We start from the raw sequence: 60,948 nt of genomic DNA on the forward strand, positions 1-60,948 counted from the left end.
GCAAACAGGAGGGAGAAATTAGGTGGTTAAAGGAGGTAAGGATGTGACAGAAAGGATGGAGGAGAGGGAGAGGTGAGGAAGGAAGGAGGAGACGGTTGGAAGGGAGGGGGATAAAGGAGGAAGACTAAGGGAGGGAAGAGGCTAATGCAGAATAGAGAGGAACATGGATGGGAACAGAAGGCATGAAATTAATGGATGAAAAGAAGTCAATTAAAGGAGGAAGAGGAACAGCAGTTTCCTTCTCTTGAAGGAGGGAGGGAAGGAGTAAGGAGGAGGGAGACAGGTTCTCTCTGCAGTCCTGTCCTGTTGTTGGGTGACTTCTAATCTGCTGCACTTGATGCATCATTCACACTGTTTGGATTTTTTAAAATGTTGTCAAAATGAAATGTAGTCTTTTTTTTGGACGAAATAAACACTGAACACAAGCAGCTAATAAAACCAACACGGAGGTCTCGGACTGTAATGGTGGTACTACAGAACACACCCAAACGCACCACACAGAGACAGTCAGAGTTAGGTCAAAGTCCAGGTTGGACTTATTCCAAAGACGGGGAAAAGTGCTTGAGAGTTAGTAACAGAGGAGTGCAACAGAATGATCAGGCTGAAGTCAGTGGGGTTTGAGGGACCCTACATACTGATAAATGAAATCCAAAGTTCCAAAAGCTGTTTCCTTTTCTATGTGACAGACTCTTGTTTCTCTTAGTTCTCATACATCTCAACTTGGAAAATGAGCATGTATTCAAAAGTCCTATAATTAAGCTCCTACAATCTTTTGGCAGGCAGCAGTCTAACCAGAGAGCTCCACAGAAAGAGTGGATGAAGAAGGAAGGGAAACTGGAATATTTTGTGTTCAATATTAGCCCCACTTGGCCATGTTTTGGAATGGAGATCTCTTTATTACATTCATTTCTGAAATTCACTTGAACTCATCATCTTTATTAATGCCATCCGTTCGTTTGGCAGAAGCAAAATAAATTCTTTGTCTGGGTGCATTGAGCCACGCCGTGCCAAGTCTTATCAGCCGACACTCGATGCATTCATGCAGAACTTTGTTATTAGGATCTGTGATGCAGAGGTGACGCTGAGCTGTGGGGATGAATAATTCTCACTGTTGTTAATTATTTCCAGAGGGGATTCGGAACAAGCGGCCCACAGGTTAGGTAAAAAAATCGACAGGCTGACCTGCCGACCTGAAGAAGTGACTCGCACCATCTCGCATAGTTCCCACTGCTGTGTGAGTATATTTAGACGTGGGCTGAGGTTTTACTTTGGGCTCTAGATAGAGGAAATACTCTCAACAGATTCCTCCATTGTAAACAGAAACACGTAGTTAGCTTAGTTGCTCAACGCTTTGGGACACGAACACCGGCCTCCTGGTTGAAAGTCCTGTGTTTTTCAAATACCTTATTCAGAACTATTTGATAACCAAAGTTAAAGTTACCATGAGGTGTTGGACTCCTGTCTGGAGGAGGAGCGGTTGCTGCCGGGCGTGGGCTCTCCACCTCCTGCCGGACTTAAACAGTTTGAGACAGTTAAAAGTTCCTCAGAGCAACTTTAAGCAATTCTAATTGAGTATTATGCTATACGTTCAAATTAAAAAACAATATCAGCCAAGACATCATTATCTCTTTAAACTACAGTATATAGCTCAGCAACACACTAATGTCTCTCTGTGAGACAGGTCCAATGAAATGGGCTCTCCAAGCAACCATTGGGCTGCAAAACACTTTTAATACAGTTTTTAGACACATTTATATTGTTTATGAATACAATATTCATAATTGCATTGGCCCCGAGAAACTCAGTTAGGTTGAACATTATAGTCTCAGTAGGGAAATAAAGAGACAAATACAATATACACTGTATTAGTGGAAAAAAAGACTAAAGACACAAAAGTAAAAAGGAATAAAGAAGGACAATGGTCAAGATGACAAGGGATGATTTAAACGATCGGCTGGTAATCTGAGCCTACAAAGAGACCACTCAAGATTGTAACAAATGAAATGATATTTGAAATATAGTTTAAATGAATTCAACACTGATCAATGCTGACTGTAAACAGCTTTAAGCTGAAGAGAAAGAGAGACAGATGGAGAAAGTGGGTGTGGGGTTGAGAAAGACGATAAATAAAGGAGAGTGAATGTTAATGTGATGGAGTATTGCTGGATACACAGGTAGCAGGTGGACAAGTGGATTGGCCTTAGATGCTTTCAAGCCCAAAGCTAATGGACGGATCGGGGGTGGGGAGAGTCTCATTAGGGAGACAGCACTGGGAACACTCCGGATCCCCGTGCTGTTCTGCTGCTTTAGTAATTCTTCCTCTTGTGGTTTTTAATGCTCTCCCGTGTACTGCATGTACAGAAACTTTGATTGTGGTATAAAACCAAAAGGCGCTTCATCATGTGGAGCTGTTCACAGAGTCTCCGTGGTTACTGTGACACTCACATGTCAACTGGCTTTAATCCTAATTATTGTGAATCTGGACTGACCAGCCTCCGTCTGCCGTAGCAACGTTTTCATACATGCATTGTTTGGTCTGATTCGAGCAGGTTAATATCTGGAACATGATCCACCTTAATCTCAACTTGGAATTGCCAGTACCAATACCAGTACCCTTAAAGTGATGCTGATACTTTATTTTTTCACATTTGATACCCATCATACGAATGGAAGCTGTGTGTCCTACTGTCCTACCACTCATAACGCCATCTGACCCACATTGTCATTGAATCATAACTTCCGAATGCTGAATAAGACAATTTGTATGCGACCAAAATGTTGCAATGAATTTCCAACTGAAAAAGGGTTGAGTTGTAAAATGAAAACATGGACAACTCTGTGGTAGCGACCTGTCAATCACAAGATAGCCCCGCCCCTAAAGCATCCCCTGCTTTATGGTCTGTTTGATTCTAAATGGACCATAATGTACTAAATGAACATCATGCTGTATTGAAGAAGACTGTAAACTAGAGATTGAGACCATAAACTCATATTTACAATGTTTACTGAGGGAATAAATCAAGAGAGAAGTAGAGTCATTTTAGACTAGACTTCTATACAACCAGAGGAGTCGCCCCCTGGTGGTCACTAGAGAGAATGCAGGTTTACGGCACTTCTGCATTGGCTTCACTTTTCAGAACCTGAGGTTGCTGCCTGTCCACATCCTAATATAGTGCCCCCCCTAGAGGCCTTGATGGGGGTAAATTGTCAGACCTGATCCTGTGGAAGACCTACCCAGAGAGAGAGAAAGAGAGAGAGACCCAATTCTAAAGGGTCTCAATGAGTTGGACCAAATTCTAAAAGCCCAGAGGATAATTAGACATGCGGCGCTCACACACACCCTAACAGAGATTGAACACCAACACTGGTAGCAGCACACTGATCAAAAAGAGCAGCATTCAGGTTCTATGCCTAAAAGAAAAACATGTTTTTCCTGGGATGATGATGTCGCACCACCCAATCAGAGCTTACAGACTTTCGCTTGGAATGATAGAACAAGACCCATACCCAAGGCAATTAAACTGACCATCATCTGGATTTGGTCTCTGGCTCAGGTCCTGGGTCAGGTCCTGGGTCTTTGTTCGAGAAAATAAAATCAAGTGGACCTGTGAATGCCTCAAAGAAACCCACAAAGACCTCTGCTGCTCCCACCATTGTGTGCATGAATGCATCAGAGCGAGGGCGTCGCAAGTCGGGGGTAGGAAGTGAGGAAGGGGTGGGGGTGTTTAGTATCTTTCCACAGCTGAAGGAACCCTGCTTATAAACATGAGATAGTAAGATACCTGTGATAAACTTTATTCATTTTTCAAGAAAGTTTAACAGTTTCTCTCTCAGACAAGAGCGATATTCAGTGGTGGCAGGTTGCACAGTTTCACGCTACTGACAGCAGACCCGCTGGAGAGAAGACAATAAAACAAGACCTTCAACCTCTTTTCTTATACTGAATCCCAGAACTGCATGAAATGTGCTGAAGGCCAACTTTGAAAGAGAAAGAAACTCTGAATTCAACAAAATATGGCAAGAGACGTGGGACCGAACCGACCCAACAATGCGCGATGACACCTTGAGAGCTCCAGGTAGCTCCGGACGAGAATCGACTGTCCCCGTCCCTCCAGCTCAACTACAATTTACTTTGGACGTGAACTGTGCACATCTCTTATAAAACTGCAAGAAATGGGTTTTAAATGACCAAAATGATTCTGAAGGAGGCTACAAGGACTTCCACAGAATGGGCCATCACTGGCTTACATGATGGTGACCTGTGAGGAGAGCCACCGCTGAGAGCAGCTGGATGTGGACTCAGCATGCTGCCATGTCTTCTGCTTCTCAAGTCGTTATCTCAGCACTTCAGCCCTGTATCTGCATTCTCATGTATCTTATTTCCAACTGATTGATTAGTAATGCCCAATTTTTTGTTTGTTGCTGCCAAACAAACAAAGTCTTGGACTCAGTTACATTTCACAGGTTACAGGGCAACTCTCTGAGAGGCGTTGATAATTACGTCCACTCATACCAGCAGGTTAAGAATGATTACGTTTGAAGGAGTGGACAACTGCGGTCACATTTGTTGGAGTGTGTGTTGGCAGCAGAGACATTGGGGACATTCTAGGGAGTAGTAGTAAAAAAAAGCCTGAAGAGACCATCTGTCTATCCCAACTCCCAAACCCACGCTCCCTTTAAATTACATTCAGGAGTGGTGCGCTTTATACCGACATGCCTTTTCCATGTAAATATATTGCTATTACACTTAACAGTGTATACGGGGGGGGGGGGGGGGGGGTATGTCAGTTGCATAGGCTGTAGAAAAAGACAACTGGAGAAAATACAGTTCACAATCAAAATTCGAAAAAATAACAATAATGAAGAAATCATCAGAATTTAGTTTGCCGATATTATATATTATATATTATATTGTTCTGATGATATTATATATTGTTCTTCTTGTCAATAAATCTCATGTGAAGTGATGCTACTAACAAGTGTTGTGTGTGTCAAAGCATGATATATCTTCTTCCTCTGTGCCAAAAACTATTAAAAACACATCAATGGACCACACTGTTGCACTGGATGACATGCTCCTCCATCATGAACACACACACACACACACACACACACACACACACACACACACACACACACACACTGTACTGTATGTTAACTAAACCCCACACACACCATCCTGCTGCCCCAACCATCACTACAGCAACGGATGTGGATTTGAAAATAGTCCCCAACAAATGCAATATTTACAACCGCTTGAGTAACGTTTGGTTAAAAACTACAGTGACCAGCTGTTTTCGGAAATTACTGAGCCTTTTATATTAATGAAACTGACTCTGTTTGAATATTTACATTATCCATAGAAACCAATGGGCTTTGAGCTGAGAGCCACAAACAGAATACATTACAGAATACAAATGTTAAAATATAGTGGAATAGTAGTTGAGGATTGAGGATTCATAAGGGCTGTGTCAGTAATGTCAGTTACACAGTAATATCTACCTAACATCTGCACTATAAACTGGTAGAACCTAGAGTAGATTATCTGTGTGGGCCAAACCACAAAATAAGCACCTGGTTCCCTCGACTAAAAGGCAATGGGATTTTTTAATTTGATTTTAAATTATTGCAGAAAATAAATTCAAATACAAGTTCATGATACTTACTTAGTTACGTTTGCTCAGTAAGATAATCTTTCCAGTTGAACACCACTTTTATGGTTTTTGGCTGGAGCAGTAAAAGCCATTAAAGTGAGAAAAAGTGTTGGTTAATTGTGAGTGTTGTGTCAGTGCTAGAAGTGGGGGGAGAAAGTGCCATTTCTCTCTTGATGCACATGTTGTGTGTATTGGCTGCTATCAGCAAATCATTATTACACCCTGAATTTCTACAGTGCATAACAGATACTAGGATAAATTAGGCTTGAAGGTTTTGGGCGGAAAATTATGCAATTTCACATAATTTTGGGCCATTATTATTACTATAGATAACGCCTATAGATACTATATTTATCACATGTGTGAATATTTAATTCTGTTGGCAATGTTTATCTTATTCGGTAAATCAAAAGTCCATTAATTGTATTTGTTCAAAAATTAAAGCAGTTCACAAATTATTTTACAAAAAGGAGTTGAGCGTTGTATCGATAAACAGCACCATCAACCCCACGCATCATTCCACCACAGCTCACAAACTAAAAACCTATTCGGTGGAAACACTAAACAGATTGCACCACTTTTGTTATTTTTACGTGTAGCCATGCTATTAAGGGATAGCCTCAGGGATCCACGGACTTATTGGCATGTGAGCATTGCATACAGATGGACACAATATTCATTCTAATGAGATATTTTTGAACAGAAAGTGTCCTCTGATTAATGCTCTGTGGTGAAAAAAAATCATTTCAATTTGTGCAAATCTATTCCATGCCCCGACCACACTCTAACATGCAGTAAGTGGGCGGCCACACTGGCGGCTCACAGAAAGTCTCTGTTGTCTGACGGATAGACTTCTGTCTGCTGGGTTCTTGCTCAAAGTCAATGTGGTGGGCAGAGCAGAAGTACGGCGAAACGAAAACACTGATGCCCGGACAGCTGTGCTTATCGCATTGTTTGAATGAAAAGAAATGAAAGCAAAGCACCACACATCATAAATTAGCATGAATTAAATGAACAAGGCGAATTGGCCCATAGAGGCTGCGATTATTTATCATATAAGATGAAGGATGGAACAAACAACAGACTCACAATTGTGCTATTCAGAGGTTGTGCTATGGGTGCATGCTGCAGGACAGGTCATGGGGTCCTTACATCAGAATGGTTAAGAAGGAAAACATTAATGTGCTAAGCTTCTATTATCGAGAAAGTCAGTTAGGTTGTGACATATTTTGCATGCAAAGTTGCCATTTTTCCTTTAGGGTGGTATTTGTATTTGATTATATAAATAAAATAAAAATAATGATGGTGCTAAAGGAAAGGCCAGTGAGTCACCAGAAACATTAGGTTATACCCTCTGGGAACCATGCATATCAAATTTAAAGGGGACAAATTATGCTCATTTAAGGTTCATACTTGTTTTTGGGATTTCTACATGCTCTAATGTTCTTAAAACACATTCATTTTCACAAAGTGTCTGTATGAATATGCATGTCTGAAAACCTTTCTTTTACCTCCTGTCTTTTTAAGCCCTCGTCTCAAAAAAGCCCAGTGCTGCTCTGATTGGTTTGCAAAGATAGTTCAGCATTCAAGACAGACAGAGACACTGGAGCTTTATACTCTATGAGACACTGGAGCTTCATGCTGTAGGAGACACTGGAGCTTCATGCTGTATGAGACACTGGAGCTTCATACTGTAGGAGACACTGGAGCTTCATGCTGTATGAGACACTGGAGCTTCATGCTGTATGAGACACTGGAGCTTCATTCTGTATGAGACACTGGAGCTTCATACTGTAGGAGACACTGGAGCTTCATGCTGTAGGAGACACTGGAGCTTCATGCTTTATGAGACACTGGAGCTTCATGCTTTATGAGACACTGGTGCTTCATACTGTAGGAGACACTGGAGCTTCATGCTTTATGAGACACTGGTGCTTCATGCTGTATGAGACACTGGAGCTTCATGCTTTATGAGACACTGGAGCTTCATGCTTTATGAGACACTGGAGCTTCATGCTTTATGAGACACTGGAGCTTCATGCTGTAGGAGACACTGGAGCTTCATGCTGTAGGAGACACTGGAGCTTCATGCTGTAGGAGACACTGGAGCTTCATGCTTTATGAGACACTGGAGCTTCATACTGTATGAGACACTGGAGCTTCATGCTGTAGGAGACACTGGAGCTTCATGCTTTATGAGACACTGGAGCTTCATGCTTTATGAGACACTGGAGCTTCATGCTGTAGGAGACACTGGAGCTTCATGCTTTATGAGACACTGGAGCTTCATGCTGTAGGAGACACTGGAGCTTCATGCTTTATGAGACACTGGAGCTTCATGCTTTATGAGACACTGGAGCTTCATGCTGTAGGAGACACTGGAGCTTCATGCTGTATGAGACACTGGAGCTTCATGCTTTATGAGACACTGGAGCTTCATGCTTTATGAGACACTGGAGCTTCATGCTGTAGGAGACACTGGAGCTTCATGCTTTATGAGACACTGGAGCTTCATGCTGTAGGAGACACTGGAGCTTCATGCTTTATGAGACACTGGAGCTTCATGCTTTATGAGACACTGGAGCTTCATGCTGTAGGAGACACTGGAGCTTCATGCTTTATGAGACACTGTCATCCCTATCAGAATAAAGGCTGGTCCAAACACTGCACACCTGCTGAGAATTAAAACAAATGTCTCTCGCAGATACATTTAGGCCGATTGTGCTAGTCCATGTCTGAATAAAACGCTATTTACTGCTGCATTATCATTATGAGGGAATGTAAGCAGAGGATGAAAAACAATGGGATAGTTAGGGGGAAAACATTAACACAAATATGAAACAATGTGCGAGCAGGAAAAAAAAGGGTTGCCCTTCAACAGAAAAGCCCCTCTGGCCTGCATGCGGTCCTAATTAGAAGGCAAAGCTTTTTGACGGTAAATTGATTTTTAATTGTTCAGTCCCTGCATTCATCCAGGTGGCCAAGTTCCCCCATTTAATCTCTTTCTGTGAAAAAAATAGCAATTCATTCAGCAGACAGAGACGAAGGATGGAGAGGAGAGGAGGGGGGGGGGAAACTGACAAACACAAGAATTGTGGCGTAATTGTCAGTAATGCTTTTCTACTTTAGTCATTTTAGACGCAGTGCAGGGCAAACAGTCACAGTGGATGTTTTCCATTTGCTCAGATTTTTCTTCCTTTGCAAGAAGCCACTCAGGCCTGTGTGGGCTAATGGCCGTGACAGTGTGTAAAAGCAGTTTGACAGCAGTGATCTACGCGAGCCATTGTTGAAGCAGGCCTGGGGGTCGCTGATCTGATTATTATGCTGCTGGTGATCCTGATCCTGTGCCAGTTATCTGGTGATAGGAGGACGTGGGGAGTCTGTAGCAGGGTTACACCAATACATCCATTTGTCAATACTTGTCTTTTATTGAGAATCAGCTGTGGTCCAATCCAGCTCTCACATAATGAGGTTCCTCTATCATATCGACAGGTAGTCAATATGTTTATTATTGTTGTTATATGTCAGATCAAACCATTGCATCACTTTGCTGAGGGAGGATTGTTATACACAACCCTGGAATGAAAGCTGCCTCACCCTGTCTCATATGTCACTATTGACCATATGATTTACTTGTATATTCTTAAGTGAAAAAGACATATATCTTTTTTTTTATTACAGCCTGTCAAACTGAGCCAAGATTAAGCTTTTCCATGATGTCAACTCAGAGCTCATATGAAAAAACAACAGAGTCGCCAGAAAAAACGCTGGCATTGTATGTTTCTTGGCGGACGTTTGTGAACCTAGATGAAATGATTACCTTCATATGAACCTCTTTTTAGGCTTGCAGAAACACACAATGACACAGGGTTAGATGGGAAATGATTGGTTTAGACAAAATAAATAATGTGTTTACTAAGTCTAACTAAGGTTAGAAAAAACATCAGGGTTTATTAAAATAATATACAATTGACAATGTAACATAATTACAGTAAATAAATAACAATAGCCCATAGCTTACTTTCTTACGTAACGCTAAGAAAAACAATGGGAAAACAGCGGTATGTAAAACATCACTACGTAAAACAGCGTTATGTAAAACAACACTACGTAAAACAGCGTTATATAAAACAACACTACGTAAAACAGCGTTATGTAAAACAACACTACGTAAAACAGCGTTATGTAAAACAGCGTTATGTAAAACAGCGTTATGTAAAACAGCGTTATATAAAACAGCGTTATGTAAAACAGCGTTATATAAAACAGCGCTACGCTACGTAAAACAGCGCTACGCTACGTAAAGCTGCGCTACGTAAAACAACTTTCTTTCTTCTTCTTGTTATTGTTCCACATAACTTTAATCCCACGTAACTTTCAATATTTTCCTTCACTTGTTCTGCACAACGCTCATTGTACTACTTGCTCTGACCAAATACAAAAACGGCGACATTAAACGTGCAGAAATGTACAATAGCAGCATTTTTCCATGGCGACAGGGCAAAATAATTCAGGACTAGTTGACGTGTTTCATAATGCAAAATAACCAGTTACACCAGGTGTGCTTCAGTGAACCAGATATGATGTATCACTGTATATTTATTGGTTGTTATGATGAAAAGAGTCATATATGAAAATTGTTTTGGCTGCACTAAACACAAAAAACAAAAAACAAGATGGCAACGGTCAAAAACCAAGATGGCCAAAATGCTGAACGCGAGGCTTCAAAACCTTAGTCAGCAAACCAACGGGTGACGACACAATGACCACGTCTACTTCTTCTGTACGGTCTGTGGTTGTAAGCCACCTTTGAACAACTGAAAAATCCAGACTTGTGCTTAAAAAAAGCCCCAATCAAATCAAGCTAATACCATTATCTACAAGCAGAGCAAGGCTCAAATACTAGTTGCATATGTTATTAGCCAACCAACTGACAGTCAACCAAAATGTGAATGAAACAAACAAACGTCAAGATTCAGTGTAAAATAAAAATCACCAGTATGTGCTGAAATCTAAATATGACATATCTAAAAACTGTCTAACAATTAGCAACAAATACCAGGCTGCACAGCCACAAATACTCCCCCACTGTTTACCACTGCCATGGTAAAGTCAGAGCAGTGACCGACGTGACGTTGGATTTCCACACCAGCTCAGATAGAGTGCACAGCGTCACGGTGAACCCCGGACAAAACCCAGCCGCCCAGCAGCCCAGCACGGCAACGAGCTCTAGTCATTATTACCATCAGAGGCACGAAAACTAGACATCTCTCTACCGGTCTAACACTCACAAAGCTCTGACAACACGCCCTCCTCCTCCTCCGCCTCCGCCTCCTCCTCCTCCTCCTCCTTTCTCCCTGCTTTCACTGGGAGAGAAAAAAAAAGCAGCCACACTGAGCCTTGGAGAAGGCGAAGCTTTATTTTTAAAAATCAATCAGACAGACAAACTGGTATGAAATGGCAGAGAGATAATGCAATGGTGTGGCATGGTGACCTTTAAACACGGCCCTGACGCTACATCCCAACCACTGAAAAACCCTGACCTTTGTGGAACCATTACAGAAGCCTCTAATCTGAAAGGTGGGGGACGGGGAGGCACACACACACACACACACACACATACACACACACACACACACACACACACACATATGTGATTTGCACAGGCACACACACCAAATACAAACATGTCTTCCATCCGTGTCATGCACATGTACCGGACACGCACATGGCACGCACTCATGTAGATGAATCTATTCACAGGTACGCACATGTGCATGAATGCATGAAAACAATTAACACGCGTGAGGTAGAAACATGCAATAAAGCAGAATTGTGAGTGCAAACACACACACACACACACACACACACACACACACACACACACACACAGCAGCCTTCCTGTTGGCTGCAAAGGCCAGATGTGATAATGGCTTCCTGTATGTTAATGCTGCCGGCTGGAACGCCTCTCCCTTGCTCCTCAGTATTCCGCTCAGGCAGCGCTCACATCGCTTTGAATTGCAAAATGCCAAAAGTGGAACGACACATTGTTTGTAATGCCATTGCCGCTGTGCATTTAGAGAAAATACAGAAAAAATATCCCGTGGAGTGTTTGAATAGATAATTATGTGCGGCGCTGTGCGTGCATATGCGAGTGTGTACGTGCGCTGAGTGCAGACTGAACAATCTGACCCAGGCAAGTGGAAGACCAGCAGTAATTGTTACTGTAGAGGAGAGAATGGGTCGATAAGTATTGATTACCTTCTGTCCATTAGGAATAATTGGTGATGTTTTGAGCCAGCGACATGATGACACATCGACGCAAGTGAGCTCGGAGTAAAACATCGTCGATTCCGAGGAAAATGCACAATTTGACAGTCAGTTTAGTTGATGCGTCATGACTTGATCATGCACAGCTTTGCTTTAGTGGGATCAATGGGTACGTGTGGAGACCATAGGAATGAAAGAACCAAGGATGTTCTTCTTAATATCGTTTTTAGTTTTCTTGAGACAAGAAGCTTTTTCTGAAATTTTAAATTATTCAAGGATAATTGCTTAAAAGAGCGGTGTATAGGATTTAGTCTATTATACACTAATGCAAACATTGTTGTGAATATTATATTCCATTTCTCTCAATAAATCCCTCAGACTGTTTCGTTAAGAACTGGAACTGCTGCCAATTTAACATATTTAAAGCTACTATGAAGAACTTTAATTTTGTGTTGATTTTGGCGGTCCCTCTGGACAAAAGTGGTATTGTTTCCAAGCACCATAATCCCTTAAGAAAACCTCTCACTTTACTGCAGCATGGCGACTCACAGTCTTCCTGGCTTATTCCTGGTTCTGGTTCTCACGTGCCTCCCTTCCCCAGCAATACGGCCCGGGCCTCCAGCAGCTGAGCAGCATCACGCGATGTGATTTACAACGCATGTAATTGGTTGGTGTGTTTCCTGGACCGCTGAACGAGTGCCGTGAAGGCTAGAAAATGTAATAATTCTCAATTATCTATCAGTTTTAGGTTCAGGGTCCAGATACAACAGCTTCTGGGTCCGGATCCGGACCTCGGTCTGCCTATCAGTGACTGGATTAGTGTCTGGATGAGACGCACAGGGCTTTTAACTAACTCCAATGTAAACTCATCCACACCATTAATAGACGCTCAGAGCAGCTCCCACCCTGGAGACCACTGTTTGTGTCATGTGTCAAACCAACACTGACTTATTTCACCGTAGTTTTGTTACGTTACTTCCATACTTTACTAACATCAGTTAGCGTAGTTATTTTATGAAACATACTTTCTGATTTCAACCCAAACTAACCAAGTGATTTTGTTTGCAGAAACTATAAGCGCACATTGGAAGTTTATTTTGAAAAAAGACACTCTATGCAATGAGCAGAAACTGTACGTGTCAGGCGAGCACAGAAGTTTATTTTGAAAAGACGAGCATGTGAAGCGTCTGTATTTGAGGAGTTGGGAGTGAGAACGTGTTGACACCTATAATGCTAAATCAAGCTTAAGATAGCCAGAATGCTTTGTACACAGAGCAAATAATGTATGGCTGTCCTATGAAAGAACAAATCTTCTGTCACACATGTGGTGTGTCTGCCATACTTGTAAGGAAAAGCAAAGGACAAGGAAAGGACAGCAGGATGCACAAAGCTAAACAACACATGGATGTGTGGACATCTGCAGCTGATGGTGAAATGTCTTTTGCAGAGCGGATTTGATTTGCTGGTTGTTGTTTTTTTATTGTCCTTATAAGGGTGTGCATGCCATAGGAGGAAATGATTTCAGAGGTGTTGGTACATACATTTTTGCTTTTAATTTATTTTCTATAATCTCTGAGATGTATTTTTCTATGACGCTATGGGGTGGGGATGAGGACAGGATGAGGGAAATGTTTACGTACAGCTATGTGGTACATAACCTCACAGTGTGCACGTTTAAAGAACATAGAGAAGGAGGTCCCAAAAGGACTTATTTTTCTTGAGGGAAGAAGTGAAGAAGTAAAGAATGTCTGCCTCCTTTGGGCCTGCAAAAGCAATTGTTATTCAAAGAATATGTTTGACTTTTTTTTCTCCTTAGTTGCTGTGGACTGACAGAATGGTGGATGTGTGAGGCAGCAGCTGTGGTGATGAACACTGAGAGAGAGAGAGAGAGAGAAAGAGAGAGACAGAGAGAGAGAGAGAGAGAGAGAGAAAGAGAGAGAGAGAGAGAGAGAGGGAGAGACAGAGAGAGAGAGAGAGAGACAGAGAGAGAGAGAGAGAGAGAGATACAGAGAGAGAGAGAGAGAGAGAGAGAGAGAGAGAGAGAGAGAGAGAGAGAGGGAGAGACAGAGAGAGAGAGAGACAAAGAGACAGAGAGAGAGAGAGAGAGAGAGAGAGAGAGAGAGAGAGAGAGAGAGAGAGAGCAGTGATCGATGACCAGGAGGAGCTGACCGGGGACGGGCCGAGGCGTGACGCGCAGCTCGGCTTGTGCAACAGTGACATCTTATGGTTCCTCCTCTGCCGGTGGAACCGAGGCTTTGTGCCGGTGCCGGCGCAGCCCGCCGGGCCGGCCGGCCACGCCGCAGTAAATAAAGATTAGGATCACATTATGCAAATGAGTGCTCCGTCTGTACACGGCTCCCCCGTGTTAGCCCGCGCTCTCGCCTCTGTGTTATGACAGTTATTTAAGTCCTCGAGGCGACGGAGAGTTTGACTGTGCAGCCAAGTGTTGACAAGGCTGAAGGTGATAGGAAGTCTTGCGCTGACAAATACGCAGGAATACATTACTTTGTTTCAGGTGCGGTGCGCTGACTGAGCATGAAATGAGCTCACGCAGGTGAGCCCAAGCAGCCGCAAGTAAAAGCCCGGATCTGGACATTCAAGGATCATTTATTGTCCTTCTGCAACATGGGGTGGCTTAAAAAGTAAGGCCTGTTTAGACTATATACATACTTTTGGTATATTAAGACATTAACAGTATGAGTATTGTTCAAAAGAATAATTTAGCTTTAAGAATTGTTTTAAAACCAGGCTTAGCATTCCAAAGCAGCTTTTCATTTGTCAGAATTCTCTGCATGAGGTTCGCTTACAGGCAGTTTCAAAAGTGAGACAAGTGCATGTTTTACAGTTGATATACAGCGATGACACAACGTCCACCGATTGGCTGATAGATTGATTTTTATTGCGGATTATAAAAAAACAAGAGAATTCTTTTTTAAAACATCCTTGGAGGCTTTAGTCAAACCAGACGTAGGCACAGGCGGCAAACTCCGGTTCTGCTGATTGAAACCAAAATAAAACCTGCATTCTCTCTAGTGACCACCAGGGGGCGACTCCTCTGGTTGTATAGAAATCTAGTCTAAAATGACTCTACTTCTCTCTTGATTTATTCCCTCAGTAAACATTGTAAACATGAGTTTATGGTCTCAATCTCTAGTTTACAGTCTTCTTCAATACAGCATGATGTTCATTTAGTACATTATGCTCCATTTAGAGTCAAACAGACCATAAAGCAGGATGCTTTAGGGCGGGACTACTGTGATTGACAGGTCGCTGACGCTACCAGAGTCATATAGGGCGTCACTCCTCGCCTGACGTCTACTTCTTGTATACAGTCTATGCTTAGCACATGCAAGAGTAAAGTGACACTTATTCACTTATTTCCAAAGTGGATCTCGATGTTAAGACAATACATCATAACACATACAGTCATCAAATACATCACGTCTAATTACAATAAATTACAATTGCAATCTTTTTACCCTGCTTTATTAAATGCTTTAAAATATAAAACAAACAAAGCTACCATACACAAGTCAGCATGACCTCACACTTCCTATACTGAACTCCAGAGCTGCTGCTTAACCCGGTTATATCCCCTCCACTCTGACTGGGGCCATTCCCTTGATGGTATCATATGATTGAGTTTCAACTGATGTATTCTCAGCACGGCCGTTAGGCCTTGCTGCTGAAACTCCAGTCCCCATGTGGTTCTAGGCAAAGACTGTATAAAACATGGACTTTGTTTTAGCCCTGGTCGAGATGGGCAGCGAGTAAAAAGTTGAATATACAGACTGCAATGGAAAGCTCACTGTGTTTAACTCACAAATACAGCCTCCACACCTAAGCCCCCCTGAGGGCAGTAATTGTGGCCTGCATAGCATTCTTTCACAAAACAATGATTATATAAACTAACTATTACTTTTTGTATTATTTTATTTGAGGCGATGTCACAGTACAGAATATCTCCATCGTGGTTATACTTCCTTTGGTTCGAGTCTTGTGGAAAACTAAACAAGCCTTCAGATGTTCCTCCCAGCCAACTGAATCGTGTGCTTATTTCCGCGTCTGCGCGCTCAACATTTCAGCTGCAGTCAAATTGACAGCACTGTACCGGAAGTACCCTGGTTGTCCGCCAAAATAAAAGCCTTAAATATTTTTAAACGACTCATTTTACGATCACTCGTCGGAATCAATCGGCTGTAATGGCAGATATATGTGTACATATAATAAAAAAAAGTAATTTGACTCCGGTTTGGACAAACTTCCAGAGGAAACAGAGTGGGCAATAAACATGTGTTACTCAAAATAAAATGAAACTGTCATGTTTGCTATTCTTTCAGCTAATCCATATCTGGAACCTTGTAAAGGCTAAGAAGAGGAGACATCTCCTTAAAGCTCTTTGAACCATAAAATAGGTTGTTAACACTGTTTGTGAACGCTGAACTAAAATAAAAATAGCGACGGCTTTTATTTTGAAATTGATTAGAGGAAGTCCTGTCCTCGGTTCGCCCTCGGAGTCTTTCTGCTGCGCTGAAGTTCTAGTGGAAGTTTACCTTTTCTAGGTTTGTCCCATGAGCTGAGTTCATTGAGAACGGTTCGAGAGCGAGATGAGCGGACAGACGGTCCCCGCGGACTTCTCGGGACACATGTTGGACCTGGACGAAGACGACGACCTGGAGGTTTTCAGCAAGGTAAAGAAAAGAACTGCCTGAGAAGTGAGGCGAAAGCGCCGGACTCTCTCCAGCTCCCATTGCCTTTCTTATCTACGTGGATTTGACCCCCCGGCACCCACACAGCCGCTTTAACGTTAACTTCTAGAGTACCGTAATCCTCGGTAGTAGGTTTTACTGCAGTCCGGTTAGAATGTAGCGACTGACCACACGCTGTCATTTAAAGGGGAAGGAAACCGACCGTCCTGGATCAGCTGATGAGCTGACCTCACTGCCAGCTGTACTCACTCACGTTAACGTTCAGTTTTTTGAAGAATTAATTATATTTACGTGTTTCAAAACTACACCAGGTACAAAGAAATAATACTTTTAACAGCTTTTACTTCTGTACAGCCCCCCCCCCCCCTCTTTCAAGTGGGCGTGGCTCCAATACAATAACATACACTTCAGTAGCTTTAACTCTCAGCCTATAGGTTCACCTGTTAACCGAGTGAACGAATCCTTGACAGAAAGTTCAGCTGGTACTTAATTGGTGGCCATTCGTGGATTTTACACAAGCCGAATTAAAACAAAAAAAAGTCCCCTCTGAAGATTTGCCAAAAGGCCCATAGTTGTGTTTTGCAGGTCATGTATTATGACAGATATCGAGGACACGTAATATTGTGACATTGCCATATGCAGTTTGGTGCGACATTGTTTTTTTTGCACGCGAGAAAGTTGCAATATTTCCATTATGTATGTTTCCAAACATCATACCCAGCTAGACGTGGTGGGCTATGGTGAGAAGTGCTTTAGTTCATCGATACTTGAACATTTGAACACATGTTCTATTGGTTCATAGCACAATCAAGAGCAACATATCAAACTACATATAATGAAAGATATATATATATATATATATATATATATATATATATATATATATATATATATAGTATTTAACTCTACGTGTAGAGCGTGTACTTCAGTGTGAACATGGTACGGCAGCGTCGGACCCATCGGAGGGTCAGGGTGGACGTGGCTTTGTTGTCTGTGTTGCCCGGCTTGATTTAGGTCAGGCTGAACAAAGGGAGCTCTCAAACAGAACTGCTGCTTCAGTCGACTCAGTTGCAAATGAGCAGCAGTCAGGCTCCGTGGTCAGGTAGACTTCTGTTGCCGCTTTATTATGTACAACCGTTCTGCCATAAAGTCCACTTTTACGAGGCCTCGGTCATGCGGGTGTGAGTTGAAGTCTGTGTCGATCACTGAGGTCACGGTTGGTGTTGTTGTATGGACTGCATTGTGTTCAGCTGTGTGTCTAATAATCGGGCTCTTGAATTAAGTGATTCATCAGAACAAATTAAATGATTTTTTTTTGTTAAATGAATATAAATATGTGCGGCAACAGTTTTTCGACCGCAGGGGGAAATGTCGTTTTTGAGCGGCTAACGGGGCTCGACAGTAAGGGTGGCCGCTGGCAACAATTTTAAAGCAATTAGCAACCACTTGTCAGACTTTGGTTGCTATCACTGCATGACAAATACAAGCTTTATTACTGGAACCAAACAGTAACAGAAAATTCTCCTTAGTTTGTGTTTGTCAGATACTTTACATACTTGTCTTGTGTGTAAGCGTGTCCGCCTTCCATATATCATGAATATAGAAGTATAAGAACCAGAGTGTGTACTCTGACTGTTACAGCGATCTTTAAATATCGCTGACGCAGCAAATATTCAACACGTATTCATTTAGGGATGCAGGTTTTAGCCGTTTGGTGAAAAGTGGTCGCTGTCAGAAAAGCCGATAATGCGTTGCCAATTTCTCAAAATGATTACCTATGGCAACCTGGCAACTGTTGCTTTTGAGCCCTGTCATATATGTTACTTTGTGACCGAAGATAACCGGTCATATGGGACCGTCAACGAGTTGATTAGTTGTTTGGTTTGGTGAAGCCCAACATGGCGTCCTCAAACGTCTCGTCCTCAACTCAAGGATATTCAGTTTGTCACGGAGGAGTGAATATGAAGTGATCTGTAGTTTGATCCCCGGCTCCGCTAATCCATGTGTCCTTGAGCAAGACGCTTAACCCCAAGCTGCTCCCGTAGCTGGACGTTAGACCGGTCGCCACAGAGACCGCTCCCGGCATGTGGTTTGGCTTAAATAGCCGGTAGTTTGTTTTCAGCGGTGTGCTGCCACGCTCTCATTAACACACAGACACCCGGCTGTTTGTTCCTGCTAAGGAAAGAAACTAAGTGAGAGCTGCAGGGAGTGTGTGTTTGTATGTACACAGTGCGTTTACATGTACACAAACGCACTGCGTTACTACCGAGACACGCCGGGGACACAAAGGTATGTTGTAGTCAGACTATAACAATATTTGAAAATCATGACCCGTTCCTTCTACACACTCGATATATAACGCCATGCTCAGTATAAATAGTAGTTGGGATCTGATCTGGTGTGTGTGTGTGTGTGTGTGTGTGTGTGTGTGTGTGTGTGTGTGTGTGTGTGTGTGTGTGTAGTCATTTTTTATAGTGTGGTGCGAGACGGCGGGAATGCTGACCTCAGCAAACTGACTGGTCACTGGATCATTTGATGTGCAATGGTACATGGACTGTGCTTGTGTAGACCTTTTCTAGTCCTCTGACCACTCGGAGCGCTTTAACGCTTCATGTCATCATTCACACGCTGATGGGAGGGGCTACCATGCAAGGTGCCCCCTGCCCACCAGGGCCGAGTAACGTTCATACCCCCCATACCACAGCCTGGACCGTGTCTGGCCCAAGGACACATCGACGTGGACTAGAGCCGCCGATCTTCTGATTGAGGGACGACCCGCTCTACCTTCTGAGCCACAGCACAGTACTGTGGAAGAAAACACTGAAAGTGAACATGTACAGTTTCTAACATATGATCACTTCATTATCAGTCTTTCTAAACTAGAACTAGTAGCATCAAACTCAACAATGTAATGAATGCAATGAATAATGCAATGATTATTGGATCGTGAAACAAATTTAAAGTTCTTTTATTTTCAAGTTTAATTCTGCTCTCGGCTCAACAAACTGTGTTGTAAAGAATAATACTAAAAATGAAACAAAAGCAGTACAGCATGAGATGAATGTTTTGTACATTTATACGATACATGTCGTAAAGTAAACAGTACAGACTGTAGGTGTAACCTCCGCAATGCTGAGCAGGGATTGTAATCATCTGTAAACTCATAGTTCATATTCATGGACTTTATACAAGCCCTGTAAAGAAACAATACACGTATTAAAAGCTTTATGAAGAAACAAAGGTTGAATATTTTGTAAACTATCTGCTGCAAAATATTTACTCAAATGTAGATTTTTCAAACCTTCCTGTTTCTAAAGCATTAAAAAACCTGCAGCGAGTATAAACTACGCTTCACGACGAGCCTCAAACTGCCTCGTCAGGCCTTCTTTACATTTTATTTTATTTTGCAGAGTCACATTTAGGAAGGCAATTTTCTTGTTCTGCAGTACCTGTTTGGAGAGAGCTGCAGGGCATCAAATATTTTATTAAGGAAATAAATACATTATGAATAATCATACTGTTCAAATGAGGAGCGCGGGCGGCGGTAGATCACTACTCATCGTGAAGTCGGGTTGTAACTGGATGGATCTGTGCGCTCTGCACTCAGCCAAAGATGGTTTATGAGCTACAAGGAGCTTCACTCTGTTTAACTGTTTGTGGACTTCTTGTTTTTGTCCTCCAAACAACTCGGAGCAATACATCTAGCGAATTGCGTCACGCCAGTTCCACATCATCTAGTTAAACTTTCATCTATATTATATCAGTAATTTAAAAGATAAGATGTGAAGGGGTTTCTGTAATATACAAGAAGGTGCCAAAATAGTGACCTTTTCCTAAAATAGACTCCCATAGGAGGAGCATCGATGTTTCACTGGAGATGTTGCTCCTCGGTATCGGTTGCTTGGAATGTTCCTAATCGTACCAGTTTCCCTCCATATCACTGACTCTACAGTACACTGTGTGTGTGTGTGTGTGTGTGTGTGTGTGTGTGTGTGTGTGTGTGTGTAAATGGGTATTAATACACTCCTTTTTTTTGTCTTTTTCCCCCCCGAGCATATTCAACCTCAATCATATTCTTTCCCCACACACCATCTGGATAGGTTTGTGGATTTCAGAATGCGCCCACAGGACCCAGATGGCTCCTTCACTTAGTATTCAAAGATAAACTTCCAGTCGCAGTCTTCTACAGTGACAATATGCTCCTTGAGATGTGGGCGTTGTCCTATTGTGTGTTTCCATGCAATGAAAGCACATTATGGATGGACTCAATCAGCAGGGCTCAACATTAACGTCGCAGTAAGCTCCAGTGTGTTTGGGCAAGTCAAAAATCCATGTGATCTTTATCAGGACCCGATACTCGGCAAATATCGGGTCTTTCCGTTAGCACAGCCCTGCTAACAGACGAGCTAACGGCTAACATTAACGGAGGTTCCATTCAGTTCCATTATGGTGCTTTCAAGCTCCAAATAAATCCAAATACAATCATTTATTTCCTATCCCTTTGAATTGTGTTTCTATGTAAATAACCACTAAGTTAAAGGACTTTTAGCTTTTTTGACGTTTTTTTTAGTTCAATTTCCAAATATCTGTTGATTGTATTTATTAATAGGCCTATATTTTCCATTTCGGACATGTACGTTTTGCTATCGGGCAAGTACAACGCCTCAGCTGCTCGCCCGAAGGCCCGGCAGTAAGTAAAGTATGGGTGACCCGCAGAGTGTCACTTTTTGGGAAACGGTCCAAATGTGTGGAGAGCAAGGAAACGGCGAGGAAGACACATATACACTTACTCATTAGCATAACACGGACATGCATTCTGCTGCGTGGAAATGCATTGACAGAAGATGACAGTCAAAAGCCCAAACAACAGTAACTCTACAGACTGCAGTTTGTCAAAGAGGGCGGGAAAAGGCTGAGATGGGGTTTACAAATCAATATATTCCAATCAATTAAAATGTTTATATCGTATATATAGATGTGTGTGTGTATATATATATAGTATTAAGAACACACCTGAACCGGAAAGTCTGAGTAACATCCAACATCATAGAGCTATTCTTTGGGGAAGAATTTAGAGAATCAATAAAGTATCACAAAACATAATATCGAGAGACTCAGTGTATCAATATTTCTACTATTTCTTGGCCGGGACCCGCGAAGACTCTAGGACGTTTTTTTTTTTTATCTCAGCCAAGAAACAGTAAAATGACAAGTTTTCTCGTTTACACTTGTGTTTTTGCACAGATCGAGCTAGAGCTGCCCCCTCCTGGTCGATTGCTCTACCAATCAGTCATTTTGATCTCGATCGACTAAGACTTCTGAAGTCAATTAGTCATTTTTTATGCATTTTCATGCTAAATGAATAGGCGGCAAACACTGTAACTGTAAACATTGTAAACATGAGAGCGAAAGCAGCGCTTTTGTATGATTCTTAACGGAGAGACTGTTTCACAGATGTGTCGATTACATCAACTAACGGATCAGCCAGCAGAGGACAGATCTATTACTCACTTCTAAATTCAGACACTGCAGCCAAAAGGATTTGGAACGCTTACGGTTCTTGCGCTGATGGTGTTTTAAATGACTGAGGAGGGGGAAGCCTACTTGTGATGGTCAAAGCTCTGTGGAAAGAATGTCACTCGACTGCTCGCAGCACGGAGACGCAATCTGATGCCAGTGCAGACTGTACCGAAAAAAGGAAAAAGCTTCACTTGCATTGATTTCCTGCTTCACCAAGCTGACTTTCTTCAAATTTGGCACAAACGTGTGCTGGTAATAACTGATAATACCGACGGAATTTGGTGGTCAAAGGTCAAGACCGTGGCCTCACAAAGCACGCTTTTTGGCCATAACTCAAGAATTGAAATGCACACAAAGACATTAATGAGCCCCAGGAGCTAATTCTAGTTTTTTCAAGTGCAGTTTTTGAAAGTTTGTAAGATTTTTAAGAACAGCGGCCACTTTGGGAAAAGTGACAGAGCTTGTAGAATTCGCATTTGTTAATAACATGACTCACAGTGGCATCCTCTCATTGGTCCAGAACACATCGCTGGCAGATGGAAGTCCCATGCCCAACTCTCCCAGCTCCATGGTCAACCAGTACAGACTGGAGGAGGAGGAGGAGGAGGAGCAGCAGGATGCCGACGCCAAAGACATCTTCATCACCGTCGATAGCCCAGAGAGCCACGTCACTGCCATCGAAACCTTCATCATGTACAGGGTGGCGACCAAGGTGAGCCGGTCCTTATTTACCCGGTGCCTCGTCTCTGCTGGTCTTAGGAAGGGAACTGTCCTTTGGGACCAGAGATGTTTGGAGTTTTCGTCATAATCTCACAGCTTTTGGCAACAAGGAAGCTGACTTTTTTTGGCAGTAACAAATCACCCTTTGATTAGCGTCAGAGATACACATTTCACACAAACCTGTCACACAGTAGGTTTTGTAAAACGATGAGTGAGCGTGAGGCAATCTGTAATAATGTATTAACAACATTTGGGAATTTCTTTTGCATATTGCATTCAGACTTTTTTCTTTTTACAAAATGGGGTAGACTATTACAAGATGCTGGTTTTTATAACTTCTCTTTTAGTTATGACATAATGCAGTGCTGTTACATAATGTGTTGTTACACCCCTTAAACGTTCATTTTTCAAAACAGTATTTTTTTTCTGCGTCATTTTACACAAAACAAGCAAGTAAGGGATAAAGCTTCATGCTGTCTTGGTGCTGATTTGTGTCCTCTCTCTCTCTGTAGACTACGCGGGGCGAGTTTGACTCGAGTGAGTACGAGGTACGCCGGCGCTACCAGGACTTCCTGTGGCTTCGAAGCAAACTGGAAGAAAGCCACCCGACACTCATTGTCCATGTATGTATCAGCACACCACGCCAGCTGCTCCACACATCTGCAGGCTGAGATGTTTCAGCTCATTTACCACGTCACACATTGACACACCGCCAGCCGTTTTCCAAAGCACTCAGTGGAGTTTTGGGTTTTTGAGGTTATTTATCTTTCCATCTAGAATTCCTCTGGTTTTTCCAGAAACTTGCATATTTCATTTTTGAAATACAATTTTTAAATAGACATTTCAGATCCATTTGACATTCATCTGACACACCTGCATAAACATATTGACAATATCCATAAACCTGCATAAACACATATTCACACACCTGCATCAACACATATTCACACATCTGCATAAACACGTATATTCACACACCTGTATAAACACATGTATTCACACACCTGCATAAATATATATATTCACACACCTGCATAAACACATATATTCACACACCTGCATACAAACATATATTCACACACCTGCATAAATATATATATATATATTCACACACCTGCATAAACATATTGACAATATCCATAAACCTGCATAAACACATATATTCACACACCTGCATGAACACATATATATTCACACACCTGAATAAACACATATATTCACACACCTGCATAAACACATGTATTCACACACCTGCATAAACACATATATATTCACACACCTGAATAAACACATATATTCACACACCTGCATAAACATATTGACAATATCCATAAACCTGCATAAACACATATATTCACACACCTGCATAAACACATATATATTCACACACCTGCATAAATATACAGTTGAGGCAAAAATGATTAGCCCCCCTTATGAAATTAGACAAAACTCTTGATTTCTCCATGGAAATGACCATTAACAACGTTAATAGTGTTTATAGTGTATTTGTTTCCAAAATAACAAAGACAAAATGTCCACTCAGTTTGATTAGGATATTTTATTGATACACTGAGTTGAAACAAGAAAAGGCAAAAATGAGACATCCAAAATGATTAGCCCCCTGGCCATTAATAGTCAATAGTGTACCCTTTCTGAGCCACAACTGACAACAACCTCTTAGAGTAGTTCTTTACTAGGTTGGCACAGGTGTCCTGAGGGATTTTGGCCCATTCTTCCATTGCAAATTCTTCCAGCTGGTCCAAATTGCGTGGTTTCTGAGCATGGACATTCACTTTGAGCACCCACCACAGATTCTCAATAGGATTGAGGTCTGGGCTCTGTGCGGGCCACTCCAGGACCTTGGTTTTGGTATCCTTCAGGAACTGTTGGACCAATTTTGATGTATGCTTTGGGTCATTGTCTTGTTGGAAGACCCAGCGACGACCTAAGGATAGACTGCGAGCAGATTTTTGCATATTATCCCTCAAAACATCAACATAATTTTCTTTTTTCATGATGCCATGCACCCGAACAAGGCTCCCTGTGCCTGAGGCTGCAAAACAGCCCCACAGCATGATGCTCCCACCACCATGTTTAACTGTGGGAACTGTGTTCTTAGGGTTGAAGACTTCTCCCTTTCTTCGCCAAACATAAGCAACATCCATGTGCCCAAAAAGTTCCAGTTTAGTCTCATCAGACCAAAGCACAGACTTCCAAAACTCATCTTTACCTTTCAAATGTTCACGAGCAAACCTCAGTCTGGCTGTGATGTGCCGCTCTTTGAGTAAAGGGGTTCTTCGGGGACGATGGCCCTGAAGCCCACCACGATGGAGAGCCCTCACAACTGTGTTCCTTGAAACATCAACTCCAGAAAAGGCCAGGTCAGCAACAATCATCTTGGCAGATGTCCGGGGCTTCTTGCTGATATCTCTGACTATTTTCCTCTCAATAGTCCTTGAAATCTTGCGCTTACGACCACGCCCAGGTTTGTTTCTTACAGAATTTGTCTCCTTGTACTTGGCAATGATGCACCATACAGCGGTTCTAGACACTGTGAAACGCTTGGAAATGGCAGTATAGCCTTCCCCCTTATCATGAGCCTCCACTATCTTCTTTCTGAGCTCAAGACTGATTTCCTTTGTCTTTGGCATGGTGAGTAAAAGTAGTCCCTCTCAATAATGTGTTCAAGTGCCCTGTTCCTTTTTATGCTGATTGAATGCTCAGGTGTTGTTAGGAAGCTAATTGACTGCACAGGTGTGGCTTGAAAGCTGATTGGTTAATTAGGTGTGTTTGAAAGCAGAAATTTACATGGGGGGGTAATATTATTGACCACCCCATTAGGGGGGCTAATATTTTTGACCACTCCATTTTTCACTATATTTGATATAAATCAAGCCTAAAAATGTATTTTACATTCCAAAATTTACCAAAAGCTACTAAATAGCACTGGTGAATGTTTGATTATATCAAGTTTTATCAATGCTGCAAACATTGGGGAGAATTTTAGGAAAATGTTCCATAATTCCTGGGGGGCTAATAATTTTGGCCTCAATTGTATATATTCACACACCTGAATAAACAGATATATTCACACACCTGCATAAACACGTATATTCACACACCTGCATAAACACATATATATTCACACACCTGCATAAACACATATATATTCACACACCTGCATAAACACGTATACTGTATTCACACACCTGCATAAACACATATATATTCACAGGCCTTGATAAACACATATATATTCACACACCTGCATAAACACATATATATTCACAGACCTGCATAAACACATACATATTCACACACCTGCATAAACTTATTGACAATATCCATTAACCTGCATAAACACATTCACACACCTGCATAAACAGGTATATTCACACACCTGCTTAAACACATATATATTCACACACCTGCTTAAACACATATATATTCACACACCTGCATAAACACATATATATATTCACACACCTGCATAAACATATTGACAATATCCATAAACCTGCATAAACACATATTCACACACCTGCATAAACATGTATATTCACACACCTGCATAAACACATATTCATAAACACATATATTCACACACCTGCATAAACACATATTCATAAACACATATATTCACACACCTGCATAAAGACGTATATATATTCACACACCTGCATAAACACATATTCACACACCTGCATAAACACATATATTCACACACCTGCATAAACACATATATATTCACACACCTGCATAAACATATTGACAATATCCATAAACCTGCATAAACACATATATTCACACACCTGCATAAAGACGTATATTCACACACCTGCATAAACACATATTCATAAACACATATATTCACACACCTGCATAAACATGTATATTCACACACCTGCATAAACATGTATATTCACACACCTGCATAAACACATTCATAAACACATATATTCACACACCTGCATAAAGACGTATATTCACACACCTGCATAAACACATATTCATAAACACATATATTCACACACCTGCATAAAGACGTATATTCACACACCTGCATAAACCTGCATAAACACATATTCACACACCTACATAAACATGTATATTCACACACCTGCATAAACACATATTCATAAACACATATATTCACACACCTGCATAAAGACGTATATTCACACACCTGCATAAACATGTATATTCACACACCTGCATAAACACATATATATTCACACACCTGCATAAACACATATATTCACACACCTGCATAAAGACGTATATTCACACACCTGCATAAACACATATATTCACACACCTGCATAAACACATATATATTCACACACCTGCATAAACACATATATTCACACACCTGCATAAACACATATATTCACACACCTGCATAAACACATATATTCACACACCTGCATAAACATGTATATTCACACACCTGCATAAACACATATATTCACATACCTGCATAAACACGTATATTCACACACCTGCATAAACACTTTTATATTCACACACCTGCATAAACACATATATATTCACACACCTGCATAAACACATATATATTCACACACCTGCATAAACATATATATTCACAGACCTGCATAAACACATATATTCACACACCTGCATAAACACACATATATTCACACACCTGCATAAACACACATATATTCACACACCTGCATAAACACATATATTCACACACCTGCATAAACACGTATATTCACACACCTGCATAAACACTTTTATATTCACACACCTGTATAAACACATATATATATTCACACACCTGCATAAACACATATATATTCACACACCTGCATAAACATATATATTCACAGACCTGCATAAACACATATATTCACACACCTGCATAAACATGTATATTCACACACCTGCATAAACACATATTCACACACCTGCATAAACACATATTCACACACCTGCATAAACATGTATATTCACACACCTGCATAAACACATATATTCATAAACACACATATTCACACACCTGCATAAAGACGTATATTCACACACCTGCATAAACACATATATTCACACATCTGCATAAATATATATATATATATATATATATATATTCACACATTCACACACCTGCATAAACATATTGACAATATCCATAAACCTGCATAAACACATATTCACACACCTGCATAAACATGTATATTCACACACCTGCATAAATATATATATTTACACACCTGCATAAACACATATATTCACACACCTGCATAAACACGTATATTCACACACCTGCATAAACACATATATTCACACACCTGCATAAATATATATATTTACACACCTGCATAAACACGTATATTCACACACCTGCATAAACATATATATTCACACACCTGCATAAATATATATATTTACACACCTGCATAAATATATATATTTACACACCTGCATAAACATATATATTCACACACCTGCATAAACACATATATATTCACACACCTGCATAAACACATATATATTCACACACCTGCATAAAAGTATGTATTGTACCTGCATATGCATTTTTAACACATTAATAAATTGTCTTTCAACAACAGGCACCTCAGAAAACAAAAACATTTCAATATCATGATTAAAGACTTTTTAAAATCATGGAGCTGCATTTGTGCATGTGCAGCAGAAATGCTTCCATGGGAGGATACCTTTCTGCTCCCGGCTACTGCTGTGTGCGTTCGTATCCCATGCACATGCCTGGTTTTTCTGTATGCAAATTTCTGGGTTTAATACAACGCCATATACGTGCGACACGTACGACCGTCCTCACACACTAACGCCTGAATCCTTGTCTCGCTGTGTCCTCAGCCGCTGCCGGAGAAGTTTGTGATGAAGGGCATGGTGGAGCGCTTCAACAACGACTTCATCGAGACCAGGAAGAAAGCCCTGCACCGCTTCCTCAACAAGATCTCCGTGCATCCCATACTGTCTTACAGCCAGCACTTCAAAGTCTTCCTCACAGCAGAGGTCTGTCCCTCTCACTCATTCACTCTCACACACACACACACACGCACTCACACTAGAACTTCATTTCCCAGGGATCAAGAATCTGGTTTTACTGATAAAGCTTTGCTTCAAGTGTAAAATACTCTGTGGCTTTCAATGTGTTCGTCAGTGAGCGTTAGAGATGTTGGTAGGTGTATTTTTGATCTTTGGACGGAGCCAGACTAGCTGTTTCCCCCTTGCTTCTAGTCTTTATGCTAAGCTAGGCTAACCACGTCCAGCTCTGTACAATTCTGAACTCATGATATCAATCTTCTCTTGTCTCTCTCAGAAAGAAAACAAGTGTATCAATAAGTAATCAAGCTTGCAGAATGTTTGAGCAAAAGGTCTTTTTTCCTGCTAAGCTACATAAATATTAGCCGTTTGATTTCTTGGAGCCAAATAGTTGCAGCTCATCAGAAATGATCTCTTTATTCAGCTTTATTCCCCCAATCAGGCATCTTATTCATGGTCTCTATCGGTCGCCTTGTATGAAATGCGTTTAGACCAGTGTGAACCTTTGTGAACTCAGCATTGATGCACAGCTTAATTAAAGCCCCGGTGTGTTTGACCCCCCCGGCAGGAGTTGTTGTCTCACAAGAAACAGGGCCCGGGCTTCCTGAGCAGGATGGGGGAGACGGTGAGGGCCATGGCCAACTCGGTGCGAGGCCTGAGGACCCGGCCGGTGGAGTTCACTGTGATGCAGGACTACGTGGAGGACTTCAGTAGCAAGATCTGCTCCGTGGACAAAGTCACCCAGAGGATCATCAAGGAACAGAGAGGTACTCCAACAGACACACAGAGGAGTTCATCGACACTATTTCTGCTCCGTAAAGACTCAGAAATACTGTCGGAACCAAGCAGGGCCAAATGTCTTGAGGTCAGGAAAAAAACTAAACGATTACAAAGATATAAAATGAAAGATTGTAGAAAAACAATTTCAAATCTGACATTTACTGATAAACAGACTAGTCAGACCCTGCTGCAGTAAAATGAGAGGTTTTCCAAAGGGACTCTGGTTCTCGGAAACACTACCACTGTAGTCCACAGTGGCCGCCAAAATCAACATTAAAGTTCCTTGTAGTAGCATTAAGATAAATGTTTTTAGTTACATACCACCCCTGGTCAGGTGTGGTTCCTAACCGTTGAATCCATCCAGCTGGTTTATGTTTCAACGTCTCCTCTGTTCCCTCCAGAATATTTTGATGAGCTGAAGCAGTACAGCCCCACCTACGCCCAGTGGGCGGAGTCAGAAGAGGAGCTGGCGGCGCCTCTGAATGGCGTGGCCAGCTGCGTGGAGCGGTGCAGTAAGGAATCGGAAGAGCAGATCCACCATCTGTCTGAAGTCCTCGTCCCGGCTCTGCACGAGTACGTCCTCTACACTGAAACCCTGAAGGTGAGACCCGGGGGCCTGTTGCAGCCCGTGTACGAAAACAATTCAAATAAAGCCATCATTGATGGAGCTCTGATCAACAGGTCAAAAAAGAGCACCGCCTCTGTGTAAATCCAGTGGAGCTGAGTATTAGTGCATGCCACTGTGGATCATGAACATCTCTTTAGTGAAAGAGCCTGTGTTAAAGTGAACAAAAGAGTCAACACGTATACACGATTATATTGGCGTAGTCCACTCATCATTTACCAGACCCCATAAAATACATTATATTAATAAATAATCCAGCTGTAACTTGATGCGTGGCAGCGACTGTAGATGGAAATATACATCAGACAGATAAGACCTAGTCTACTTTTTCTCTGCCCATCATCAATGATTCGTATCCATAACAATCATAACAGCTGGTATTCAAGGCTCAAGACTTACTTTCTTTCTTTTGCCACTAAATACTTTCAGTTGTCTTGAGGTATTGTCTCAATGTTTTCTTTTACTTTGTTATTGTCATCTATAGTGATTTTGTGCATAAAAAACACACAATTTGAATAATAAAGAAATAAATGATTGCATTTTTATCCAAATATTTGACAGTTGCTTATGTATTATAAGATTAATAAGGCGAGTGCTAGTGAAGTTAAACAGGTCATATTTTCCTCTCGAATCTCTTTTTGATATTTATATGAATACATCTCCTTCAAACAACTGTGTTTACTCAAGTTTTTCACCATGAACTACATTTGAACACGTCACGATAGCGTTTTAATTTACTTTGCCCAATGCGACAAATATTTACTGAGCGGTGCCTGAACGCATCGTAACATTAATCCCTGCAACCTCCACTGACGTTAGCCGCTGGCTCCGTTTAGCCAACGCTATCGACCAATAACAACGGACAGCCGATCAACCGGGACGTCTCTGACCTCTGACTGTAACGACCCAGTGGTGAGGACTCGATTCACTGCATGGACCTTTTTAAGGATCTTACCTGTGTTCTAACCTGATGAACCAGACTCCTATTTCAGTCCCTTGGCTGTGGTGTCTGGTGCCAGACGCTCTAAACCCTGACCAGGAAGCTAACAGTGCTGCACTTTGGACTTTGTTTAGTCAAACCTAAAGCCATTAACCCAGTGGGCCTGCCATTGGAATCAATGGCCCATACTGTATCTCGTCATTTTCAATGATGTTCAGAACAAAGTAGTCGACTGAAGGCCTTTAACACCCCAGAGAACACGAAAATGCTAAATACTCTGCTGCGAAATATTTTGCATGAAACCTAATCATACCAGCAGCAATGTGATTTTGCAACAGTTGCCTCGCTCCATAGTTTGTCCGTTGTGGGCTACTGTAGAAACGGTGCAACATGGCGAGCTCCGTGAAGAGGACCTGCTCCCTGTGGAGATATGAAGGGCTCATTGTAAGCAAAGGAAAACACAGGGATTCTTAGTTTCAGGTGATTATACACTAAAGAAAACCTACATGTTCCATTTCTGATAATAGATCCCTCGAACTGCTACACCTTTGAATGGATAAGTGAAAAGTCAGGGATCACCAAAGTCATCAGGACTCTGGGAAACCTCAATAGCTGTACACAAGTTTGAAGTGTCAGTTCGGACCAAAGTGGAGGACCAAGGACTGACATAACCTTATAGAGCCATAAACAGAGTTTGTGATTGATACAGGGTTGTATTTCCTCTTTCCAGCTCTGCAGAACTTCTTTGCATCATTAACAACACTTGTTGTTGTTGTCGTCTCCTACAAAGCCACAGTGCTTTCAGTCTGTATGGGTGTGGTTTGCCTAATCCTTTTAGATGTGGTGGGAAGATAAACAGAAATGCGCACAAAGACCGGTTTGTTCCTGATTTTCCCGTTCCTGAGTTTATCCCCTTGGGACTGTTTGGTCCACGGGGGCGCGTTACCGTCCGTCGAGCGCATTCGCAGAACCGCTCTTCAAAGCGCTCACCGAGACTCAACTGTTGTGTGTAAATCTGTCCTAGGCTGTGATGAGACGGAGAGACAACATCCAGGCCGAGTTTGAAGCCAAGAACGAGGCCCTGGCGTCCAGACGGACGGACCAAGAAGCGGTAAGTGCATCCTCACACACTGACAGAAAATCAGGCACACACACACACACACACACACACACACACACACACACACACACACACACACACACACACACACACACACACACACACCCACCCCTCCTCCTCCTCACGTCCCTCTGAGCCCAGCGCCATGTTTGTGTGTCCCCCAGTCACCTTTCCAGAGATTAGGTGTAATAAAGTGAAGCATGGGGGTGGGACCTCTCCCGGGGGGGGGGGGGTGGGAGACGACCCTCGGCTCATATTGGGGAGGAAACGGGGCTTCCTGGGAGGGATTATCTAAATATCCAGGCTCGGCTCTTGGAAGTGGTTCCTCAGCTCTGTGGGAATAAGAGCTGTCAATATTATTTCACACCGTAAGCCCGGCAGCTAATCGCGGCGTAATGAAAATTCCCACATCCTCAGTGGATGGCGACTCGCTTCAAAATGTCAGGAGACAAAGAACGGACACGGAAAGTTAGGCGAGCAAAGGACAGAGCTATTTTTAGGCATTTTTACTTGAGGTGTTTGGATCTGTGAGAACTTTGTGTGTGTGTGTGTGTGTGTGTGTGTGTGTGTGTGTGTGTGTGTGTGTGTGTGTGTGTGTGTCTGTGTGTGGATGGATTTGCAGGTGTGTATCCCCCCTCACCCAGCTGATATCAAAATCCATCTGTGAGGTTTTAATTAAGAAGCAGGACCGAGATTTCCCCCCACAGACTTGTATTGTATTCCTGCTTTAATTAGGTGTGTGTGTGTGTGTGTGTGTGTGTGTGTGTGTGTGTGTGTGTGTGTGTGTGAGTGAGAGCGCGCTGTTATGCGTATCAGTCTGCTTCTGCCTTTAACACATCTGCACTAATGAGAAGGGAAATGTCAAAGAGATGCCTTTGTTACCGCTTCCGACGGGAGGCTTTTTTTTGTCAGAGAGGCGACGTGGATCCACGCCGGGCCCAACGAGAGCCAGGAAACACAAAGCGGCTCTCGCTCGGCCTCCATTTCATTTATTTAACGTATTAGTTAGGTGGGGAAAATGTTGATTTGAAAGGAATCTGGAAGGCCACCTGTGATACCGGATAGAAGCGGTATTCCTCATTAACGGGGCTCGAGGTGCAGTTTAATAGGACTGGGTTGAGTCTTCCTGTTCTCAGCGGGCCGTGTTACTGCTGCTGTATCCACAGGATCAATTCCATCAGGGAGAGATGGATGGTGGAGGACATGGATTATGAAAAGAAGAAAATACATGTTAACATGCGCCTGCATGTGAACACACTATGAACATTGCCCATATATTGGACATTGGACAAAAAAAATAATATTTTTCATGATTTCTATTCTATATTTGTTGTGAAGTTTGGACGAATCTGAAGAAAGGTCGCAAGTAATCTATGCATGGTGATTATTAGGCATGATTTTAAGTCATAAAGAGCATCTTTCTTCTATGAATATGAGGCATGTGTATGGATATTCACCCCTTTTTTTTCATGCTAAAATACACCTTGTTAATTAGTTAGTTAATACATAACTTGTGGCCTATTTTATTATTGCCTTCAGGTCAAAGTATGTCGTACACGACATAAGACGGAGACAAAATCTAATTTCCAAGTCTGTTTGATTGAAAGTGTATGTGTGTGTTGGGTTTGGGTCGGTGTAAAGAGCATCGATTCGTCCTCTTCTGTCCCTCGCATGTGATACGGATCGTATGTTTTCTCACATGACCCTCCAATAACTGAGCGGATTGTATATTCAGAAGTGGTCCATAAAAGCAGCGTGGCTGCAGCGATACCAGCACAGAGAGGCGGTTTGTGGCATCTATTCAGTCATAACCGGGAGGCATATTCCATGACTGGGACCGTCATGTGACGCCTGTTGAATATCATCACTGTGTGCGTCTTTAGCACTGCTGTCACATCTGCTCTGTAGTCGCACTCTTCTGACCAGTAGGATGACAATCCTTCTGAACAGAATGGAATTCCTGCCTTCTGTCAACATTATCTTGACCTTTTTTATTAGAAATAAAATCCGGAGCCTTTTCTGTGACGGACTGAGTGTGTGTCTGTGACACGATACTGCCAGGAGGGGGCAGTGTTGCTCTGAAGTAGCAGCACACACTGAGGCACCAGGTGTGTTTCACCAAAGCGCATTCAGTCACCTTTACTAGTTTAGATTAATTAGATCAGATTCAATTATTTGATTACATTTTATTTGATCTATAAAGCCCAATATCACAAATCTCAAATTTAAAAAGGGAGGAAACCTCAGGGGGAGCAACAGAGGAGGATGATAGATGTCATGTGTACAGAATATTATAGAGGTACAACATAGTTAATCGATATGATTTAACTGATACATACGAGAGTAGTAACAATAGTAGTGGCACTAATACTAGCAGAAGTAATTATAGAAAAAGTATTACTCCTAATAATAACGGCAGCAGTGGGTATACTAGAATGAGATTTTAGTCGTAAGAAAATAACCAAAATGTGTTTATTTTACTACTTAGATTTCTCCTAAATTCACAAAAGTCACCATTAGATAATGAATCCTTTGCATATTTAAACATAACATTTCAGAAAACTTGCGATACCAAAAGTACTACGTAATCATCTGGGACAGTTTCATGGTGATATCTGTTAGTTAAGCCGTTACTCTATTCACCTGCAGGGACTTCCCTAAAGACACTCATGTGTCTGTAAGAAGGCAAAAGTCAAACATGGCTCTTTTTCTGCAGGTGTAATTGTGACCCAGCTGAGTAAATCAACTACTTTTATGTTCATATAGGCCAAAAAATAAAACTCCTTTTGTGTTTGTTTAGAAGCAGCAGACTTCATTGAGTGGATTTAAATGGATTATCGTGGTTAAAAAGGGACGAGATAACATTAGGAATCCGTCTGCGTAGAGGGAGACCTTATTCCGATACAGCCAATCAAATCCCTCATAAACTTAACTCCATTTACAATAAGGCTCATTTGCATAGAAATGGGCAGATTTTGCGCCAAATGTGCATATTACCAGATTTAAATCCATTCAAATAGGACATGAACATCCAGTTTCTTTTTGTCGTATGTGTGCAGGTTTAGCGTCTGCAAAGGCCGCCCAATCCGTCTGTGAATTGGCCCCTTTAGTGTAACCTGAAGGCATTTCTACTGTACTGTCAGATTATACAGTCGCTACACTGTACACCCTGCTTCAGAGCTGAAAGTCTCCCTGGCTCTCATGTTACTACTGGAAACCACACACACACACACACACACACACACACATGGAGACCGATGTCATCTCTTCAGAGATTGATAGCTGGATCGATATCACTGCAGTAACAAGCAGGCCACTGAGATCTCCACAGTTTACACGTGTGTGTGTGTGTGTGTGTGTGTGTGTGTGTGTGTGTGTGGTCAGCATGCATTGTTTATTGAACTTGAGTAAATGCTATTGTCAGTCTAAATGTCAGACTGCTAATCCCTGCTAAGGCTTTTGCTGCATGATAACTTCCTGAGGGGAGCTAATATGATGTGTACTTCAGGGTCTTCATACAGTGTCGGGTACATACTGCTCCTTCATTGATGCTGACGTACACCTAACTACCAACGACTCTGGTTTACCGTGAGGCTGACTCGTCACTGGAGCCAAGGCAGCTTGATAAAGTGGGTGTTTGTTCGGCGTCTCCAGTAATGCTCCGTTGGTTATCTTATTCTGCTCTAATGGTCTGTAGGCCACGAACTTATGAGCCATTACACAGTGCAATAAAACACAAAGTCCATTTAGTTGTAGCTCCCCGAATCCCTCCTCTTATTCGACTGCAGTGTACCAAGTCTATGCATAGAGGAGGAAAACTACACTAAATGAAAAAGACTCTTTTATCTTTTATTTAAATGGTTAGCAAGATTGCCAAAGTACATTTTCATACATTTAGACTCATCAGAGAACCCTTACTGTTCCATGCTGCAAATTGTTATATGCATTCCACGCTATTTTCACATTAACGTTATTGCAGGACAAGCTATATATACACATCATTGACATAATATAGCCTTACAATGTTGACGGACTGTAAACTAGACTAAGACTTGAGTTTGGCATTTTGGCTGTCGCCATCTTGGGTTTTTTTGGAGCCGAAGTGACCATATTTGGATGAGAGGGTGGAGCTGGGGAAGAGCGAGGCCAGCTAAGCTGCATCCGTAGGTCACGTTAACTGTGATAATAAGTTGGATGCTGAAACATGCTTAAAACAAGAAAGACTGACCAGAAAAAATGAACAACTGACTTCTTTAGACGACTGAACAAAGCTGTGGTAGCAACCTGTCAATCACAGTAAGCCCGCCCTAAATCATCCCCTGCTTTATGGTCTGTTTGACTCTAAATGGATCATAATTTACTAAATGAACCCAAAAACAATCAAATTGTTCCCATTTCTGAATACCGATAATATCTTCTGTTTATTCTGGTAATAATATTTTCACTAAACAGATAATGTATTTGTCAGACCGTGACGTTTGTTCTTTAAAGTGTTCAGTTTGTGGGTTCATGTGTTTCACTGGCAGCTGCAGGATGAGGTGGATGGACTGGCGGACCGCGTGGAGCTGGCCAACAACGCCTTGAAGGGAGACTGGTCCCGCTGGCAGAACGGCATGAGATCTGACATCAAATCAGCCTTTCTATCCACCGCTGAGAAGAACGTGGATTGCTACGAGCAGGTGAGCTGGAGATGGAGATGGAGATGGAGATGGGAGAAAGCGGTTTATAGATGGAATCCCACTCTAAACCTTACAGGGTAGACCAGGGTTAATGAATCAATTTACATTCAGAACATAGACTGTATGTTAAAAGTGGAAGTAGTCGTCGCTACGTCATCCATTGGTTTGTGGACTGCTGTTGTGAAGCCTTGATCGGCGATTGGCTGTCGCCATCTTGGATTACTGCCGTCGCCATCTTGGCTCTCTTGCAAGTGAACGCAACTGACCGTATTTGGACTGCGGAGGAGTGATGTAGAGACACCGTATATGGCTCTGGTAGAGACCTGTCAATCACAAGGTAGCCCAGCCCTAAAGCACACGCTGTTTTATGCCTGTTTTTCTCTCAATGGACCATAATTGATTTGATTATTTTAATTGAATACAAGTAGGTGTATTTTACGTTGTCTCTTAGTTGATTTTCACCGTTTACATTGTGTGCTTCCATAGGTAGGCCTCTGTATGGGTAGGTACATTTGCCCCAAATCTACAAGTTGGAACTCTGTGGCGCTCCATTGTACATTTCCTAGTGGAAGGTTGGATATGTTCGAGTTCAGAGTTGTTGTCCTTTCATGTGGGCCATCACTTCCCCCTGTTCACCGCTCCCTCTCTTTTCAGTGGAGTGACGCTCATACACCTGAGTGGGTGAGCACCCTCCCAATCCTAATATACTAACCCTATAGTGGTCAGTAATTTAATATACTCGTATGTATGTCATTTGTGATGTCATTATAATTTTCCTAAAGTAAAGTACAGGGTAAAAGTGTATTCTTGATTTTAACTCAAAAGTCCACATCCTAGCTTTCCACCACATCTCATGGTCATCATCAGCTGGGGAGGTTTGCTCTGCTGAGCCAACGCCATCCGCTGATGAAGACCATGAGATGTAGTGGAAAGCCCCAGAATAAGCTGCTAAATGGACTTTGAGCAGAAGTTTGTCAAATTCTGAGAGCAAGTTGTGCTATTTCTCTGTAAACAGTGTTTTTGATTGAACACTGACTGTTTGTTTTATTGGGAATCAGCACAAAAATAACATGTATTTTGTGACCAGGGAGAGGATTTAACCTGAGAGAAGAGGATGGATGCATACATAATGAAACAGAAAAAAAATGTCGAAGAGACAATCCCATATCCAGATTAAGGAGCAGGCAGCCCGCCAGAGACAGTGGTGGAATTAAGGCGTTGAAAAAGAACAATGGAGCTAGATGGAGAGCATTACAGCAGGAGGAGAATGAGACAATGGAGCTGTTACGGTACTCATCATGTACTCTTTTTTTTAGTTTTTTTTTTGTCACGCTGGAGTCTCAGAATGCAGCGAGGACAGAAATATGCTTCTGTTTGCTTTGGATGTTTTCTGGTGGTGAAGGCCGGAGCTCTGCCAGCAGAGGGTAGCGGCGCTTTACCTTTTATTCCTCCTCAAACAGCCGGCCTGAAAAAAGGTTGCCAGCTTTGTATAACATTGTATTTCCAGGGAAAGCTGTTAAAGGACTTTTCAAATCTGCTGATTATGAAAAATGCTAATTAGCATGTAGTCTTTTTTTTTTTCCAACCAACAGTCAAAGTCCACATCCTAGCTTTCCACCACATCTCATGGTCATCATCATGAGCCAACGCCATATGCTGATGAAGACCATGAGATGTAGTGGAAAGCCCCGGAGTAAGCTGCTAAGTGCTATTTTGATTCCATGAATCAACCGTGAATTACTTTGATTCCGTGTACACGTGACAGGCCAAAATAGAAGCGTTTTCAACATTTTTAAAATGCGTATATAGAAGCAGCCAAAAGAGCTCTCGGCTTCTGAATGTGAAAGCATTTCTAATACAGGCAAAAGTATTTTGTTAGAAACTGGACATCCACAGCAATACAAACAAATGAGGCTAATGCTCTCAGCATATTTATGAGTTCTACCACAGACGCATTTAGCTCGTACTTCTGAAGATTCCAGAAATGAAATGTTAATGATTCTCAAAGGTTGTTATTTTGATCACTTAGAAGTTATAAGAGCAGATATATGTGCTGCATGAATGGCTTCCCATTTTGAATAACATAATAATAATGGAAGAAAAACTATTTGAAGGCTGGAGTCTATGGCCTTGCTCAGACTGCCAGCCCAAATCCGTGTTGTCCATTTTAATCTGGACAGCAAAAAACCACGTGGTTTTTGCAAATCAGATGCAAACCCTAGTTGGAGGTTGTTTGAAATCTAATTCTAATCAGATGCATCTCAGGCTGGACGCTCTGGCCACTCTAATCCGATTTCTAATCGGAGAACTACAGTCTGTGGACAGAAACCATGACTGCGAACTGAACATGGCAATGTCTACCAGTTGTGGAGTTCTACACCGTGACTTGTCAGCACGTGTGGTAACATGGCTCGACAGTAAGGGTGTCGTGGTTGCAATTGGCAACCAAGTCTTGGCCTTTGGTTCAGAGGCAACCACTTTTTAACATATAGATATATGGATGCAAATAGTGCACCGTAGTCTCTTCCTCTGTATGTGAGAGGGGTTTCCGTTGTCAGTCGGACCAACAATCCAAGACTTCAACGCTGAAAGGCCAATTTATCTGTGGTGGGAATCGGCATAAAGGTCCAGAAAACAAACCAGGTGACAGCTTCTCTACTGGTATTTAGCATAGCAGGACTTGAGGATTGACATCTTCAAATTCTGTAAAGTATCAGATAAACATAACTTAAGTTTGTTCAGTTACTCTCATAACTCTTTTGTTCTTTTATGTTACATTTTCTTCATTATACGTAGAACTGATGTAGAACTGCAAAGTTTCTTAGTTACTTTAAATATAAGGTGACTAAAAATGGCAACCATATTTCCAGTTTCGGTAACGCCGTAATGCCAGGCATCAGCTTTTGGGTGCCAAGTTAGTGTTGAGCCCTGAGTAAATTCAGCACTCAATGATTCCTGATAACCTGGCAGCTTCTTGGAAACCAGACTACAATGTCCCTCCTTTTGTTTCTGTCAACGAACACAGACTGTTAATCAATCCGGCCTTCAGAGAGAGAAAAAAAACAAGCAAACAAATTAAAAACACAACGTACAGAGTCCATATTGATTATGCTTGCGCTGCCAAGTCAGTACATCAGTTTGACACAGCTCGGCCACTCACTTGTAGAGAACACAGTGCTAACAAGACATTTATAATGCAGCAGTGGCCTCTGCAAGAAAACCGCTCGGTCACAGGGAAAAGACAGAAACCCCATTACAATAATTCATGTAGGTGATAAACTCTCAGCAGTTAATGGTAACACGCTAAGCCCCTGCTTTGGCATCGACAATTGTAAAGGATAAATACAGAGTATGTATAGTCCAACTGAAATTCTCTCAAATTATCTTGCAGGCTAGATAGCGTATTCGCGCGCTCAGGCTAGCTCAGCTCATTGAACAAAACTTGACCGCAATGCTAACGTCAGTCTGTTTAGATGGTTTGGTCCTCAGCCCTCTTTCACACTTCTAGACTCAAAATCGTCAGTCATGGCAGGATGCCATTGATTGTGAACGCAACCTCCAAATATCTTTGCACCACGCGCGGTGACTCCAGACTCAAAAGTGTGTTAGCCTGAGAGCCAGCTAGCTGCTGCGTTAGCACCACACAACACATGGTGGTCCTACAGTGCTGGCTAACCTTATTAAGTCAGTGGAAATGTTGCTACGCTAGCTAGCGATACAAGCCAATGACTGTATGACCCATAGATTGTATTTATTAAGACCTTTTACGTTCAGTTAGTTTGTATAATATAAAGGTAATGGAAACTTGATGTTCCTACACTACGTACATTTAGACACTTACAGATACTTCACTCAGAGCAGCTATTAATCATGACATCACATATAGCATCAAATAACTAATTAGAAAAATTTTAACTTGAACATACATCGGCGTGATAAGAACTACTTTCTAATCACAGATCCCTCTTGGGGCAAAGTTTATTTGATGTGTATTTAGAATTTTTTTATTTCTTCCATCTACTAACATAGAAGTGACGAGATGTATGACCTATACTTCTGTCAGCCACCAGGGGGCGATCAAGATGTTTTGGCTGCGCTATTGGAACGCTTTAATGTCGTCCATCTTTATTTCCAGGCTATGCTGAACACAAACTCATCAGTAAGCTTCAGACTTGTGGGAGACGAGAGAAAACGTTCTACTTTGAGTCTACATCTGTGAACAAGGGGTTCAAATCGAATCACCTCGACGTGAGGGATTCATTTTGTGACTTCCGTTGGACTTACACAAAAGTATAAAGACAAATGTTGTGTAGAAGTAGGGGCAGATTGACTGGTTCTACAGAGCATGTATCTGATGTAAATGTATGTAAATAAGGACAGTGCTAAAATGGAACATGCCTGCTCAGCCAGGCTCTTGTTGAAGAGTATTCAGGTGAAGTAAAAGATCAGTGCATGGAGGATGATTTCACATGTTTAAGGCACTGAATAGATCTTTTTTTGATGGGAGGTTGGCTGTTTTCATTGAAACAATCCTTTAGACCCTAAAATCAATGCTATTGTGCCCCATCTTTGGTAAGAACATCTTGTCATTGAGTTCTCATTCCAAGCTCTATTCTGTATGTTTGGTAGGATGATTTTCATATTGTATATTCAATGATTTTAAATCTATCCAGAGCATGTGTGTGTGTGTGTGTGTGTGTGTGTGTTTGTGTGTTTTTTTCCGCCCTCCTTCCCCCAGTATTAATTACAGCCCCAAATACCTGCTGTTTTTTGGCACACTTGTGGGTCCTCGAGGGATTTATTCCATCTGGATAATACCTGTTTTTTCCAAATGTATTCAGAGGTTTAGCATATAAAAAGCAGCAATTCCTGATTCGCCAACTCTATAATCAGTTTGAGTTGGTGTGTGGTGTGTAATAAAAGAAAATGTTACAGTTTATTTGATAACCTGGTGGATATACATTTCTAACGACATGGTCCTCTTGGGAATCCAGCATACTGTATGTTGCGATGAAAAACCCTTAGCTAGAGGTTGTCAAAATATGCAATTTTTGTATCCTAACTTTGGTATCCAGTATATTAAAATATGGTGCATATTTCTAGAAATTCAATTGAGAGAATGTTGGATTAATTAGTAGTCATTGGCCAATGCAGTGAATTTATCTTTTAATTAACGCGATTGCAGTGGTGGTAGGTGTAGAGTAAACTGGTGGAGACAACCCTCCTAAAAATGATGTTCCCATCCAATTATTTTAATTAATGGATCACGTAATAACGTGAAAAGTTTGTAATGAGATGTTTTTTCATGTAATTATGACAAAAACGTATCACTGTAGGCCTATACTATTTATCTTGTAGGAATGAGTAAATGCTGCGTGCAGAACTGAGAAATATGTCTCATTAACACGATTTGATTAAGTTCACCAAGATGGATTTTAAAATGCTTGGGGCTGTTTAGAGGCAGCATCGCTTCTTGACCGTATCTGAGGTCTGCATGGATGCAAGCTACACATCTCAGCTGCATCCAAGCCAGGTATCAAATTGTAATATAACCGCTGCACGGAACGCTCCATAACTCCAACCAGTGAAATGTTAATGGTCAATGTTATCCGACTGCCAGTTCCGACAGCCTAGTAGCGGCGGTAACATTTAATGATGAATCATTATGCATCCTGCTTCTGCAGGGTAATGGGGGGAGGCTGGATTCTGTAGAGTCCCACTGGTCGGGGGTTGGGGCGACAGCCTGGACAAGTCCCCAATCCATTACAGAGCTAAAGCTCTAATCACACTTTCTATGTCTGCAGAGACATAAAGGTGCGTATATCTGAAATGATGTCATCTGGCCATGTCCAAGAGGGTCTATTTATATGACCGCACATATAGTACATTACATGCCGACCACACAGTATGAATGATGTCCGTCTCTGCGGTCACCACTGTTAGAAGTAATTCAACAAGAGGGAACTTGCACCGACCGAGGGGAGAAGATGCAAAGGCCACACAGAAAGAATGGTGGATTCAAAACCTGGACCTTCTAGCTGTGAGGCAACGTAGTGTACACTGTCAACGAATAAAGGCTGCAAAGGTTCGTATGGTAGAAGAAGCTGTAGTTGCCAGAACAATTTGATAGTCAAGAGTTATAACCAAATTACACATGCTGTTGTACAAATTGCCTACAACTAACGGCATACACCGACAGTAATAGCAGTTACCGCATGTATTTAGCTGACTGGATTCTTCTGTCTGGACGTGAGGTGAGGTGTTATAAACCAACGGCAGGTTCCGACTTAATTATAGTTAAGCCTTCTGATCTGCTCTGCATACCAATACTGACAACAGTTGGAGCAGCAGCATTGGCTGTGACTCACCGCTCATTGGAAGCACTTTGTGTACTTTATAACCCTAACCTGCAATATGGATCAAACATAGTACTCTTTCTCTGAGTCATGTGTGTATACACATATACACACACGTTTGTATGTAAATCAGTGTGACAATTTCTGATGGTACCTCCAATGTCTATTGCAAATAAAAAGACATTGGAGAGAGTCGTCATGTTTTTAAGTAGTTCAGTGATAGTTGCCTGAGCATCCATTGGAATTCAGTACGCTTTTTGTAGCCCACAGCTAACCCACTGGCTCTGTGGCAACATTATGCTACCAGTTAATATCTCCCAAAGCATCATGGGAATGGATAAATTGCCTGATGGGGGGGCCTACAGTGTCAGACATTGAAAACCTGTGGTCTAAGATATGAAGTAATAGGCTGTCCTTCTATAACCCAATTAAAAAGATGTGAGCTGAGGACTATGATGCATCCTTTAGGTGCCATCCAAAAGTATGAGTCTAGTTACCAAGGAGCAATTCATATTTTTACACCCACACTTCAAATTAAGAATACTCTTCCTGTCCAGATAGGACTTCAGACTTTTTTTTGCATAACCACTTGAATTTATTTTATCCCAGTGACTCATTTGGCACACAGTAAACCAGTTGCAAGGAATTTAAAATGCATTCAACCCTTTTATTCTCCTTAGATTTCATAGCAGAAAGCGAGCAAACAATAACTCTCTGTCGAGAGTTGGCCAAAGGATGAGGTCGCTCTTTGCTATGTGCTCATATTGTTATTCAGGTGCAGGTGTGGGCTGGTGTAGCCATGGGGCCTGTGAATGATTTATTAGAGTAGAGCACTATAAGGGTCTAATAAGACACCTGCACCTGGGAGGGTTTGATGGCGCCTAGGCGGACTGTCGGGGAGGACTAGGAGATAGAGAGCAAGGATGAATGAAGGTAGATGGGGTGATCGAAAATGGTGATCGAAAATGGTAAAGTGAGTAGGGGGGCAGAGTGTTCTAAGTATGAAAGCTGATGAGTGACCAATGTCAAGTAGACTTGAAACATTGGCTTGATCCATCTTGTGAAATGTGAGGATTTGGTACATTTTACTCTGAAGTCTTCCCTTTTCTGTCATGTTATAGACTCCTCTTTGTAAAAATGGATCGACAAAATAATGGAGCCATTACTGGATAATGAAAATGGTTATTTGCAGCACTTCTGTCAACAGAGACGTGACATCTTGAGGGATGTAGACATTACTCGATGCTTCAACACTACAAAGTCATCACTTTTTACTGTTTAGTCCTTCTGACAGCTATTCCCATACGACATACATGCTCCACGAACACAGAGTGACAAGAGCAGGCAGGGGAGGACGGGGGTGAAATGAGTGACAAGACAAACTTACCGTTACCTTACACAACCTTTTTTTTTTTTTTTTGCTCTGTACCACAGCACGTCACAGCAGTACCATGTACTAGTTTAGCCAATACCATATACTAGTTTAGCAAACTAGTACATGGAGATTTTTAAATCGGATCGCCCTGACAACAGCTTCCACCCCATCTGACCCCATTGTTCCATTATCAACAGCGAAGCATCAACAGCATCACTTCAAACTTGACCTCAGTGCACAGGAAAGCCCCTCATGCAGGCCGGTGTCTCCGTAGTCGAGTTTCCATTCAATTGCCAAGAGAGTCGTAAGCAAACTTTTGGAATGTCGCAAAAAAAAGAAATGCGAGTTAGACACGTTTCCATCCAGGGGTTCAGAGTGAATAATGTAGGCTTGGCAAAGCGTACTTCACCAATAAACGGTAGAAGAAGTAGAGGTTGCCACCTGGAAACAAAACAAGTCGCCTTGACTATCTCACCATTTGATAAAAAAGGAATGGAGAGAGATGTAATGCCTCTTATTTAGATTATTTATCTCGTCTGTTTCGGGCCAAGTTCTAGAGTTGTTCTAGAGTTGGAGTTGAGAGACGACGTGTACAACGAGATTATAGATAAGTAGCCAGTTTATGAGCTAATTGAAAACCATTAAAAAGCAAAGTCATCGTCAGACAATAGCCGGTGGGTTCCAAGACTACATGTCTGCCAATGTGTCCCGCCTTTTTTGCTCTCCACACGGACTGTTTACCTGCCTTCAACCAAAGCCCGCTATAACGTGATTGATCAATGCTACTCGGTCTACAAACAGGAAACGGAACGCTTCCAATATCACAATTCTGCACATTTTTACAGAGATTTCATCCGTTCTGTCTGGTCTATCGGCCCTTCGGAACCAGCAGCGGTCGATCAGTCAGTGCTTTTGCTGTGCAGTTTGTTTTGTACCTCCACCCAGCATGAGTGGGTGGTGGCATCATGGGGTTGATGGCTGCCCTGTAGTCACAGGGAGATCCGATGATTCAGCGCCAAAGGGCACACCAGGATTTACAAGAGAAAGTGTTAAAGGAACACACTGAGCTGTTTAAACTCGGCGTGAACACCCCGTGGGTGTGCGTAGATGCTATTTCAGATAAGCATTTAGACCTTATAGTCCCTTCAGACCTCTGCTTACACACACACATAGTATACTGCCCTTCTGCACCAGTGTTGTGGCATAATGATTCTAAAAGATACAGTATTTTAGAAGAAGGAACAATACACTTTTGGGGAAAAAATCCTGAGAGAGTTGAACATAAGAGGGTAGGGAACCATGTTCACCCTGACATACTAAGTAAGCCGAGTAAGTACATTTTGAAAAATCTTTCTTATAAATGCAGACAATACAAACTGGATAATTGCAGCCCTAGACTGCGTAGAATAAAGAATACAAATAGCGATTGACGAACAGAGCTACTTGCAGCTCCAAGCTTGTCACACGGACATTATAGTGGTTTACATCTTCTCATCTCACCATTGGCAAGAAGTCAATAAGCGCGTTAACAAAAATGTTCTTTAAAGGTGCGGTTGCTGGTGTGCGTCAATCTGGGCGAGACTTTAATGACATTTCAGCGTGTCTGGAGTGTTTCTGGAGCATTCAGTGCCGGGAGAAAGTAGAACGGTGAATCCTCATGCATTTATTCACTGCATTAGATCATTTGAAAGAAGATCTTGATCACTGATGGACGATGGAGGACAGACTCATTATGTATGGATGTGACAAACCTTCTGCTGCCTGCTTGAGAACTTTGATCTATTTGAGGAGTAACAACCAACTGCTGCTGTGCTGTATTAATATACACCTGCCTGTACAGTATATTAGCTCTAAACCATGCAGTGATCAGATTGCTGTGTGGGCGTAGCAGAATGAGGATGCATCAATATTTTGAGGTTCTATTAACACGTCTACATGCAGTTATTCCTCTTACACAATCTGCAAATGTTATTGTCTTAAAGTAGACATCAGAAACACACTTGACACGATGCTTGTTGTCATGCATCAAATTCAAACACAAGTCCAGATTAACCAGGTAAATAAAGCACATGAATTGGTTAAGTATATTATTCGTAACGCCGCATAATCGATTCAAACCTTTTTAACCAAACTTAAAAGTTCTCAACTGTTGGCTTCCCAAACACGACATCGAACTGTTCCTCAAATCCACAGATGATCATCCGCAGTGGTTGCGGATGATCGTCGTTGAGATGCAGGTTTGTGATGAGCTGAGTGCTCATCACAAACTCCGCCGTGAGTATTGTCAGTGTTGCCATGGTTACCTCATAGCAACAGGGACTGCGTTGGGGGGGAGACTGATATAAATATAAGGTAAGTTGCTTACATATCAGGATTATTTTTACTGTCTTCATAGAATTGGAATTGCGGTGTTTGTGTTTTTGGACTGAAGGTGTCAGCAGCTGTATTCTGCGTATATTGCAGAATGAGCATTTAGATGCTGAAGTATCTTTTAAAATGGGCTTGTGAGATGAAAAATCCCTTCAACATTCACACAATCATGGCACACTAAAACAAATGATAGCTGGATTCAACTTGAAATTTTAGTTTTTGACAGTTGTTTTTCTTTTTAGTTAGACACATTGTACAATTTTTCAGATAAGGTTATAATTACAAATGTATTTCTAACTTTATCTCTAATGTGGCAGTTGATTGGTTGGCTGTTATATTATGTGAAATGAAACCTAATTGAGGACTGATTTTGATCTGATCAACAAATGGGATTTCGGACTAATGGGCCATTTTTCGGACATTTGGGGGTTTTGGAATCATGTCAGAACAATGGCCAGTCCCCCAAAACACAGCAGCCTCCTCTGCTTTCTTCACATTCTTCCCTCACCTCCAAAAGCAAGCAAAAATCCATACAGTAGTGCAATTTCACAGATGACTGCCGCCTTTTTTTTCTTGTTGTGTTTTTCATTTCATTTTCGTACAAAACATTTTATTTTCGAAATCAATGTTCTCTAGAAGAAATCATTACAACGAAGATGGAAGAAGACCTAGTTATAGGAAGCATTGATTAAAATGCACCTGTATCCAGATTGTATCTAGATATGATTCAACCTGCTTACATTTACACAAGGTATTAATATGTGCCTCCAATATCAGTCCAAGTGCTCTGTCCAGCTCAAACTACCCAACGGGTCGAGTGAGGACTCTGCAGCTCGCCCATGACCGAGTAGCGCATCAAGCATGCAGCTTAGACTTTCGTGTTTAAACGACACAATTCCTCTGTCTCACACTTTGAAGCTTCCTCCACACAAAGTGTCATGAGTCAAACAAGTGCTGCTTTTTGAAGGCGTTTGAAATTCTCTCTTCAGCTGATTCTTCCTGGAACTACTTTTCAAGTGAACAACCAAGGGCCACATCGTAAATGCCTTAGAGGAGAGTCTGTCTAAAAGCCTTTTACCTATTTGTACGATTCATTGCAGTGATACTACAAAGACACCGAGTTGACTGAGAGACAGAGAGAGAGAGAGACAGAGAGAGAGAGAGAGAGAGAGCGTTCACGCTGCATAGCTTGAAGCATATTGAACCCCGTAATGGTAGCCGCTTTGTGATTCACAAAAAGCTTACTCACAGTAGGCATTGATTTCAAGTAAGTGACTGAGTTCTGCCACTCTACTTTGTGTGTGTGTGTGTGTGTGTGTGTGTGTGTGTGTGTGTGTGTGTGTGTGTGTAAGAGAGGTGGCAGTGTGTCGCCATGCCATCTGTGTGTGTTTGGCCTGGTTGTCTGTGTTTACCTGTTCGACTCCAATGGAGCCTGGAGGATAGCTGTCGGCTGTTCAGGCCCGGCTTTCCTAATGAACCCTGTAATTGGAGCTGGGTTTGTCTGCTACGCCCTGTGCGTGCGTGCGCTGCTCTAACTGCATTTTGTATAGCTTTATATTTGCAGCGCTTAACCAGATTGCCCGGCAATAGTCAAGTTGGTGTTTACTTGGTGTAAAGAAAGAGTCCCCTCTCGCCAACCATGCTTGATATGTGCGCTTGCATATTAAGCAGTTTAGCGAGTCTAGCTATCACAACCAACGAGCTAATAGCCAAGTGTAGTTTCAAATGAAGGGAGGGGTAAGCTAGTTGTCTCAAATCACATTTGATTGGATTAATGTGTGTATATATGCCCAGAGTGCAGAATGAGTTATCAAAAATGTTTAACTGACAGAGAAATGAGATATGATTTTGATGTAAAGATGCTCAAAAAAGCTCGGTGGGACACAAGATATGGAAAATGTATATATTTTAGAATTTGGTTATCCAGAGAGCTGATTGAACTCCAGAGACTCCACCTGCCAGAGTAAACTGGAAATGAATGAATTCTTTTTACGTTTCTAGCAGCACTTTCTGTTGTCACATTACCGTGCTACCGTACAGTTCCCATGTCCCTTGGCTTTCTCTGGAGTCTTCCTTAAAGAAGGCTGTACTTAGTGGACACATTCAGTGCTCCACTGGAACATCCGAGTCTGCTTTATTCCAAACACTCTATAGAGTCTCTTCTCAAGCCAAAAGAACCAGTTCTGCTGCAAAGACGACAATTAACCCCTCGCTAAGTCCCGCCCCTCGGTGCAGACTGGCCAGTCACCGATCAGCGTCCTGTCAATCATCCGGCTCTGCTCCATGGACTCTCATGCGATTGTATCAGGTCTTGGATGGATTTGGAGCTAGCCATGGTTAGACGTTGTGTAATAGTTTACACTGTGATCCGTAGGCTTTAGATTCGATCTTGATCTTTTAGCAGCTGAATCAGTTCCACATCCCGGATACATCCCTCAAACACCGTTTGTAGACCCTTCTGTCTGCTTCTCCCTGAAAACCAACATTTTATTCAAAGTGCACTTGGTTAGCTCCAGTCCTGTCTGGGAGCCAAAACCGACACCACGCTGCTGGAGGCCCAGGCCTGCTGGAGAAAAGGGAGGCCCAGGGGAACCAGGACTGAGCGGGGCAGACTGTCGGACCCTGCTGTTGTGAAACGAGAGCTTCACTAAAGGGATCGTCCGTGAAGATTGTGACACCAGTGTAATGTGACTTTAAATAGAACATGTCTAACAGGAAAAAGGAAACTTGACCGAGGTTCTGCCGGGCTCCAAGCTTACTCAATTGTTATTGGAGCACAGAGCCTAAAGGGGCGTGACTCAAAGGCTCAACTGTGGATTACTGGACCAATGAATGACATTTCTGCCTCCAACCCCAGCCACAGTGCTACCAAGGTGCTGTGAGTGCTATTAAATGAACTTGGCTGTTAAATGGAGAGTTGACGATCCAAGGCTTTGACTTACTGCCTCAAAACAAACTGTTATTACCTTTTTGAAAAACAAACTGACTGTGCTTTATTGACGTGCGCTGACAGAGTGGAACCCCAGTTCATAGATTAGCTTTCGAGAGGCTCTGTGCCTGTTGGTGTGTGCTTGTAATTTTCACTTTCTGGCCGCATGACTTCCTGCCTCTAGCTTTCTAGATAACTGCTTTTATGCCATAAAAGTGTGATTCGCTTTGGCAAGTGCTCCACGACGCACACACACACACACACACATCCACACTTGCATCCTCACAATGGATGTGCCTCTGTCGGTGCAATAACGCGCCTTCACTGATGAGATGGCGAGGAAGGGAAGAAGAGCGAGGCAGTTCAAAAGAGAAAGAGAAAGAGGAGTTTGGAAAAGCTCTTCAGCCTCTTGACTGACTGATGACAACCATGACGTTTAAAGGGGAACAGTGGTGAGGATGATTATGACGCAGATAATAACCATGATGATTCTCTCTTGGGAAAGTTTACAAAGCTTTTCATCTTCAACTTAAAATGTGATGTCAAGTAAATGCAAGACAACATATAACAAATAACTACGAACAAAGTCAATAAGCATCTTATGAGGCTCTGGTCTAGAAGAAGAAAATCTAAATTTGACTTAAGGCCTGACACACTGGAGACGCGATGAATAAATTACGCAAAAATACTTGCCTGAAAATATTATACATCGAGAGCTCTTATTGTGATAGGTAAGAACGGAAGTTGTAGATCTGGTATACGCTGTCTTTGTCAAGATTCAAAGGAGTTATAAAGTTTACCGTCTTGATTATGACTACAGAGCAGGCAGCAACCTCCGGCCGAGTGAAGCCGATGCGGAAGTGTCTTAAAGCTGCATTCTCTCTAATGACCAGCAGGGGGCGACTCTACTTCTCTCTTGAATTATTCCCTCAGTAAACATTGTAAACATGAGTTTATGGTCTCAATCTCTAGTTTCAAGTCTTCTTCAATACAGCATGATGTTCATTTAGTACATGATGCTCCATTTAGAGTCAAACAGACCATAAAGAGGGGATGCTTTAGGGCGGGGCTACTGTGATTGACAGGTTGCTGACGCTACCAGAGCTGTTCCGCATTCCAAATATATTCACTTCTTTTCATTTGTTTAAGAAAACATCAGTCCACAAACCAATGGGTGACGTCACTTATATAGGATCTATGCTATGGAGCCTCTGTGTTGTTTCATAATGATAGGAGCAACTTAACCAGTCCTGTACCACGTGTTTGGTTAATACGAAAAATCATTCTTGGACCAAATAAAAAAGTACACTGCTTTATCGGTGCATAATATTTGTGTTTTGTGTGAAAGTAGTCATGACCGAAAACAACAAATTATATTGACTTGCAAATTAATTGCAGGAGAAAAAAACACACCACCGTGTAAAGGCCTTTAAGGGAAGAAAGCTTTAGTGGAGGGAGGCAAGCAAGTAGCAAACACCATAGCTAGCTGGTAATCATGTCTGTAGAGTCTCACAATGACTCTGTAGACAATGACTCTGTAGAGTCTCACAATGACTCTATAGTCTCACAATGACTCTGTAGAGTCTCACAATGACTCTATAGACAATGACTATAGACAATGACTCTGTAGAGTTTCACAATGACTCTGTAGAGTTTCACAATGACTCTGTAGAGTTTCACAATGACTCTATAGACAATGACTGTAGAGTCTCACAATGACTCTATAGAGTCTCACAATGACTCTGTAGAGTCTCACAATGACTCTATAGACAATGACTATAGACAATGACTCTGTAGAGTTTCACAATGACTCTGTAGAGTTTCACAATGACTCTATAGACAATGACTGTAGAGTCTCACAATGACTCTATAGAGTCTCACAATGACTCTGTAGAGTCTCACAATGACTCTAGAGTTTCACAATGACTCTGTAGAGTCTCACAATGACTCTATAGAGTCTCACAATGACTCTATAGACAATGACTCTATAGAGTCTCACAATGACTGTAGAGTCTCACAATGACTCTATAGACAATGACTCTATAGAGTCTCACAATGACTCTGTAGAGTCTCACAATGACTCTATAGACAATGACTCTATAGAGTCTCACAATGATTCTGTAGAGTCTCACAATGACTCTGTAGAGCAGGGATCATCAACTGGCGGCCCGCCAAGCCGTTCGATCTGGCCCGCGACTGGATTCCAAAATTGTGAGGATCAAAGAGAAAATATGTAGGCCTATTCCACACTATTAAAGCAACTAAAAACAGCAACAACTGAGTCTCTTATCAGTAATCACCACCATTTATGACTCTATTTAGGCTACACTCCGAAATGAGGACAGACTCGTTACACCGTTTAGTATTTATTGTTTCACACAGTTTTTTTTAAAACATAACTTTTCCTCATGCCCTTACTTAACATTTGGTTTTTATTTCAAAGTCTCAACAACATGCTTGGAACTAGCAGACTCCTCAGGACTAACAAAGGAGGAAAAACGATCTGGCACAACTTAAAATAGCATGATAAATAAATAGCCTGGAACCAGAACAAAACAGGTCACAAATAATGTTCGCACATCAAATAAAACGTTAAGTGGGCTATAGCGAAATCAAATCACAAGGCTGAAATGGAATACTACTCACACTACTTAATCAATGGCTGAAGTTACATTTCCCCTCTGACACCAACTTTTTCACATCAGGCTTGGCCACTGTCAGACTTATGCGCAAACAGTCCTCCAAAGACTGGGTTGACAGTCGGTTCCTCTCGTGCGTTTTAATCGAGTTCATCTTGGAGAACGCAGCCTCACAGGCGTAGGTTGAACCGAACACGGTGAGCACATACATAGCCAGCGTCTTCGATGTGCCGTAGACCTCGGGACAAGATACCCAAAATGCGCTCAGGCTTTCAGCACCACGGAGAGCAGCCTTCATGTCGCCCGCGGCCTGAATTTCAGCCAGCTCGCTCTGAATGGCCGCCTCGTCCAACTGCAGCATTTTCACCGCGTTTGTGGAGAATTCTCCGCTTGGGGTGATGGTGAATGGGTCACGCACAAATCCAATGACATCCCTGGAAATAAAAAAGTCATTGAATCTAGCAGAGAAGTTGTCTTTTAATTGTGTGATAAATGTCTTCATCTTGTCTGTTACGTTGCCTTCTCCCACCGTCTTCAGTGTGTTGAAGTGCAGCAGCCTCCCTGACAACAAATCTGCGTGGAACAGATCAAGTTTGTTCCCAAAGGCATCAAGTTTTTCCACCAAATCCACCACTGATTTTAATTTTCCTTGCAGCTGGAGAATAAGTGTATTCAAATGGGAGAAAATGTCTGTTAAAAACGCAACATTGCACATGTATCCCATGTCTTGCATGATGCGGAGATGGTCAGCTGCCGCTTTGGACTTACTTTGTTTTAAAAAATCCACTACTTGGGCACGGAGTTCGACGAAGCGCTCCAGTGCTTTGCCCTTACTAAGCCAGCGCACGTCATTGTGGAGTAACAGGTCATCACGAGAAGCCTGGGATTCCAGCACGAATTTGCGGAACAGGCGGTGCCGCGTGCTTGAAGTTCCTCTGATGTGGTTAATCATTGTCATTGTTTTCTCCATCACCTCTTTGAGCTCCCCACTTAGCTTTGCGCACAGCACGCTTTGATGGATGATACAATGGAGTGCGTTAGTTTTAGGAGCGACAGTCTTTATTCTGCTCACCAGACCCTTATTTTTTCCAATCATGGCAGGTGCACCATCTGTCACTGTCAGGTTGATTTTATCCAGGGACAATCCATGGCTTTTAAAAAAATCCTCCAGTTTTCCAAAGATGATGTCAGCAGCGGTGTCGTCCTCGAGCGGAAGCAATGCCGGCAGCTCTTCTCGGAAATCTTTGCCATCAAAGTATCTGACAAAAACGCACAACTGTGAGATATCCGTGTTGTCAGTGGACTCATCAATAGCCAGCGAAATATATTTGGCTTCCTTGACCCCGTCAATGACAGCTCGCTGGACTTGCTCCGCCAAAACGTGTACACGACGTGCATTAGTTGAGGCAGATAGAGGTACTTGTTTGACAGATGCAACAACTCTGTCCATTGATTTGTCGGGGGCAAGTTCCTCCAGAACGGTGATCATGCACTCCTTTAAAACCTTGCTTTCCGTGAAAGGCCGGTTATGTCTGCAAAGCACCCAAGCAGCCTGCAGGAATGCACACGTTACTCTCTCTTGATCAGTTAAAGTTCGAGTAATAATGCCACTTGCACGGGAGTAGGCAGATTTCAATGTGGCGATTTTTCTCTGACGCGCCTCTGACTGCTCAGGATATGAAATCTTGAAATTTGAATGTTTAGTGTCGTGGTGATGGCGCAGATTGTATTCTTTTGCAACAGCAACAGTTTCGTTGCAAATTAGGCATACTGGTGAGGCATTTCGGAAGGTTGGCATGATAAATGCGTACTTCTCAGTCCAGTCATCATTGAAGGACCTGTTTTCAATATCAACTTTGCGTTTCATAGCCTTTGAGAGCGCCATTTTACCTCTGTTAAGAGACCCTTTCCTGTCACTTCCTCGGTGTTTGTTTTTCAAGTGCTCTATAAGTAAAGTTGACTTAATTGAGTTGAGGCAAAATATCTATCACCCCTGGTGGTTGTCTGTGGTATAGGTGATAGGAGCCTGACTCATAAAGGCCTTCAGTTTTGTAATGAAATGGAAAAAGTAAAAACAATAAACATCAATCATAATGTTATACCAAAATTTGATTTTTATTTAATTTTTATTTAAGGGTCCGGCCCCCAAGGACCCTGATAAACGACTGTCTGGTAAAATTCTGGCCCTCTGACAAATATAGTTGATGACCCCTGCTGTAGAGTTTCACAATGACTCTATAGAGTCTCACAATAACTCTGTAGAGTCTCACAATGACTCTGTAGAGTCTCACAATGACTCTATAGACAATGACTATAGAGTCTCACAATGACTCTGTAGAGTCTCACAATGACTCTATAGACAATGACTATAGAGTCTCACAATGACTCTGTAGAGTCTCACAATGACTCTGTAGAGTCTCACAATGACTCTATAGACAATGACTATAGAGTCTCACAATGACTCTGTAGAGTCTCACAATGACTCTATAGACAATGACTATAGAGTCTCACAATGACTCTGTAGAGTCTCACAATGACTCTATAGACAATGACTATAGAGTCTCACAATGACTCTGTAGAGTCTCACAATGACTCTGTAGAGTCTCACAATGACTCTATAGACAATGACTATAGAGTCTCACAATGACTCTGTAGAGTCTCACAATGACTCTATAGACAATGACTATAGAGTCTCACAATGACTCTGTAGAGTCTCACAATGACTCTGTAGAGTCTCACAATGACTCTATAGACAATGACTATAGAGTCTCACAATGACTCTGTAGAGTCTCACAATGACTCTATAGACAATGACTATAGAGTCTCACAATGACTCTGTAGAGTCTCACAATGACTCTATAGACAATGACTATAGAGTCTCACAATGACTCTGTAGAGTCTCACAATGACTCTGTAGAGTCTCACAATGACTCTATAGACAATGACTATAGAGTCTCACAATGACTCTGTAGAGTCTCACAATGACTCTATAGACAATGACTATAGAGTCTCACAATGACTCTGTAGAGTCTCACAATGACTCTGTAGAGTCTCACAATGACTCTATAGACAATGACTATAGAGTCTCACAATGACTCTGTAGAGTCTCACAATGACTCTATAGACAATGACTATAGAGTCTCACAATGACTCTGTAGAGTCTCACAATGACTCTGTAGAGTCTCACAATGACTCTATAGCTGTCAGATGTTCAGGCCCGGCTTTCCTAATGAATCCTGTAATTAGAGCTGGGTTTGTCTGCTACACCATCTGTGTGTGTGTGTGTGTGTGTGTGTGTGTGTGTGTGTGTGTGTGTGTGTGTGTGTGTGTGTGTGTGTGTGTGTGTGTCACAATGACTCTATAGAATGTGTAGAAAATGGGGCACTAACATTCACATTTACACAGAATACGAATATTACACGGCAAAAAAGCGCCGCAATTTTTTTCAAAAACAATAAGGCATCAACCAATTACATTGTGCGCAATGGACATATCAACAAAGAGGTCCGTAGTCCGAACGAAGAGGAAAACTTTCACAATAAAAGCCCTGTTTACCAGAGAACTCAAATTCACTCGAAGCATTTTGCTAAAAGGAAACTTGATGAAACAGTTTACAGTAGTTTAGGCTATACAACAGTGTATCTCATACTAATGCTGGTAGGTTGGTCTCCACCGGTGTGAATCTAAAGGAACCTTTTATTAAATAAAGTGCAATTGTCACAAATTTGCATCGCTACGGCTATGATGTAAAAAATTCCTGTTGAATACTCATTACCCTGATGTGTAAAGGCCATTTTAAATTAAATCACGAAAACCGCTGTCATAATGATGATGATGATGATGATGATGCTGCGTCTTCTCTTCCAGTGCCTGGCTGTGTGGGAGTCCTTCCTTCTGTCTCAGAGAGTGGAGCCCGGCGAGCAGAGAGACGGGGAAGACGCCTCTTAAAGTGTGGAGACGATCTCCACAGCAGACTCTCTGTTGTCTCTCCAACACGTCCAAATATAGACTCTGAACCGATGCCCACTCACTCACTCACACACGCATCATGTACGAAACAAGCGCTCTCTTTCTCTTTCTCTCTTTCTTTCTGTCTGGCCAAAGAAGCACATCCCAGCCCACCATTCCAGTGATGATTGAGCATCACTAAAACCAACACCGCGATCCAAATATCCACATTCTGGTGTTTACAGTCGACCGAGTGCGTTGCCAAAAGCTAAGAAGAAAGCTCTTCTGGCTCAACTCTGCTGCTTTTGTTGTGCATTATTGTTGGTAGATACAGGAACTGTAGAAACTAAAACTAATAATGCAACCAGGTCTCCCTCTCCACCTCACTAATTGGAATTTTCTATCAGGAAGTTGTACTCAACTGACGGAGTAAGATCGGTAAACTCTAGTGCCAAGTTCCATGTTGAAGGAGTCTGACATTTCCAGAGTAATGTCACTAATTGTATGCTTTTGAAACCATAGATGGAGGAATCGTAGATAAAAATCATCATAAAATGCATATTATTAAACATACTTAAGATGTGTTATAAACTTATACCACTGTTTGTTTTTTTGCAGGGATCATAGTGTATTATATGCCCATAGTTTATGTATTTTTTAATGCATTTTTATAACTGTAATAATGCATTATAATGGGATTATGAGTTACTCTAAGTGGTCATTGGGTGCTCTAAAGAAGAACAACGGCCTTTTTTACAACATTGATATGATTCTTGAGGCTTTATAACATGGTGGGGAAAAAATAGTACAACCTGCTCATGTGGGCGCATACTGGGGGGTATGTCAGGAAACCACGACGTCTTCCAACCCACCAGCCAGACCCGCAGGACCAAACGCCACCGAAAGTGGATTTGACCGCCCCGGGAGGAGAGTGGAGATGGAAGTTAAGCTAAGCTAACCCAGCTAGGTCCTAAGGCTATTCCACTACCCAGCATGCTCCTGGCTAATGTCCAGATGCAAGAAAATAAAATGGATTAAAATAAGAATTCAGAACCCAGCAACGGAAGATGTTGAGCCCACATCTTCACAGAGACCTGGCTCCATCGCGGTGTCCCGGATCAAGCTGCACTTGCGGGACTGAGACCAGAGGAGGTGGACTCTCTGTTCACATCAATGATGCTTGGTGCTCAAACACAGTCAAAGTTGATGGACAACGTTTCCCTGGTGTTGCAATTTGAAGGTGAAGATGTCGGCCATATTGCGCAGCAGGAATGCTCTGTTTTGGTTTTGTCATTGTAGCAATAGTTGCTGAGTAGCAAATGGATTTGTGCAGCAGCTAGCTTGCAGTCTCCACAGTGAGAAATCCCATCGGTGTTCTACTTGGTCATCAGAAGTCTTTGTACTGTATTAATGGAATTAGCTAAAGCTACCGGTACTATCTAGCTAGCAACCATAACATAGCAGGCCGTGCCCGCTGCTAGCGGCATGACTTCATAAACTATACTGGAAGAAGGAAGACGTCAGAGAGCTAGGAAACAGTTTCCCCGTCTTATAAAATGGAGAGTAGATTCAGACAGTGACGGCATGCTTATTTACACTCTGTACTCGATTCATTCCGCCACCGGTGAAAAGATTCAAGGATCATTTATTGTCAGATCTGTGATGATTCTGCCAACTCGGGGTTTGCCTGCAGCGCCCTCAAAATCTGCTCATACATGAGTGTCATAATATCAAGGTTTTAAAAAAAATGGCTGTTGTTCCATTGTTTGCTTAAGCAAAGTGAAAAAAATATAATGAAATCGATGCAATAACAACACATAAACAAGTACTTTTAACACAACCGAATGATGAGCTACTGGGTGGTTTACATTTACACTTCACAAATGTAATGTTCTGGCAAAAAAAATCTCTAAAGACTTAATTGAGACAAATTATAAAGCAATTCTTCTTTACGTGTATATTCATACAGTGCTGTAAGCATATTATAGCACAAGTATGTTTATAATGCATTATAGAAATGAGCTTGCAAAAAAGTGTCCGGCAATTATGAAGTATTGTGATACTTGATGTTATAATACATTATAAAATGTTTAATAATGTATTGTGATTATTGTTATAAAGCGTTATGGATCTTTTGAAGCGCTTATAACTATAACAATACAGTGCTATAAGCCGATTCTACTGTTTGTAACACAGATGGTATTGATGGTTCCGAGGTACTTATATGTGTGAGAAAGTTAATTTAACTATAGTTTGACAAAAATCTTCCTTCACGCTCCATTGACTATCTGTTACATCTGGCTGTGAGTTCTGGAAGAAGCCAGTCAGTGACCTCGAGTTCAGCTTGTGTACCGGTTTCCTCTAAAGACCAGAAGGCCGTGCGGCTTTAAGACTTGATCAGCAGTCTGAAAAAGTCAGAACAATTTCTTTTCTTAATTTTTCCTTGACCTCGGGTATTATTGACAGACAAATGTTGCTACCTCAAGGAATTTTGGGATGACATAAGTTCCTTTCCTTTGGTGAAAGATGGTCCAGTGTTCCCTAAGCTAAAGGAAGGAGGATTAAAGCACCTTTCCTTGGCGTCTAGAGACTTCCACCGGCTCGTATCACGGCTGCCACGTAGATTCTTCTGGGTCATTTCACTCATTTTGGAAACTTCCTAAGCGAAAAAGATTGTTAGACCACCGCATTGGTTTTAACACAAGATATCAATCAGCCTGACAATGGTCCGATCCAACGGACGTGGGCTCCTGTCCATGTGTCCTCCGGCAAGACACTGAACCCCAAATTGCTCCCATCGGTGTAGGGATGGGTGTAGTTGTGAAACCCTGATAACATACAGCAACATGAAGTCCAAACACCGACACTGAGCACACATGGTTCTCTTTATACCACATTGATTTTTCTACATTGCATGTTTTAACCAAGTCACAGCAGGAACTTTTGATCTCCTAATCTGAAACAGTGAGCATCTCTAATATTCTGCTTCTTTCACAAGTAAATGATCAAACTCTCTTATCAAAACGAATCATGATTACAATAATGAGGATGTAATAGACACGCCTACATGTTCTCATTAAAGTATTGAAGTGGAATCAGCAGAGTGGACAATAAAACATAAACTCATGCATTGGACATGACGCATGGATGTCATCTACATCCATCTGAAGCCACTTCCAGGCTAACATGTAAGACCAGAATACCTTGAATAACACAGTGCTATAAGACTTTGAGCAGAGGAGCCTCAAAAGCTTCATGAAATAATAATAATAATTCAGAATGTTTGCTTGTTTGTGCCGATAAGAGATTTCACGTTTACACGTCTGATGGAGACTAGTCTGCAACGTCTTTGTAACAGAATGCTTAAATAATCTTTTTGTACTGATTTTTGTCTCTTTATTGCTTTTATAATTTTTGAATATGTGAAAGAAAAAATGGATTTTGAGATGTTGAGATAATAAAGACAAGGCCTCTCACTATGAACTGTTTTGGCTCCTGTTTGTAGGCTGGGCAGCAGTGGTGATGTGTGTTTTGTTGAGTGTCTCTTTGGACTCAAAGTTACTCACACCTCTGCTTGAAACATTTGCTTTTTGGCAGGTTGTTTATCCACAATTCTTCCCCGGTGTCAAAGTGTCTCACACAGGCCTAATCCTGAATGCAGCAGCTATGTTCAGCACTTTTCCAGTCATTATTCCTCCTCCGTGACAGCGTATGGATTGAAACGTCTTTTTAGAAATATCTTTTGAGAGCACATGTAGTGATTATCGCTCCAGTGCTGAACTGAGAAGTCTCGCTTTTCTTTTCTTTTTTTAAAATAAATAAATAAAAAGGTTTACGCCGTGAGGGGGGGAAATGGTTTGAGTTTTGCTTCACATGTAGTTTATCCTTTTCAGGTGCAGAACAGTTGAAGAGCAGTTAAGAAAAACAATTGTCATTGTTCACTTACGTTTCCACCTCATTATTCTTAAACTTTCAGCCTGTTTCTGAACTGAATGCAGGGTTTAAAAGTATTTCAAAGACTGCTCCCATGAGCAAAAAAAACATTGGCTCTTCAAATTGTGTCGGCACATATTCAACATCCGGTGGCAGTACAATGTCTACAGAAGCTTAAGAGAAAACCTGACCTAGAAGGACTGCCTCACTCATTACATTACATTACAGTCATTTAGCAGACGCTTTTATCCAAAGTGCATTCAACAAAGGTAATCAAGAGAACTACTAGTCACCAGAAGTCATAAGTGCATCTCCTTTTTCAAACAAGCA

The 60,948-nt window shown here is 41.8% G+C and overlaps 1 protein-coding gene across 1 annotated transcript; it reads left to right on the forward strand.

Annotated features, from left to right (window-relative positions):
* Positions 1 to 16,461: 16,461 nt before the first annotated feature.
* snx7 (sorting nexin 7) lies at positions 16,462 to 60,168 on the forward strand. The gene is made up of 9 exons (XM_068709599.1): positions 16,462 to 16,615; positions 22,674 to 22,865; positions 23,386 to 23,496; positions 28,736 to 28,894; positions 29,493 to 29,691; positions 30,106 to 30,305; positions 32,294 to 32,380; positions 36,916 to 37,068; positions 56,605 to 60,168. Exons 1-9 carry the CDS (start codon positions 16,532 to 16,534, stop codon positions 56,683 to 56,685), a joined length of 1,266 nt encoding a protein of 421 aa, XP_068565700.1. The 5' UTR covers positions 16,462 to 16,531; the 3' UTR covers positions 56,686 to 60,168.
* The last annotated feature ends 780 nt before the right edge of the window (positions 60,169 to 60,948 follow it).

Source organism: Cebidichthys violaceus, unplaced genomic scaffold (genome assembly GCF_023349555.1).
Source record: "Cebidichthys violaceus isolate CVI_PGR_0920_01 unplaced genomic scaffold, fCebVio1.0.p SCAF_15, whole genome shotgun sequence".
Taxonomy (NCBI): domain Eukaryota; kingdom Metazoa; phylum Chordata; class Actinopteri; order Perciformes; family Stichaeidae; genus Cebidichthys; species Cebidichthys violaceus.

What these genes read in the sequence shown, in the direction of transcription:
- snx7 (XM_068709599.1), top strand. Translation starts at nt 16,532, where the DNA reads ATGAGCGGACAGACGGTCCCCGCGGACTTCTCGGGACACATGTTGGAC. An exon ending in TGTACAGGGTGGCGACCAAG is followed by an intron (nt 22,866 to 23,385) that starts GTGAGCCGGTCC and finishes CTCTCTCTGTAG; the next exon opens with ACTACGCGGGGCGAGTTTGA. An exon ending in TCTACACTGAAACCCTGAAG is followed by an intron (nt 30,306 to 32,293) that starts GTGAGACCCGGG and finishes AATCTGTCCTAG; the next exon opens with GCTGTGATGAGACGGAGAGA.